The sequence below is a fragment of the Enoplosus armatus genome, chromosome 8, assembly GCF_043641665.1.
Source record: "Enoplosus armatus isolate fEnoArm2 chromosome 8, fEnoArm2.hap1, whole genome shotgun sequence".
In the NCBI taxonomy this organism is placed as follows: domain Eukaryota; kingdom Metazoa; phylum Chordata; class Actinopteri; order Centrarchiformes; family Enoplosidae; genus Enoplosus; species Enoplosus armatus.
The window spans coordinates 26,314,254-26,386,342 of NC_092187.1; the positions used below are offsets into that span (position 1 = coordinate 26,314,254).

Below are 72,089 nucleotides of genomic sequence, written 5' to 3' on the forward strand. Positions count from 1 at the left end.
ACAAGTAGTGTGTGTGTATCACAGCCTGATAGTTCTTCTTATTATTATTATTATTATTATTATTATTGTCACTGGGTGACATGTTCCTTCATCACCACGAACACACACACTGTAGTTTATCTTGACTCAATTCAATTCAATTCAATTTTATTTATATAGCGCCAAATCACAACAAAAGTCATCTCATGACACTTTACATATAGAGCAGGTCTAGACCGACTCTTTATAATGTTATTACAGAGACCAACAGGTCCCACCATGAGAAGCACTTTGGCGACAGTGGCAAGGAAAAACTTCCTTTTAAGAGGCAGAAACCTCGAGCAGAACCAGACTCTAGGTGGGCGAGAGAGAGAGAGAGAGAGAGAGAGAGAGAGACAGAGAGACATAGAGAGGGAGGGAGAAAGAGAGAGGGGGAGAGACAGATAGACAGACAGAAAGAGACAGAGAGAGAGAGATAGACGCAGAGACACAGACAGACAGACAGGCAGACAGGCAGAGAGGCAGAGATGTATGGCAGCACTAGCAGTAGCCATAGCAGCTGTAATTATAATAATAATGGAAATATGACTGATAATAGTAGTTACAGCTGTAATAATAGCTGAGATTGATAATAGCAATAACAGCTTTAATAGTAACAGAACTACAACTAAACATAATAACTGTAGTGATGAGAGTCAGGCAGGCCTATGGCAGCAGCAGCCAGGCGTACCAGGACCATGATCCACAGGAACCTGCGAGACGACAAAGCACAAAGAAACTCCGGGAAGATATAAAGTTAGTAACATGCATTGGAGGGACATGAATGTGTAAAGATGGAGAGGGAGAGGAGGAAAGCTCAGTGCATCATGGGAAGTCCCCCAGCAGTCTAGGCCTATAGCAGCATAACTAGGGGCTGGTCCAGGCAGACCTGAGCCAGCCCTAACTATAAGTGTTGTCAAAAAGCAAAGTTTTAAGCCTACTCTTAAAAGTAGAGAGTGTGTCTGCCTCCTGGACCCAAACTGGGAGCCGATTCCACAGGAGAGGAGCTTGATAGCTGAAGGCTCTTGCTCCTGTTCGGCTTTTGGAGAATCTAGGAACCACAAGCAACCCTGCATTCTGGGAGCGCAGTGCTCTAGTGGGGTAATAGGGTACTATGAGCTCTTTAAAATATGATGGTGCCTGACCAGTAAGAGCTTTGTAGGTCAGGAGAAGGATTTTAAACTCTATTCTAGATTTTACAGGGAGCCAGTGCAGCGAAGCTAATACAGGAGAAATATGATCTCTTTTCCTGGTTCCTGTCAGTACACGTGCCGCAGCATTCTGGATCAGCTGGAGAGTCCTCAGGGACTTATTGGGACAGCCTGATAATAAGGAATTGCAATAACCCAGCCTAGACGTACATCTGCATCTGTTTGAGACAGGATCTTCCTGATGTTTCAATGTTACAGAGGTGAAAGAAGGCAGTCCTTGAAGTTTGTTTTACGTGAGAGTTAAAGGACATGTCCTGATCAAAGACAACTCAGAGATTCCTCACGGTGGCGCTGGAGGCCAGGGCAGTGCCATCTAGAGTAACAATATCCTTAGATACTGTGTTTCTGAGGTGTTCAGGGCCAAGAACAATAACTTCTGTCTTGTCCGAGTTCAACATCAGATGATTGCAGGTCATCCAGGTCTTTATGTCCTTAAGGCACGCTTGGAGCTTAGCTAACTGGTGAGGTTCTTCTGGCTTGATCGATAGATATAACTGGGTATCATCCGCATAGCAATGAAAATGTATGGAGTGTTTTCTAACGATATCTCCTAAAGGAAGCACATATAAGGTGAATAGTATTGGTCCAAGCACAGAACCTTGTGGAACTCCATGACTGACTTTGGCGTACATGGAGGATTCACAACTGATGTATGTACAAACGATGATGTATGTGATGTAATGTACAAACTGAGATCGATCTGATGAATACGACTTAAACCAGCTTAGTGCGGTTCCTTTGATACCGATTAAATGTTCCAGTCTCTGTAATAGGATAGCAGGAGGAAATATCCCACACACACCGTCCTGCTGCCCCAAACACTCACTAGAGCACCACATGTGGATTCATCTGCCGCTGAAAATAGTCCCCAACAAATAGTTCCTCCTGTTAGTTTAATAAAAACTAGAGCAAGCAGCTGTTTGAGGAAATGACTGAACATGAAACTATATATTTGTGAGGTGTTTTTAAAGATTCACGTCTTCAGTAGGAACCAATGGGCTGAGAGCTGAGAGGCACAGACAGGAAGTCAGACAGGACTGAGAGACAGACTGACAAGTTGATTTAGTGCCAAAATATAGAAAAACACCAGAGTGATCCTTTAAATAGAGGATCTGAGCTGCACTACAGTGTGGCCGCCTGAACAATGAATGAGTCCTGAAGAGTCTGAACCCTGAAACATGTGTAAACATGTGGATGAGCTCTGACTCTGACCTCACATCATCAAGTGTGTTAAAGTGAATACAAAATCGATTAAAATCTAGTTGAAGTGTTTTGATTGATACATTAATCTGATTGGTACATTAATAATATTAATCTCCTAATCATTTCAGTTCCACTGCAGGCAGTGAAGGTGTAACAAGACTGATGTCACATCATATTCATCCCTGCTGTTACAGTGTTCCTGAATTCTGATTGGTCCTCACTCTGTCCTCATCTTCTTCTTCTTCTTCTGTTGTTCTCTTACCAGGTCAGAGGTTCTGAAAACTGTTTAACTTCCTCTGCAGGCCGGCCTGGGGACTGCAACTGCACTACAAGCTAACAGCTAACAGCTAACCAACCAAGTCAGCCAGCTGACCAGTGAAGCAGTCCTGTGGTGGTGTTCAGGCTGTTGGATGGCCACAGGAGTGAACTACTGGAGCTCTTATGAACCCAGTTCATTCAAGGCGAGATTGATTGATTGATTGATTGATTGATGACTGACTGAATGACTGACGGTCATTTGTGTACAAAAGACGAGAAAACACCATTACGGAGGAGAACTGTGATGGTTTTGGGTCGCCTGATAATCAGACTGAAGCTTTTTAATGTTCACTTGATTGTTCAAATATTGACAGACAAATCGTCATACAGGGTTATATTAATAACTGACAACAAGATATAATCAATATCTTCAATTTAATTTAATTTATATAGCACCAAATCACAACACAAGTCATCTCATAACATTACAAACAGAGCAGGTTTAGACCGACTCTTTGAGCAAGCACCCATCCATCCATCCCTCCATCCATCCCTCCATCTCTCCATCCATCCATCCCTCCATCCATCCCTCCATCTCTCCATCCATCCCTCCATCCCTCCATCCATCCCTCCATCTCTCCATCCATCCCTCCATCTCTCCCTCCATCCATTCCTCCATCCATCCCTCCATCTCTCCATCAATCCATCCCTCCATCCATCCCTCCATCTCTCCATCCATCCATCCATCCCTCCATCTCTCCATCCATCCCTCCATCTCTCCCTCCATCCATTCCTCCATCCATCCCTCCATCTCTCCATCAATCCATCCATCCATCCATCCCTCCATCTCTCCATCCATCCATCCATCCCTCCATCCATCCCTCCATCCCTCCCTCCATCAGAATCAGAAACTGTTTATTGCCAAGTAACGTACATTACAAGGAATTTGCAGTGGTCTGAAGGTGCAATGTAAGTTCGTCAGGTTGACTGCAGAGGGGAAGAAACAGTTTTTGTGGCGGGAGGTTTTGGTCCTGATGGACCGCAGCCTCCTGCCAGAGGGGAGGGGGTCGGCAGCGATCTTCCCTGCTCTCCTCAGGGTCCTGGAGGAGTACAGGTCCTGAAGAGATGGGAGGTTGCAGCCGATCACCCTCTCTGCAGAGCGGATGATACGCTGCAGTCTGCGTCTGTCCTTGGTGGAGGCAGCAGCGTACCAGACGGTGATGGAGGAGGTGAGGATGGACTCTATGATGGCAGTGTAGAAGTGAACCAGCATTGTTTGTGGCAGGTTAAACTTCCTCAGCTGCCTCAGGAAGTACATCCTCTGTTGGGCTTTCTTGATGAGGGAGCTGATGTTCAGCTCCCATCGGAGGTCCTGGCTGATGATGGAGCCCAGGAAACGGAAGCTGCGCTCTTCCTGAAGTCTACAACCATCTCCACTGTCTTTGAAGCGTTAAGCTCCAGGTTGTTGCTGTTGCACCAGGTCACCAGATGGTCAATCTCCCACCTGTAGGCAGACTCATCCTCACCAGAGATGAGTCAGATGAGGGTGGTGTCGTCCGCGAACTTCAGGAGCTTGACGGACTGGTGACTGGAGGTGCAGCTGTTGGTGTACAGGGAGAAGAGTGGAGGAGAAAGAACACAGCCTTGAGGGGAGCCGGTGCTGATCGTCCGCGAGTCTGAGACGTGTTTCCCCAGCTTCACGTGCTGCTTCCTGTCAGACAGGAAATCTGCGATCCACCTGCAGGTGGGGTCAGGCACGTTCAGCTGGGAGAGCTTGTCCTGAAGAAGAGCCGGGACGATCGTGTTGAAGGCAGAGCTGAAGTCCACAAACAGGATCCTGGAATAGGATCCTGCGGAGTCCAGGTGCTGGAGGATGAAGTGTAGAGCCAGGTTGACGGCGTCGTCTACAGACCTGTTGGCTCTGTAGGCGAACTGCAGGGGGTCCAGCAGAGAGTCTGTGATGGATTTGAGGTGGGACAGGACCAGGCGTTCAAATGATTTCATGACCACAGAGGTCAGGGCGACGGGTCTGTAGTCATTTAATCCTGTGGGCCCTGGTTTTTTGGGGACGGGGATGATGGTGGAGGCCTTGAAGCAGGCTGGCACGTGGCATGTCTCCAGTGAGGTGTTGAAGATGTCCGTGAACACCGGAGACAGCTGATCGGTGCAGCGCTTCAGGCAGGATGGGGAGATGGAGTCTGGTCCAGCAGCTTTTCGCGGGTTTTGTCTCTTGAAGGGCCTGTTCACATCTCTTTCAAGGACAGACAGAGGTGTCGATGCTGGAGGAGTGGGGGGCACTGTGGGGGGCAGCTGTGGTGGTAGGAGGTGTGAGAGTTCAGCCCCAGGTGTGATGAGGGGGTTGGGGCTGTTGGGCTGGAGCTGGTGGGTGATGGTGTGGGGGATGGTGTCAGGACTGTCCCATTGTCTTTCAAAGTGACAGTAGAAGTCGTTGAGGGAGTTGGCGAGGCGTCGGTCGTTAGCAGAGTTGGGGGCTCTTGGCTTGTAGTTGGTGATCTGCCTGAGCCCCCTCCACACAGAAGCAGAGTCATTGAGAACTGATCTTGTAGTCTCTCTGAGTACAGTCGTTTAGCTTCCCTCACCGCCTTGCTAAACTTGTACTTGGCTTCCTTAAACTCTGCTCTGTTGCCACTCTTAAACACCTCTTCCTTTTCCAACCTCAGCTGTCGCAGTCTTGCTGTGAACCAGGGTTTGTCGTTGTTATAACTCACCCTGGTCCGAGTTGGTACACAGCAGTCCTCACAGAAGCTGATATATGAAGTCACAGCCTCTGTGTACTCACCCAGACTGTTGGTAGCAGTCCTGAAAACATCCCAGTCAGTGCAGTCCAAACACGCCTTCAGGTCCTCTGCAGCTTCACTGGTCCACTTCTTCGAAGTTCTCACAACAGGCTTAGAAAGTTTTAATTTCTGCCTGTATGCAGGAATCAGGTGGACCATGTCGTGGTCAGAGTGTCCCAGTGCAGTGCGGGTGACGGCGTGAAAAGCGTTACTGACTGTGGTGTAACAGTGATCCAGAGTGTCACCGGCACGTTTCCCTCTACGTTGACGTAGAGCTGCAAAGGTGAGAGCACCTTTGACCAGAATGTCCCATAAAACAGTTCAAGGTGCAAGAAATTCGGGAAACAAATCCACTGGAGTTGTTCCCCTGATGTTCATGAGCTCTTCTCTGGTGAAAGGGTTAGGGTTAAAAAACACTGTTTACAAACAAAACAAGGCAAAACAATGCGCTCCAACAGACCGAGGCAGCCATCCGCGGCGCCATCTTGGATCTTCCATCCATCCCTCCATCCATCCCTCCATCTCTCCATCTCTCCATCAATTCATCCATCCCTCCATCTCTCCATCCATCCCTCCATCCATCCATCCCTCCATCCATTCCTCCATCCATCCCTCCATCTCTCCATCAATTCATCCATCCCTCCATCTCTCCATCCATCCCTCCATCCCTCCATCCATCATCCCTCCATCCATTCCTCCATCCATCCCTCCATCTCTCCATCAATCCATCCCTCCCTCCCTCATCCCTCCCTCATCCATCCCTCCCTCCATCCATCCCTCCATCCATCCATCCATCCCTCCATCTCTCCATCAATCCATCCCTCCATCCATCCCTCCATCTCTCCATCCATCCCTCCATCTCTCCATCCATCCATCCCTCCATCTCTCCATCCATCCCTCCGTCCCTCAATCCATCCCTCCATCTCTCCATCCATCCATCCCTCCACCCATCCCTCCATCTCTCCATCTCTCCATCCATCCATTCCTCCATCTCTCCATCCATCCATCCCTCCATCCCTCCATCCATCTCTCCATCCCTCCATTCATCCCTCCATCTCTCCATCCATCCATCTCTCCCTCCATCCATCCCTCATCCCTCCCTCCCTCCCTCCATCCCTCCCTCCGTCCATCCATCATCCCTCCCTCCGTCCGTCCCTCCATCCCTCCCTCCGTCCATCCCTCCCTCATCCATCCCTCCCTCCATCCATCCCTCATCCATCCCTCCATCCATCCATCCATCCATCCATCCATCCCTCCCTCCATCCCTCCCTCCGTCCATCCCTCCCTCCGTCCTTCCATCCTCCGGTGGAACATCTGCTCAACATCTGTGTTGTTGTTAACTTGACGTGTGTGTCTGTCTGCCATCTGGGGACAATAAAGGTTGAACTGAATGTGTCCTGCAGGTGAGTGAGTGTGTGTGGGGCGGCGAACAGGGGTCGAGCAGTGAGGAGGGAGGAGGCGGGGTCACATGGGAAACACAAGCCATGGAGGTCAAAGGTCAACTCATATCGGCACTTGGTGAGAACAAACCACAGCAATATAATGACATATATGTTAATGAGGACATGTCTTACAGTGTGTGTGTGTGTGTGTGTGTGTGTACAGACTCTCTCACCTGTCCGGACAGGAAACAGAGGGAGCGAATGGCAGAGCTGCAGGAGAGGAGGCGGGGTCTGCAGGTGCTGCTGAGCACACGATTGGCTGAGCTGAGACGCATCTGTCTGCAGGAGGCGGTGAGTGATGTCATAATTAGATCCCTCCCTCCAACAGGGATCATCCAATCATAGCTGTTCATTCTCCTGGACCTGTCTGGTCCTCGTAGTCCTGGACTGGGAGGGTCACAGTCTTGTTCCAGTTGAGTTGTTTTGAACAAAAGCGACTGCTGAATGAATTTAATGTGAAGTAATATAAGGTGGATTTTCCTGTTTTTTCATTGGTCAGGAGCTGACAGGTGCGGTGCCCAGTGACTTCCCCCTGGAGGCGGGAGAGAAACCCCCCTGTTTCCAACGGAGAGGCGGGACGTCTCGCCAAGGAAACAGGAAGTGTCGAGCAGAGGTGAGGAGAAGACATGACCTTCGACCTGAGTTTTGTCTGTCAGTGCTGATCTGTGATCATATATATATGTATGAATATGTATATGTATATATACGTATATATACAAATATATACGTATATATATGTATATATCCAGAAAGTGCTCATGGGAAACGTCCCTGAAAGCAGCTGACAGAGAAGAAGAACAAACAAACCAACACAAAGCGGCAGAACAAGAAATGAATACTCGAGGTTTTAAATCATCAGGTCACAACAGGTCGAGCCACAGAGAAGGTGAACACGTCATCAAGTCTGCATGCCCAGATCAAACCCTTTAAGAACCTGAATGCTGCTAAGACCCTGATCCAACCCGAGACCCAGCACTGTCTTTCTGCTTCCTTTCATCCGTTACTGAATTAGCTCGTCATGCTTATGCAGCACAATGACTCCACTCTGTTTCCACTGAGCGCCACGTGACACTCCATCACAGACGATTGGTTCAGTCAGAGCCGCTGAGCTCTGGTCACACACACGAGAAGATGATTCGAGTCAATAAAGTCAAAAATGTCAATTGTAATTAAAAATGTCAAATCAATTCAGCTGAAAGTTTAAAATTCACTTCCTGTCCACTGTTCCCCTGTGTTTGTGTGTGTGTGTGTGTGTTTTCAGGACGAAGACTCTCAGCGTTCGAAGCTGAAGAAAACTTTATTCAGTGGAGCTCTGAGGAAACACAGTGACTCTGAACACAACACACACTCACAGACACACACTCACCACGGCAAGAGGACTGTACACAGAGGCTGCCACACAGGTAACACACACACACAGCGTGTTTGTGTGTGTGGCTGTTAAAGCTGCTCGATCTTGATGTAATGTGTTCTTTGTTTCTGGTTCTGATTTTGTTTCTTCTGTTCTTGACTTCCTGGAAGTAAATATGGATCCTGATTAGGAAGTGAAGATAGGTAGTTTCAGGAGTTGGAGGCAGTGCCGACGATCCTGATTGGTTGAGCAGATGTGACGTAATCTTTGCCACAACTTTTAATGGGCATTTAAACATCGTGTAAAGAGGCAATGCGGCATTAATGAAGTGATGAAGTAGCATGAAGGTAGCGTAGCATCAGCTCAGATTTCCACTGAACACGACGTCACTGTGTTTCATTCTCTGCTGAAGAAATTACAGCTATTCAGCCTGCAGACTCTTCATCATCTTCATCACACACTTCAACTCATCCTGTCGTACTGATGTTTCATCACAACATCAGGTCCACTTCACTTTACTTCACTGTGATACATCCCAGTTTGTAAAACACGAGAAGAACCTCAAAGACTCACAAGATTCTGAGGAGAACCAGGTTACAGGTTGTTCCTGCGGTGGAACACAAGTTAAACACACCACTGGACTCATAAACTCTAATGATTAGTGTCTGAACCTTGAGCCTCTGAGTGGCTGATTCCCGTGACATCACTTGACTGACAGCTGAGAGCTGATGTTGCTAGGAGATGAGTTGTCAGCATCCATGGTTAATACAGACTTCAGATCTGTTTATCCGTCAAACACTGGTACAAGTATGCAGATTTATCTGACTTTGTGTGGACGTTTCTCAGAGTATGTGGGGCAGGACGGCCTGTCTTCCTGCTGAAAACTTTCCATTCATCAACATACACACACGTACGCGTATGCACACACCCTCTCAGCTGGCTGTAGATGCAAAGCCATTGTTTCCACAAGGAAACCTGCTTCAACCTGCTTCTTCCTGCTTTTATTCTGAATCTGATGGTGTGTGTGTGTGTGTGTGTGTGTGTGTGTGTGTGTGTGTTTCCAGATGACACTGTGAGGTCAGAGAGCAGCTCGACGTCAGACTCAACAGGACACGATAACGGTAATACACACACATGTAAAGGTGTTGCTGCTGCAGCTCCACCTGCTGGCTGAGACATTTCAAACTTTATTTCACACTATTTCAAAACTCTTATTTTGGTAGTTTTGTCCATCATTTCTATCATTCGTAAAACATTGTACTCACAAAGTTATTATCTGGGATCTGACAGGTCAGAAACACGATGACTCAACACTTTATCTGAAACTAAAAGTTTCGGTTCAGAGGTGAAATTGTTATTAGGTCCACATGGACCCACCTCGGCTCATCAGAGACCTGTTCCTTATATAACTCAGACTCCAGGCTCCATTGTGTAAATAAAGTGTTTCTGATTCAGATTCAGACTGAGCCACATATTCTATCATCGCATCATTAATAATAATAGAAATGTTCTTTTCAATGTTTGTTGATAACTTTCAACATTTTATGTTAAGTTGCATGTTGTAGTGTGTTGCACTGTAACTGCTCAGTGATTGGCTCAAACATGAAGTGCTTATTCTTTGAAAATATGTTTGCAGTTTTATTTCAGCATATTTTCATCAGAGCACAATAATCTGTCTCTCTGTCAGATGATGGCATGTCTCAGTTTCGCCCCCTGCTGGTCTCTGCTGGTTCTCCAGTAGAGGTTTTCTACCAGAACAAATCCAGGAGGAACTCGCTGCACAGGTACACACACCCTCCACTGGCTCTGATGACCTGCCTACAGTATGAGTAAGGTTAGCCTAGTTAGCCTAGCTACTGAAGGGTAGTGCATTGTCACATGACCCTCACTGTGCACGCTGTTGCTGTCTCCCTGGCTCAACCCATCATCATTCTGGAAAAAAACGCTCTGGCTTGTTTGTTTTTCTTTAAACCAATCACAATCATCTTGGGCGGCACTAAGCCCGGACGCAGCGACGGTAACACGCACACATCATTTTAAGGTATCCAGGTCCAGATCATGTTATACCAGGTGTAACTGTCAGAAAATGTCCTAACATAAACTGAAGTCATTCTGTCTTCTCACCTGTCCCTCTCCTCTTTCAGGACCAACCATCCAGAGACTCTTCAGGCCCACAAACCCCTACCCCTGCCTCCTTCCCAACCCCCCCCTCCTCCCCCTCGCTCTCAGGACTCCTCCTCCTCCTCTGGCCCCTCTGATCCAGGAGCAGCAGGGGAGTTTGGGGGCAGAGTTAACGCAACTCGTCACAGTAACAGCTCTGACGGCCTCCTGGACCACATCACCGCCCCAGAGGAGGGGGGGGGGCAGCAGCAGGGGGGATTGTGGGTAAACGGTCTCCCAGGGTCCAGAGGAACTAACACCGCCGGAGCGTTCAGGGGCTCCGACATGTTGACAGACAGACGGATGAGGACAAGGACAAATAATGGACTCACCGAGGGGGGAGGATTGGGGCGAGGAAGAGGAGGAGGGGGAGGAAGAGGAGGGGGGTACAGTGAGGTCCTGCTGGATTACGTGTGGGGGAAACAGCTACAGCGACAGCAGTCCCAGACCAACAACAGGCAGCCAATCACATCCCACCACCAGCTGCTCTACAATGGCTACTCCTCCCAGCAGCCCCTGGGATCCCCGCCCACCTATGGCGGTGTCCCGAGCGACCAGCGGCGAGTCAAAGTGACCCGCACCAAATCCTGCGGACCCTTCCTCCCAGTGCAGCAGAGCCAGACTGATACCCATAATCCTCTATCTGCCATCCAGCCAGACCCCCACCCCCACCTGCTGCCTCCCCGACCACCACAGTTGCCCCCCGCCCAGGACACACAGCTGGAGGAGGCCAACAGGAGCCTCCATAAGGCCCTGGCCCTGGAAGGTAACACTTCCTGTTACATCACAATGCTAGGGTCCACCATAAAAAACAGATTCCGCCCTTAACACTGAGTCTGACGTAAACACCACAGTCTGCTGTAAAACACCTGTGACTGATGTGTGCCTGCCGCGAAACATCGGTCACAGGTGTGTCATGAGTCATGAGTCCTCCACTCAACTAGATGAGTATTCAACCACTGAAACCACCAGTCAGGTCTGTAGGCAGCAGTCAGCTACTCGTGGATCAGTAGTTAATGAGATTATACAGACACTACTTTACTTTGAGAGTGAGTTGTTGGACTCACCTGTCTGTGCCTCATTCTGCACACTGCTAAGTCCAATCTGCTTCAGGTTCAACAATCGGACCAGCATCTGCGCCTCTGCAGTCCCAGCTGAGACAGTGTCATCAGAAACAGCACAAAGACCATCTCACTAAAAGTCACGCCTGGGTGATCCACATTTTATTCAGACCCATTTACACCTGATGGCCATGTAACATCGTGGTGTGTTTGATTTGGATCACAACCTTTTTTTAACCTATGTTGAAGCATAATAATGCTAACCTTTACCACAACCTATTACCATCCTTTACTAGTGGACAAGTACCCAGACCTGGGCCCCCTCAGGCCCCAGACCTGTGTGCAGCACCCCTCACCTCCCAGTGGATAGAATTAATCTTCAGTGCGTCTCTGCTTTGGTCTGGTGATGTTTTCAAATCTGAATCTGTGAAGATAAAACCTCATGAATCTTTAATGATGTGGAGATGAAACTGGGTCACTGCTGCAGAAACAGTCTTTCTGTCTGTATAGCTACAGACAGGAGGTGACGCCACCTGGTGGAGTCAAGCAGAATGACACATACCTGGATTACATGTAAAGTTTCTCAAAAACTAGTTAGTTTGTTTATACTGCACAGAAGTTTGGCTGGAACAACAGGACTCTGATTGTTTACATATTTTCTGTCCACAAGAAGCAGATAAAGAAGTAAACATGATGTCGTCTGTGTGACCACCGGCTGATTATATCTGTCACACAGTCCAGAAGCCAATCAGCAGGTAACTGCTGACCATCACAAACCATTCAGGGGTCTTGAGAGGGCTCCATTCAGTATTCCTAATTTTACATGAGGCAGAATTGACTTTGGATCTGACCTGATCAGAAACATGGTCACAGACCCTGGTGCATGTGGACAAACACTAGGGTCCACCATAAAACACCTGAGTCCACCGTAATCACCAGGGTCCACCGTAAAACACCCGAGTCCACCGTAAAACACCCGAGTCCACCGTAAAACACCCGAGTCCACCGTAATCACCAGGGTCCACCGTAAAACAACCGAGTCCACCGTAAAACACCAGGGTCCACCATAAAAGACCCGAGTCCATCGTGATCACCAGGGTCCACCATAAAACACCAGGGTCCACCATAAAACATCAGGTCTGCTGTAAAACACCCGAGTCCACCGTAAACACCAGGGCCCACCATAAACACCAGGGTCCCGATTGAAACCGTATCTTCTGCATAAAAATAGATTTTTGCCCAAAAGGACATATGAAACAGCCTGCGCCAGGTGAGGACAAATGATGGGGGACTAAGACAGAGTAGATGGAAACTGACACATAATTACAACTGATCCAAAATCTGCTGTAACATGCAATTTAATCTTTGATGTGTGTGTGATTGACAGGTCTGAGGGACTGGTACTTGAGGAACACAATGGGCTCCACCCACCAAAACCAAGCAAATGGAAAGGTCAACACAGGGGTCAACACTAAGGTGAACGGGGGGGTCAAAGGTCAGGCCGGAGGGGAAGGAGCTCTGCAAGGCAGAAGGAGGACTCACTGTGTCACCCAGCAATCGACTTATCAGACAGAGACGAGTCATCATCACGCTCCGCCGCATCACAAACAGACGCTGCCGCATTCAGCCACGTTCCATGGACACCCGCTGCACGGCAGGTAGGAGTCGGGTCACCTGTACAGGTACAGATCCACTGCTGTAAGAACACCTGAGCTCCTGTACCTGACCAGCTGACTCTCTCTCTCTCCCTCAGGTCTATGGATAGCTCTCTCTACCACGACTCCTTCCCTCCTCAGAAACAGGAAGTTCCTCTCAGAGATCAGACTCCGGACCAACCGTCTCCTGGAACTCTGGTCTGACTCACTGACCAACCAGAATGCTGATGGACGGATTCATAGACCAATCTCAGGCTGGCTTCCTGGGATCAACAACTCTCTGGACTTTGTGTTCTGCTGGTTCCTCAGGACAACCAGGAGAACCTCCTGTTGTTCATTAGGACCAGCAGCTCAAACGTTGGTCGTCTCTTCAGGTTACACCAGCAGCTCCTCAGAACCCACTTCTCTCCTCTTCACCTGAAACCCTGCCCACCATGATGTCACACAGAGGATGAGGTGAGGATGATGTCCCCGTCCCTTTGGAGGCTGCAGTCTGACCTCACAGTGGCGTCTCTGGATGAAATCAGATCTGTTTGTAAAGAATCAACTCTCCTCTGGACCAGCGTCAGACACTCAGATCAGCTTTGATGAGTTCAGTGTCAAACATTTAAAACTGCAGGATTTTCACTGTCTAAAAGTTTTCTACGCCTACGTCTTCGTCTTAAATCTGTCGTCAGACTCTGCTCAGACAATCAGGACTGAACCAGTTTTTATATGAACTTTTTATAAAAGTGATGATGATGAAACTGTTGCACCAGCTGACATCACCAGCTGACATCACCAGCTCAGTCCAACAGACCAGCAGTTTGTCTGAAAGATGAACTTTTGATAACATTTCTAACTGATCAGATCAGGTGACCTGTTTGATCCCTCAGGTGAGATTCTTCAGGTATTCTTACAGTTTGGACTCGACGTCTGAACGTTAAACAGCCGCTGCAGGTTGATAAATCCATAAAAAATATAAAGACATGAACATGACAACAGAGCGGTCGGTCACATCTATCTTTCCTCGTTATGTAAGATGCTTCCTCCTTCCTTTCACCCAGTGAAGAACCAGTAACACCAGTAACACCAGAAAGAAAGTTCCTGTCTGACTGTGAGCAGCATCAGAAGGCTCGCTTATAAAACTGTGTTGGATGAAAACTAAACGTTTCTGTTTGGCCTTGTTCTCTGTTATGTTTATTTATTTTTAAATTAAAAAGACATCCAGTAAATATATCATATATGAAGGCAGTGTTCCAATTACAGCGTGGCTTTCGGGGGAGGACGGGTACTGTAAAATGTACTATCAATACAGAATATTTAGCCTGGGACAACAGAAACATCATTCACCTTTGCAATGTTTTTTAATCGCTCTCTGCAGAGAAACTGTGAAACAGAAAATGGAAATCATTTTATAACCGTTCTAAAAGAGGATCCTGATGCTGCCGACATCAGCGGATAGAAAGTCAACAAGAGAATCGGAGAACAGCAGAGAGGAACTTCCTGCCATAGAAGGTCTGAGGACTTTGAGTCAGAATCCAGATCCAGATCCACTCTGGGAGCAATAAAAGGATGCAAATCATTGCACGACAATCAGACGAAGATGTCACAGGGTTGATTGGTCTATTGATGGACTGAACGCAGCCTGTTTTTGTACTGAGCTTCACACTTTTATAAAGATGTTGGTGAACTTTTTGACAACACGTGTTGTCACGTTCTTATTATTGTGTCAACACCCAGAGGCCTCTGAGGCCCTGTTCACACCTGACATCAACATGCGTCTCCAGTGACCTCTTGTGATCAGATCTCACTTCCCGCTCTATATGCAAATAAACACGTACATCATTTCTGTTTGCAAAGACCAAATACGTTGTTGTTGTTGTTGTTGTTGTTTTTAACCTCAATGTGTTTCTGGGGGCCGGGCCTGACTGATGATGGTACGAAAACACAACTTGATTCACTGATTCTGGTGAAACTGGATCATATTTTGTGGAGAAAATGTGTTCTGGTTTTCCCTCTGATGTCCTTCGGCTGCTCTGCCTCAACTCTCTGTGATTTACAGTGTCCGGATGGACAGCTTTACTTGTTGCTAAAGTAACTGCTAAGAGAAGAAACAGACAAAACAGATTCTAATGGATGAAGTACACAAAAAAAGTGTAGCTGCTGTTAGCTAGCCATGCTAGCTGACTGCCTGGACTGTGACCTCAGAGCACCGGGGGAGTGTTGGTGGCTAGCACAGGAGCTTCGGACCGCCGGGAGGATGAGGTTTAATAAAGCTTTATTTAAGCTTTACAACTAACACACACACCGCTAGCTGCACGACTAACTGAGCTAATTAGCTAACAGCAGCTACACTTTTTTTGTGTACTTCATCCATTAGAATCTGTTTTGTCTGTTTCTTCTTATATATTTGCGTACACACTGCTAATAGAATGTGGCCATATTCAGCCCAGACCACATTCGGAGGTGACCTGAGTGATCGGATCTCAATGTGTCCTCATTGTGTCTTGGGTGTGTTCACACCTGGTAATAGAGCTGTCCACTTGTGATCGGATCACCCAGGAGGGATGTTAATACCAGGTCTGAACAGGGCTTCTGTTGTTACATCTGATCTGAATTCACTTCTTCAGGTCATTCAGCTGACCTCCAGTCTGCTCCTACATGAAGCCGCGGTCACATAATGGCCACATGACCAGCTGGAGTCACTTCAAACACATGAAGTGCGTTGGAACCAGAGTTCCACTTTGAATAAAGTGTAAAAGATGGAAAGTCACCAATGAACCAGCACTTGTCTGTTTCCCCGTCTGTCTGCCTCCACCTGTCTGCCTTTCTCTCTGTCTGCCTCCACCTGTCTCTCTGTCTGTCTGTCTGCCTGTCTGTCTTTCTCTCTGTCTGCCTGTCTGCCTTTCTGCCTGTCTGTCTGTCTATCTACCTGTCTGCCTTTCTGTCTGTCTCTCTGTCCGTCTATCTGCCTGCCTTTCTGTCTGTCTTTCTGCCTGTCTGCATCTCTGCTAACCCCTAACCCTAACCTGTCTCTGTCTGTCTGTCTGTCTGTCTGTTTGCCTGTCTGCCTTTCTCTCTGTCTGCCTCCACCTGTCTGTCTGTCTGTCTGTCTGCCTGTCTGTCTGCCTTTCTGCCTGTCTGTCTGTCTATCTATCTACCTGTCTGCCTTTCTGTCTGTCTCTCTGTCTGTCTGTCTGCCTGCCTTTCTGTCTGTCTTTCTGCCTGTCTGCATCTCTGCTTACACCTGCTTGTTTGCCTCCACCTATCTGCCTGATAAGCCCCGCCCACCTCCAAAGATCAAACCACAGGATTTGACACTGCTGCTGTCACTCTCAGATTGATTGACAGATCAATACAGGGACTGTTATCATCTGTCTTCAAGTCTGACTGAATGATGTCATTTAACGTGAACATTCTGTGAGTTCTGATTGGCTGCACCAGCTGTCATGTGGCCGCAGCTTCAGAGAAGCAGAAAGAGTCCCAGCATGCACTTCTTTGAACTCTGGTCTCTCACCAAAGCAGAACAAAAAACTGGAAACATTCTGTAAATACATTCAGTGTTTAATGACTGTGTTCCACTGTCCAGTCTGAATACTGTAGTACCAGTATGCAATACTCTGCAGTAACACACTGTTATTTGAGTGCAGTACTGTGGACTACTGTGAGTATTCAGGGCTGGAGCCAAGATTATAGAAATACTCAGAGTCATAGGTCCAAATCCCTCCAGCAGAAGCCCACCAGCAACCAACCAAACTCTGTTCAAATTTCCGGGTAATTAAAAAAGTATATATATTCATGCAGCTGTTCTGGTAAGGAACATTAAATTCCTTTATTTAATAAAGTGTGTTAAATCACAGAATATAAACTGGTGGACACAACCACAGTACTAGCATAGTACTAGTACTGTGCAGTACCAGTATTCATTGTGTGTCCCCCTTCAGGTCCAGGACTAGCTGTTGTCCAGCTGTGTTTCTGTCAGAGTGACGTCACAGCTGTCTCTGCTGTGATGCGTCCAGGAGCACTCTGTACAGTTGGAGTTTCTTGTACAGTCTGAACTTTGTGTAAAAATGATTTTCTATCAGTTTGGACTCTTTTTTTCACTCTGAACTCTTTCTGCTGTTTGATGTTGGAATATGAAAAAGTTTAATGTAAATACAAATAAACTGCCACTGTAAACATGCTGTTTTTAAATTGATTTCTCTTCACCGGTTCCCATAAACCTGCCTGTAATTAAATCAATATTTACAGTATTATATTTGTGTTTATTACAGAGAGATGAGTTCGGGTTCGTCAGGTGTGTAAACTTTTATTCTTCTGTGCTGATTGACTGAACTAAGATACAATTACAAAGCCAAACACAGTATTATCAATTATAAACACTCCTAAAAACATTTGATTTATTCACTCACTTATAAGATACGATCAGACTTTATTGATTGCAGCTCCAACAGCCAGGATGTCAGAACTATATACAGTATGTAAGTATATACATAATAATATGATGCATATAATATATGTGCTGTATATGTTATATACACACTATACAGTAGTATTAAAATACTATAGTGTATATATAATAGAAATGGTTACTAACAGCTAAACATCTAACTATAAATTAGCCCCAGTTGGCTGCAGAAGAAAAGGTCTCTTTGTAGGACGGTAGTGTGTGTGGATAAAACCCACAGAAGAAGAAGTAGACGACGACGACGACGAGCAGCAGGAGGGAGGTAGGATGGTAGGATATGTGTGTGTGTGTGTGGGTAAGGAGGTAGGTAGGTAGGGAGGGAAGTGTTGTCAGTATTGGGATGCGGCCCGTCCTCTCAGGTAAACGGATGCCTAACTTTCTTCTGCCGTCCGGCGACTTTAAACATCATAAAACGGTCAAATAATGAAATAAAACGAATGTTTGTAGAGAGGAAATGTAAACAGTTATTATGTCTGTGTTGTGGTCTGATCTGGGATCAGATGAAGCAGATGAAAACTTTGAACTCTTTTCATGTTCAGATCAGAGACGCAACAAAGTTCCTGTTCCGTTAGCGGCTAGCTTTACTTAGCATCGCTCTGTTAGCTCCCGGGATTTGAAACCCGAGTTTAACTTCTACTTCGGTCTGGTGTCAGGCGACAGTTTGACTGTGGAACACCGTGAAAAACAGTAAGTTAGTTGTGTGCAGTTAGCCGGCGGCTACACTCAGGGTTTACGGTTAGAAGCTAACTAACCGGAGCTAACGGTAACCAGAGCTAACTAACCGGAGCTACTACACCGCTGCTGGTTTAACGCTAGTCAGTTTTACCGGATCGTGTCGGTGTGAACAAACTGACTGGATGTTAAACAGGTCACCGACAGTCCGCTTTTATTGAAGTGTTTTAGAGGTCGAAGAGGTCACATTCAGTTACTGTTTATTAGTCTAATGACACATCAGCCAAGCTCACTAACGCAAACGGTCACTACCTGACAATAACTGACATAAACTGGATGACACAAACATGAAACGTGTACTGAAGCAGAGTACATGAGTAAACGTGTACTGAAGCAGAGTAATATCTAACTGCTGTGTGTATCAACCTGCATGACAGACCAAAAACCTGGATCAGGTGTTGACCTGGTTTCTGTCCGGTCTCTGATGTTTTCATAACCAGGATCTTGTAAAAACTTGCATGTAAACACATTCGGTGACTGTTGTAGATAATATACAATAAGAGACAGATAAAGTAGAAGGTAATGAAGTAATATTATATGATATTAATAATATCTCCAAAGGGGTAGAACAGCAACTGAAGGTTGTTTTAATTGTCTTTTGATATGCTGATCGTTTTCTCTATTAATCGATTAAATAAAAAATGTCTGTCAGAGTTTCTTCTTCAAACGGCTCGTTTCCCCCCGAACCTGAAATTGTTCAGTTTATTATCAAATAAATTTAGCTGAATGACTAATTGATTAGTTGAATATTGGAACAGCTCCAATATTTCAAACTGGTCTGCTGTTAATTGCCTGTAATCACACCACAGTGTTTAAAGTAGTTTTCCTTGTGGTCCAGCAGAGGGCGCTCTGAACAGTCACTGTCGGCTTGACCTGTTGACTGATCAGTAAACTCAGCTAATCAATAAACACGGAGGACAGCTGATCAGATAATCAGAACACTGGAGTTTTAGTTGTACATGGCCAACAACATCTGATTCCAGATAAAATAACCATATATATAGATAGATATATATATATTCACATCAAAACGAATCAAGCTAAATCTAGAAGAACGAGAACCAAGATCTAGATTTCAAGATTTTTAGCTTGATTATAATTAAAGTAGATTATGATTGTCTGTCTTATTGATTACAGCAGTTAACATTTACTTGAGCAGGTGATCTTCCTCCGTCTCTACAGGTGGAAGATAAGACTGATGTAGCGCTGAGCGATTAATCCAATTTTATTTCCACTTACCACTTCCAACTATTATGAAAACAAGACAATCGAGATAAAACGATTGTTGGGCCGCATTCCATTTCTCCACGACGCTCTCTTTTGTCTTAATATAAAATATAAATCCAGCGCAGTCCTTACCTGTACAGTGGTGTGCCTCTGTCAGCAAGGCTGCGGATGTTTAGTTAGTTGTTTAATCATCAGTCACAAAGTGCTCTATGACCAAACAATAAAGGAACCAAACAGAGAAATTAAAGCCCCCTCGACTTTTCCCACCACAGCACTTGAAGTTAAAAAGATTTAAATTACTATTTAAAAGTTCAATAAAGTTTCCAAAGTCAGTGAGTGATTGTGTTAAATAATCGTGACAATTGGGGTTATGATTTTTGCAGCCCTGAGGTCAACATGTTGTTTCCGTGACATCGAGGCTGCAGTACACGGGTACACTTTGGACTCCCCCTGTGACGTGCTGCTGTGACCGTCCTCTGATTGGTCGCCTGTCACCTGCCTGTCAGCATGCAGCTGACCTATCAGAAGCTGCCAGCTCAGCTGAGTCAGAACTCCAGACTCAGGAAGCTGACGGCCGTGCTGCTCTCCGCCTATGCCGTCAGAAAACTGTCACTGTACGTCTGGAGGAGAATACAGGTGAGACACACACACACACCCACACACACACACACACACACACACTACAGGTAACTCTGGGTGTGTTTTGTTTTCAGAGGAGTGCAGCAGGTAAACAGCTGGGTGGAGCTAATCTACCTATGGGCATGGTCAGCACCTCCTCCTTCAGCTCTGAGGACAACAACAAAGGGAAGAAGAGAGACAGCAGGTGTGTGTGTGAAAACACAGTTCAGTGTTAACCCAGATTAACACCAGAAAAATACTAAACCAGGACTCACAAAGATCATCAGTGCTTTGTGAACCCATAAACCCGAGTTAAACCCAAACAGAGCTGGATTAACTGTTAACTCCTGGTCCTCCAGATCAGAATCAGAATCATTCTTTATTGATCCCCAGGGGGAAATTATAGTTACTGGTGCTCCCATTCAAGAGTAGAAAGTAGCATAAATTTAGAAATGAGAGTATGTACAAAAATAACATATAAAAAATAAGATATAAAAAATATACACATTTATAATATTTAAGGTTGAGCAGGTAGATGATGGCATCCTCAACTCCAAGTCGGGGCTGATAGGCGAACTGAAGGGGGTCCAGGTGTGGCTTGACCAAGGGCCGGAGCTGCTCCAGGACGAGTCTCTCCAGGGTCTTCATGATGTGGGAGGTCAGTGCCACAGGTCTGTAGTCCTTGGAGCCACTGGGACGCGGCGTCTTCGGCACAGGAACAAGGCAGGACGTCTTCCACAGGACGCGGACCCTCTAAAGACTCATGTTGAAGACATGGTGAAGTACTCACAGGCTTTAAGCACCCTGGGGCTGACGCCATCAGGGCCTGCAGCCTGCTTGAGTGGAGTCTCATCAGCTGTCTCCTAACATGGTCAGCAGTGAAGCACACTGTAGAGGTGACCAGTGGGGGAGGGGTGGTGTCATCAGGTTGAAGAGTGCCGTCAGCCTGGGGACTGGGGAACGAGGTGTGAGGAAAGCTCTCACAGCGGGGTGGGGGGCTGTGAGGAGCGGGGGGGGGGGGGGGGCTAGTGGAATAAGTAAAGGTTGGAGAGGTTGGGGGGGGTGTCATATCTGTTGAAAAACAGATTCAGTTCGTTGGCCCGGTCCCCACTACCTTCAACTCCTCTGTTGTTGGTCTGCCTGTAACCAATGATGGTCCTCATTCCACTCCAGACCTCTCTGATGTTGTTCTGCTGGAGTTTCCACTCCAGGTTCCTCCTGTACTTCTCCTTGGCCTCCATGATCTTCACCTTCAGTTCCCCCTGGATCGTTCCCACCTCCTCCCTGTTGCCAGCTCTGAAAGCCCTCTTCTTTGCATTCAGGATGGCCTTGATGTCCTTTTGTCACCCATGGCTTGTTGTTTGAATAACAATGGACAGTCCTTGCTGGGACAGTGGAGTCCACACAGAAGTTGATGTAGTCCATGATGCACTCTGTGAGCTCATCAATGTCCTCTCCATGCGGCTCACAGAGCGCCTGCCAGTCAGTCACCTCAAAGCATCCCTGAAGTGTCTCATAAGCCTCCTCTGACCATCTCCTCACTGTCCTTATGGTTGCAGGCTGGCTCTTGACCAGAGGCACAGGACAGGGGTTGAGGTGCACTAGGTTGTGGTCTGACCTACCCAGAGGGGGGAGGGGAGAGGAGCTGTATGCATCTTTCACGTTAGCATACAGCAAGTCCAGGGTCCTCTCCTCTCTAGTACGACAGCTCACATACTGAGTGAAGGTGGGAAGTGTCTTAGCCATGGTGACGTGGTGGAAGTCACTCGAAATAGCAATGAATGCATTCGCGTGTTGAGTCTGTAGACGGGCTATGGCGGATTGAATGACGTCACACGCTGACGTCAGAATGAAAGTAATTCCAGAGTGGACAAAAAGTACCAGAACTCTCTCTACCAGCATGTTTGGAGAGGGCGCAACTTCAGAAGTCAGTCGTTATGATAAAGGAATATGGAGAAAAGTAAGAAAAAATAAGAAAACAAACTTAAAGCGTCTTTTAACAGGCTGCATGCACGGTTGGTGCATGCGCACTACCGAATCCACTACGGAATGAACCCTGTCACAGTCATCTGGTTTCTCTGTGTCCTCAGGTTCCCATCAGTGAACAAGGACTTTGTCCGCAGACTGTCTCGTCTGTTGAAGCTCTTGTTTCCACGGTTACTGTGTCCAGAGATTGGCTTGCTGTCTCTGCACTCTCTCACTCTGATGTCCAGAACCTTCCTTTCCATCTACGTTGCTGCTCTGGACGGTCAGTCACTGTCTGTAAAACAGTAGACAAATGTCCTGTGTATTTGCGTGTTAGAGGTGTTACAGTGTGCAGAAGAACATTACTAATCAATAATATTGATCTTTCAGGTGTGATAGTGAAGTGTATCGTTCAGAAGGATCCTCAGGCCTTTGTGCTGCAGCTCAGTAAGTGGCTCCTTGTTGCAGTTCCTGCAACTTTCATCAACAGTGCCATCAGATTCCTGGAAGGTCAGCTGACCCTCAGGTTCAGGAGCCGATTGGTCGACCATGCCTACCAGCTGTACTTTACCAACCAGGTAACACACACATACTGATACACACAGGCACACATTTCAGTTCCCAAACGCCCCACACTCATTTTAGTTTCCAAACACCCTGTGCTCATTTTAGTTACCAAATGCTCCACGCTCATGTTAGTTCCCAAACGCCCCACATCCATTTTAGTTCCCACACGCCCCACATTCATTTTAGTTTCCAAACACCCTGTGCTCATGTTAGTTCCCAAACGCCCCACATCCATTTTAGTTCCCACACGCCCCACATCCATTTTAGTTCCCACACGCCCCACACTCATTTTAGTTTCCAAACACCCTGTGCTCATGTTAGTTCCCAAACGCCCCACATCCATTTTAGTTCCCACACGCCCCACATCCATTTTAGTTCCCACACGCCCCACATTCATTTTAGTTTCCAAACGCTCCATGCACATTTCAGTTCCCAAATGCCCTGTGTCATTTTAAGTTCCCAACACCCTGTGCTCATTTTAGTTCCCAAATGTCCCCCGTCTATTTTAGTTCCCAAATGACCCACATCCATTTTAATTATCGGACACCCCACGCTCATTTTAGTTCTCAAACGCTCCACATCCATTTTAGTTCCCCAGGGACTGTTGAGTTGGTCCATTGTCTGGCTGACATGTAGTTTGAATTCAGCTTAAAGCATGTTGTAACTTTTGTTCTGAAAAGTTTTGTATTAAAAAGTTTGCTTGCCTGAGTTACGTTCTCTCTGTTTCTGTAGACTTACTACCGTGTCAGTAACATGGATGGTCGTCTGTCCAATCCTGATCAGTCTCTCACTGAGGACATCGTCATGTTTTCTGCCTCCATTGCCCATCTATACTCCAACCTGACAAAACCCATCCTGGACGTGGTCGTCACCTGCTACACCCTGCTGCGCACCGCACAGTCCAAAGGTACATCTGCGTTACTGTGTCTACAGTTAACACCAGACATGCTGAAGGTCAGAGTGTGTCTGTGTTACTGTTTAAAGATTTAACACCAGACGTCCTGATGAAGACTGTGATCTCTTCCTCCTTGCAGGGGCGAACACCACGTGGCCATCCGTCATTGCTGGCCTGGTGGTGGTGCTCACTGCTAAAGTCCTGCGCTCCTGCTCGCCTCGATTTGGGAAGCTGGTGGCTGAGGAGGCGAGGAGGAAAGGAGACCTGAGATACATGCACTCTCGCATCATCGCCAACTCAGAGGAGATCGCTTTCTATGGAGGACACAAGGTAAACGCCCCCTAGTGGACAAGAAATTCAGAAAAGTAGCTTTGTAGCTGTCGCTGTGTTGTATAATAACATTGAGTTTGGGTGTGTTTGATAGGTGGAGATGGCTCAGCTGCAGAGGAGCTACACGTCTTTGTCCTCTCAGATCCATCAGATTCTGTTGAAGCGTCTCTGGTACATCATGCTGGAACAGTTCCTCATGAAGTACGTATGGAGCGCCTCCGGCCTCGTGATGGTTGCTGTGCCCATCATCACTGCCACAGGATACTCCAAATATGGTAAATGCCAACCAAGAATACATCATACACAGACTAGAGTATACCAAATATGAAAGCATGAGAACAGCAGAGTGATGTCAGCTGTGACCTTTGACCTGTGGTGTCTTCAGACTCTGAGGAGGCGAAGCAGGCGGCGATGGTGATGAAGGAGGAGGAGTTGGTGAGTGAGAGGACACAGGCCTTCACCACGGCCAGAAACCTCCTCAACGCTGCAGCCGACGCTGTGGAAAGGATCATGAGCTCATATAAGGAGGTACACATCCTCCTCCTCTGTACCTCCTTTAGCTCCTCCTTTCACTCCTCCTCTTCTCCTATGCTACGTCATGTCCTCCTCTCCCTGCTGTTTTCTACCTCTTTCCATCTCTAGCTCCTTTTCCTCCTCTTCCTTCACTTCCTCTGCTCTTGTTGTTACCATTTCACATTTATTTCTTCTCTAATATCTTTAGATCTTTATGTTCTGCCTCCTCCTTCTCCTTTACATCCACCACCTCCTGTGCACCTGTTTGTACAGCTTTATATTGAACACCTGGTCACAAGTCTCTCAGTTCTTGATCTCAGTTAAACTTTATTGTGTATCTGCAGGTGACAGAGTTGGCAGGTTACACAGCTCGAGTCTCTGAGATGTTGGATGTGTTTGAAGATGTGAATGAGGGAGTCTACCGTCGCTCTGCAGACAAAGAGGAAGAGTTAACAGGAGGAGGAAGAGGAGGAGGAGGAGCTGTGGTTCAGCATGGCCAGAGGGTCTGTGGTCGTCTGGAGATCAGAGGTAGGCAGGTAGAGGCAGAGTTAAGATTTATTAAGTTGTCACAGTTTCAGAAAAGATAATCAGTCTGAGACGTGTGTGTGTGTGTGTGTGTGTGCGTGCGCGCAGGTCATGTGATCAGTGTGGAGAAGGGGATTCGCTGTGAGAACCTGCCCATTATCACACCAACTGGAGACGTGGTGGTGTCCAGCCTCAACATCCAGGTAACACACACACACACACACACACACACACACACACACACACACACACACACACACAGAGCTGCTCAGTGATGCAGTGTGTGTTGGTGACCACATGGTGGCAGTGTTGTTCCTGGACTGTTCTTTGTTGATCATAGTTACAGTTGACTTCACACTGGATTAAAGTATAAGTTATATCATTATTAATATGATAATAATGATGTTGTTGCATTAATTATTATTATGCACTGAATTATTAAACATTCTGTAAAGTTTAAATGTCAATTTAATTTCACTTATTTATTTGTTTCAACAAAGTTTAAAAAAAAAGAGGAAGTTTTTTCTGATTGGTGGCGACGTGTTTTTTCTAATCACTTTTATTGAAAATAAAATCCTGTCTGCTCACATAGGATGGTGATGATGTCACTCTGCTACTGAGCACGCTCAGTGCGGTCACCCCCCCTCTGCACTCCTTATCTCTTTTTCCATCTCTCTTTAATCTCTTCCTCTTCTCTCATTCTTTTACCAGTTCTCCAGGTCAAAGGTCAGAGCAGAGCCTGCAGCTCATTAGCATTTACTGAAACACTGTGTGTGTGTGTGTTCGTACACAGACACACAATAGAGGGATTATAGAGAGACATTTTTGTGGTAGACTCAAAAAAAAAGAGGAAGAGAAGGAAGCATGACAAAAGAAGAACATTGATGGAAACAGAAACTCCTCTCTGTTATGTGATTTTCAACCTTTGACCTCTTTGAGAGAACGGACCAATCACAGAGCGTGTATCAGAGCAGAGTGTCGTTATGAGGAAGATGTCAGCTCTGCAGTCACAACTCTGAAGAAAGTTTCAGATCTGATATTAATCTGTCTCTCACACACACACATACACACACAGAAACACAAACCTTCACTGTGAGAGCTGCAGAGATGACAAACGAACAAACAAACACACACAAACATTCTCTGTGATATTAACTTCCGGCCTCGAAACACTGACGGCAAGTCAACAAAGTTAACAAAGTTGAAGGATTTTTAGCTACAGCTTCCTAAAGTTTTATTTAGAGATGCAGCAATCTGAGTATCTGCTGACACAGAGAACTGATCTGATATCAGTGCTCTCTTTTCCCCAAATGTAAAACCTGTGAACCTCACTGTGTGGAGCTGGCTGGGATTATGTTTATGTAAAATAACATGAGAAGATAAAAACTGAGTCAGCAGCTCGCTGTGACTGAATGATTGTAACTAAGAGCAAAAAAACTGGATTTAATGTGGATCTGTGACGTCATGGCTGATACCTGATTTGCTTCATAAAGTCTGTATTGGTGGCGGTACTGAACCAGTGGATCAGCTCAGCTTGTTTTATTGCGATTGTTTTGAAATAGAACTAAATCATCAGCATATAGTGAGCACTGGATTTCAGTACCACGCAGACATAGCATTGTAAAATACTTCCGTTTGTCAGTCAGTCCAGAGAAGAACTTCAGTGACACCTCCACTTCAAGTTTCTACATTTCACAGCAACAGCAATCTAGAGTCCAACATGGATGCTATTGTAGCTAATGAGCTGGGGTGGGGCTGTTTGAGTACATGAACTGGATCAGATTGAGTATTGTTCCCCTGTTCATTAATGAACAAGTTCTTTGTGTAAAAATCCACAAAACAAGCAGCAAGCAAGCATTTTGTTTTTAACTGGCTTTTTGTTTCTCTTTTCTGTGAATCTGTAAATTTAGGTTTAAAAATGAGCATCTTCTCTCTGTGTCTTTCAGGTGGATGACGGAATGAATGTGTTGATTACTGGTCCAAACGGCTGTGGGAAGAGTTCTCTGTTCAGAATCCTCAGTGGACTGTGGCCAGTTTATGGGGGAGTACTGTACCGCCCAGAACCACAGCACATGTTCTACATCCCTCAGAGGTAATACTGCTACCACTACTACACCGTCCAGTTGTTCTTTCACATCAGGACCATATCTGTCCTCAGTGAGGTCTCTGTGATGGTGTCATTATGGAACTTCAGCTGCCTCTCTAGGTTGACTTTCAGCTGCCAGTCCCGAGCGGTGGCACGAAGCCCACTCTTTTGTGCTACTGTGGCTTCTCCGTTTCCTTGACAAAGCCAGTTGCCTTCCTCGTTGGATGCAGTTTTTCTCTGCTGACAATCAGATGCGGATGGTGCTTGCCCTCAACACCTGGTCGTCATGCCAAGTGTGCCCGAGCCGAGTTCATTCTGACAGCAGAAGCAGCATGCTCCAGGGACCCACCTTTCTGGCTCATTAGATAGTCTGGGGACGGCAAAAACAGACTGGATCGGTAACTTGATTCAGAGTGGCTCAGTACAATTTCCCCCCGGGATCAATAAAGTATTTCTGATTCTGATTCTGATTCTCAGCCTTCCAAAGCTCTGAATGAGTCATCTTGCAGCCAATGTTTCGCTCCCATCTGGTCTGCTGCTAAAGGGTACTACAGCAAATGCCTGTGACCATAAATGAACTCTTCAGGGTAGAAAAGGAATGTGTTGTATTTTCCCACTACACCAACCAATTCAATTAAATTCAATTCAGTGTTATTTATATAGCGCCAAATCACAACAAAAGTCATCTCATGACACTTTTCATATAGAGCAGGTCCAGACCGACTCTTTGTAATATTATTACAGAGACCCAACAGTTCCCACCATGAGCAAGCAGACAGACAGAGAGAGGCAGTTTTTTTGATTTTTATTAACACGAATATCATAAATACATTAAACCAGTAAAAACATGAATAAATAACTTTCATTCTACGATAGTTCCTGTAAACACAGGACTGAAACATCATGTTTCATCCATCACTCAGCAGATTATATTATCATAACACCACGTTGTGGTGAAATCATTGAGACTTCATGGCCACATGAAACCTAAAACCCACCCCCGGCTTTCACTAACGCCACAAACAGAGGAACCAACTCAAGACAAGAAACATTCTCCATCTTGTTTTTCCTGCTCTTATAAAAAGACAACTTTGCTTCTCCTACCAAAAAATTAAGTAGTTGCCATTTCTTTGCATTGTTCTTGTTGTACCCAGCACCAAACATGAACGTGGTGATGGACCATTCACAGTCAAACCTCCTGAATAAACAAAGGTTCAAGCCTTTCACATTCTGAACAACAGTGAAAACCAGTTTCTGGACGATCACAGAAAGGACATGAACTGGAGACAGTTGGGTTGATCTTTGCTTCAAACACATTCACAGCTAAAGCCCCATGTAGAATCCTCCACTGAAGATCAGTGTCTCCACACTGTATCCTGTCTTCCATTCGGTTTAAGGCCTTTATACAGTATTTATATTTTGTTTTACCAGTTGACATGTATAAATCTGAACTCTGAGCATATTTAGATTTCAGTAATGGTCCCTTAAGTCCGTCTAAAGGTATGGCGAAGCCCAGCTGAGGAAAAGGGTCATCTTGATCCGGGATCTCTGTACCACCATTATACACTGCTCAAAAAAATTTCAGGAACACTTTGAAAACACATCAGATCTCAATGGGAAAAAAAGGATGCCACATCGTTTGATGGAAATGAAAATTATCAACCTACAGAGGGCTGAATTCAAAGACACCCCAAAAATCAAAGTGAAAAAATGATGCGGCAGGCTAGTCCATTTTGTCCATGTGCATTATTCCTTGATACCCCGTGTACTGGGTCGGACACAGCTGCCACACGGCGCTGTATGGCACACGGATGCGGGGGCCGGACCGGTCAGCTGCTGTTTCCTCTGCTCCGGGGCTCCGCCCGCTGCTCCCCAAGCCAGGCCAATCCGGATCACCGCGCCCCGGACAGGCTTTCACGGTGTGTCCCTCCTCACCGCAACCAAAGCACTTCATGGCCGATGAGGTTACAAATATCACATAGTCATAATCATCTACTTTGACGTGGAAGCGGAGGTTGAGCTCTTCGTCCCGGTTGTTCAATATCATATATATAACTGTCTCCGGGGAGACACTACATGCTTCAGTAACTGAGATCTGCACCCAGACAGGATCTTTTTAATCGGGGAAACCACTTTCCTGTGGCTGGAGAATTCTCTACTGAGAAACTCATTGGTAATGAAAGGAGGGACATTGGACAGGATAACTTTAGTTGGGAGCTGCGTCAGCGGCAGCACGGACACAAACATCCAGTTTACAGAAATACCTGTCTCAATGGCGCGGTTCACCTTGTCCACCTGGTCCAGGAAGATGACGACGGCACTGTTCATCCGCGCGGCCGATCTGACACTGCTGTGTCCAGCGATGTCCTCCACCGCCAGCCCGATGTCCTCCACGCTGCACGCATGACGCTGGTGAAGTCTCCATTTACCATGGCGTCTGAGACACCGGCAGGAGACAAGAGACCCCCCAACAAACCTCAAACTCCACCAAAGTGCACCAACTATCAACTAAAGCAAACCACCACCAAGAAACTATTTTAAATTAAACCACATTACTGAAAAAAGAACGGAAAAAAGTCAACCGCTCAGCGTCTCACTCACACACCACAATCTCCCAGCATGCACTCTGAGAGACAGAGAGAGAGACAGACAGAGAGACAGAGACACAGCTTCTGCGTGGGAAGTGGTGTATGCCTCTTTCAGGCTCTGTTCTTTGCGTACGCAACGGTTATAAATGAGACCCCTGGTGATCTACCTGTGGTACTGTAGTAGTACTGTAGTAGTGATGTAATACTGTTTACTGTACAGGCCCTACATGTCAGAGGGGACCCTCAGAGACCAGGTGATCTACCCTGACTCGGTGGAGGAGATGGTTCAGAGAGGAATCAGAGATTCAGATCTGGAGGAGATCCTTCGGACCGTCCACCTGCTCTACATCCTGGACAGAGAGGGAGGTCAGTGTGTGTGTGTTAAGGATTTATTAGTTAATCAGGACAAAGGTGTTTCAGCAGCTGATCTGCTGGTAAACCGTCTGATCCAATCAGAACGAGCTGTGCCACAACATGTCAACTAAGTCTTCTCATCATCATTTTAAGAACATCTGTAATAAATCATGTTTCATGTTAACTAGTCTTGTGTCAGAATACTGAGTTTACTGTAACTATGGTGAAACATGCTGATGATAACAACACTGCCTTTTCAACACAGAGCTCCTGTTGTTGGTACATAAGAAGACACAATGAGTCACTATTATGATACTACATGTTATAATGCCCTGTCTCTGTCTTTCAGGTTGGGAGTCGGTCAGTGACTGGAAAGACGTTCTGTCTGGAGGAGAGAAACAGAGGATAGGGATGGCTCGCATGTTCTACCATCGGTAAATATTTACTCAAGGCGAACGTGGTCCCTCAGGTTTCTTTAATACTTTGTGTGTAAAGTGTGTTTGCATTTGTTTGGGACTTGAATCAAACCAGTCAGCTTGCTTGAGAGGTGTGTATGTCCTCAGTGACCTCCAGTTAGCCATAATTCCCCTCACTGAGTAGATCCGGCAGGAGGCAGGAGACAGACAGGAGACAGCAAAGAGACAGACGGGACATACAGACAGGAGACCGACAGAGAGGAAACAGATCGGCAACAGACAGGCAACAGAGAGGCAACAGACAGGAAACAGAGAGGAAACAGAGAGGAAACAGGGAGGATACAGACAGGTGACAGAGAGGAAACAGACAGGAAACAGAGAGGCAACAGACAGGAAACAGAGAGGCAACAGACAGGAAACAGAGAGGCAACAGACAGGAAACAGAGAGGCAACAGACAGGAAACAGAGGCAACAGAGAGGATACAGACAGGAAACCGACAGGCGACAGAGAAGAAACAGAGAGGAAACAGACAGGAGACAGAGAGGAAACAGAGAGGTAACAGAGAGGAAACAGACAGGAGACAGAGAGGTAACAGAGAGGAAACAGAGAGGCAACAGACAGGAAACAGAGAGGAAACAGACAGGAGACAGAGGAAACAGACAGGAGACAGAGAGGTAACAGAGAGGAAACAGACAGGCGACAGAGAGGAAACAGAGAGGCAACAGACAGGAAACAGACAGGAAACAGAGGAAACAGACAGGAGACAGACAGGACACAGACAGGACACAGACAGGACACAGAGAGGCAACAGACAGGAAACAGAGAGGATACAGAGAGGAGACAGAGAGGAGACAGAGAGGAGACAGAGAGGAAACAGAGAGGAGACAGAGAGGAAACAGAGGAAACAGAGGAGACAGACAGGATACAGACAGGAAACAGACAGGAGACAGACAGGAGACAGACAGGAGACAGACAGGAGACAGAGAGGAGACAGAGAGGATACAGAGAGGATACAGAGAGGAGACAGAGATGAGACAGACAGGAGACAGACAGGAGACAGACAGGAGACAGACAGGACACAGAGAGGCAACAGACAGGAAACAGAGAGGATACAGAGAGGAGACAGAGAGGAGACAGAGAGGAGACAGAGAGGAGACAGAGGAAACAGAGGAGACAGACAGGATACAGACAGGAAACAGACAGGAAACAGACAGGAGACAGACAGGAGACAGACAGGATACAGAGAGGAGACAGAGAGGAGACAGAGAGGATACAGAGAGGAGACAGAGATGAGACAGAGAGGAAACAGAGAGGAGACAGACAGAAGACAGGCCCGGCTGCAGCGGTCTGTCATCTAGAGAATTGGCGTGTCACCTATTTTCTTTCGGTCCTCAGTAAAAATGATCTGTTGATAGTCACATTGACAAAGTGAGCACACGCCACTAAATACAAATGATATTTATATTGAAATGAAATTAAACATTCAATCTTGAGGTAAACTCAGTGTAGTAAGACAGGGCAGCAGCAGCTGTCTGTGTGGACATCACAAGTGTGGAGTTAAGCAGCAGTTAAGCGAGGTCGCCGTCATGCACAGGTAGAGGTAGACGGTGTGGCCCCCTGAGTCTGCTGACACCATGGCCTGGAGCTGGATCAGAGACTGATGATGAGTGTTTACTGACTGTTTAACCTCTGACTCTCTCTCTCTCTCTCTCTCTCTCTCTCTCTCTCTCTCTCTCTCTCTCTCTCTCTCTCTCTCTCTCTCTCTCGCTCTCTCTCTCTCTCTCTCTGTTGTGTGAATGTCTCTTGCCCAGCCCTCGCTACGCTCTGCTGGATGAGTGTACGAGCGCCGTCAGCATCGACGTGGAGGGAAACATCTTCCAGGCTGCAAAGGATGCTGGGATAGCCCTGCTGTCAATCACACACAGACCGTCTCTGTGGTCAGTACATACACACACACACAAAATTGTGTTTCCATCACTACAGAGGACCTTACATTGACTTACATTCATATCATAGAAAAAAAGTCTTCACCCTAAAATTTCATGATTGACTTGTGTTTTTGTCCCCAAAAGGAAAGCAAGTCCCTACAACGTGACTGTGTAAACAGATTAATGTCCCAACAGCATGAGTAATACATGTACACAAACACACAAACTTGTACTTCTATACTTGTGAGGACCTTCATTGACATAATGCATTCTCTAGCCCATTACCCTAACCCTAACCATCCCTAGCAACCTAACCCTAACCTAAACCTAAACCTAATTCTAACCTGAACCTTAAAACCAAGTCTGAAACTTCACACAGCCCTTTGAAGGAATGTCTGAAAGTGAGGACCGGCCAAAATGTCCTCACTTTCAGACAGAAATTCCAAAAAATGTGTACACACACACACACACACACACACACACACACACACACACACACACAAACTTCACGTCAAGTAGTCTCTGCACAGCTTTCCAGTATGCTTGGGGTCATTGTCTTCTTGGTATATGAACCCACGACCAATCAGATTCAATCCAGAAGGGATTCCATGATGCGCTAAGATGTTGTGATAGACCTTATTGTTCATGATACTGTCGGAATTTAACTAATTTGCCCATGCCGTGTCCACAAATGGAACCCCATACCATAATGGAATCTCCACCGTGTTTCACTGTGAGTGCAATGCATCTGGCATCAAAACGTTCTCCAGCTTTTCTGCGGGCATAAACACGACGATGCTGACCGAAGAGTTCAAACTTGGACTCGTCCGTCCAGAGTACCTTCTTCCAGTCATCTACAGTCCAGTGTTTGTGCTCCCTAGCAAATTTTAGGCGTTTTTGGATGTTTGCAGACCTCAATAATGGCTTCTTAGCAGCTATTCTTCCCTTTAAGCCTTGTTCCTTCAGTCGTCTGCTTATGGTCATTCTGGAGACTTTCTCAGATTCTGATCTACAAGCATTAATCTCTGCCTGAAGATCAGCAGTGGTCTTCCTTCTGTCTGTAGTACTTAAAATCTTGAGATGCCTGACATCTGCTTCAGTTAGCTTTCGTTTTCGGCCTCTTCCTTGAGTCCAAGGCATACTTGACCACACTGTGAGAACACTTTATGTCTTGCCCTATTTGTCTCGAAGACCATCCAGCATCATGAAGTGCTTTAATTTGGGCTTTTTCTTTCTCAGTGAGTTCCCTACGCTTCACCATTTTGAACAGGAGTAAGGAATTTCAAACTGAATTCACGTTTTTATACCCAAATTTGAGCCAGCACACTGGAATTCTCTGAGAAGTCAGAAATTAATCAAGAATAACATAAAACCACTAAAACACATTTTTCTGTTCAGGAATGCAAGTAAATAACTGTAATTTGGCATCTCAATCAAAAAATAACAATGTGCTTTACTATTTTTTTCTGCTTTTTTGTAAAACAGTAAATTTGAAAATTCATGGATAACAACAATAATTATATTTTAGCATTAAAGATATAAAGATATCATTTTGATTAAAGAGCTTGCACATACTGGTGGATTAACCATTACAGAAACATAAAAAAATATTTTGGTAATCAGCAATACTGTTAATTTAGGGCAGCGGTGGCAAACACCTTACACTGGGTGGTGGTCTAATAAATTTGTTAAGCACTGTATGTATATACTTCCTGAAGTACCACATTCATAAATAACATCTTGATGATGAGTTTTAGTTAACCATGACTGGCTGGAATTGCTGGTTAGAATACTGCATGTTGCTCAGGCTGAAGTTGAGGCCATCCATTAGGGACTTGTCGTTGAGGCTTCCGTAGGCCACAAACATGTCAAAGGCATTGTTATAGTATATATATCTATATATAGATACACTATATTGCCAAAAGTATTGGCTCACCTGCCTTGACTCGCATATGAATTTAAGTGACATCCCATTCTTAATCCATAGGGTTTAATATGACGTCGGCCCACCCTTTGCAGCTATAACAGCTTCAACTCTTCTGGGAAGGCTTTCCACAAGGTTTAGGAGTGTGTTTATGGGAATTTTTGACCATTCTTCCAGAAGCGCATTTGTGAGGTCACACACTGATGTTGGACGAGAAGGCCTGGCTCTCAGTCTCCGCTCTAATTCATCCCAAAGGTGTTCTATCGGGTTGAGGTCAGGACTCTGTGCAGGCCAGTCAAGTTCATCCACACCAAACTCTGTCATCCATGTCTTTATGGACCTTGCTTTGTGCACTGGTGCAGTCATGTTGGAACAGGAAGGGGCCATCCCCAAACTGTTCCCACAAAGTTGGGAGCATGGAAGTGTCCAAAATCTCTTGGTATGCTGAAGCATTCAGAGTTCCTTTCACTGGAACTAAGGGGCCAAGCCCAGCTCCTGAAAAACAACCCCACACCATAATCCCCCCTCCACCAAACTTAACACTTGGCACAATGCAGTCAGACAAGTACCGTTCTCCTGGCAACCGCCAAACCCAGACTCGTCCATCAGATTGCCAGATGGTGAAGCGCGATTCGTCACTCCAGAGAACGCGTCTCCACTGCTCTAGAGTCCAGTGGCGGCGTGCTTTACACCACTGCATCCGATGCTTTGCATTGCACTTGGTGATGTATGGCTTGGATGCAGCTGCTCGGCCATGGAAACCCATTCCATGAAGCTCTCTACGCACTGTTCTTGAGCTAATCTGAAGGCCACATGAAGTTTGGAGGTCTGTAGCGATTGACTCTGCAGAAAGTTGGCGACCTCTGCGCACTATGCGCCTCAGCATCCGCTGATCCTGCTCTGTCATTTTACGTGGCCTACCACTTCGTGGCTGAGTTGCTGTCGTTCCCAATCGCTTCCACTTTGTTATAATACCACTGACAGTTGACTGTGGAATATTTAGGAGCGAGGAAATTCCACGACTGGACTTGTTGCACAGGTGGCATCCTATCACAGTACCACGCTGGAATTCACTGAGCTCCTGAGAGCGACCCATTCTTTCACAAATGTTTGTAGAAACAGTCTGCATGCCTTGGTGCATGATTTTATACACCTGTGGCCATGGAAGTGATTGGAACACCTGATTTCAATTATTTGGATGGGTGAGTGAATACTTTTGGCAATATAGTGTATATATAGATATATATACTCAGCCTGCAGGGGGCAGCAGAGCTCTGAGCTGATCTCAGCTGCCACACCCTGATTCTTAAGTGACTGTCTTCTTCTTCTTCTTCTTCTTCTTCTTCTGTGTCCTCTAACAGGAAGTACCACTCTCACCTGCTTCAGTTTGATGGAGAAGGAGGATGGAGGTTTGAACCTCTGGATGCCACCACTCGTCTCTCTCTGCAGGTCTGTGTCTCTCCATCTGTTCTGGTGTTTAAATCAAACACACCAGCATCTCCTGTTTACATTTATATTAAAGTTAATGTTCCAAAAACCAAAAACATCCTAAAAAACAAAAACAGGATCAACTTCCTGGTCATCAGATTGTTTATTGAATCTGCATCTCAGAGTTATGACAGAATAATAATTGGAGCAGGAAAATAGTTTAAATATGTAATAAAGTAGATGACATTTGGTTTTGTTGGTTGCTGAGTCATTTGACCGCAGTGTCTCAATCACACTAATCAGCTGATTGATTATAATAATAATTACCTTTATTTACACAACATAAAGTTACAAAGTGCTTTACAGGTTGTTGGAATATAGTTTAACTGTATTCCAATCACAAACCCCCCAAACTATTTTAATTATTGTATTATTATTATTATTATTATTATTATTATTATTATATTTGATATAAAGTGCTCAACTCTAACCCTGCAGAACTCATCACTCTCAGCTCAGTGAAGATGTTAAAATAACTGTGAACCTCCTCAGCTGACCCCATAGCCCCTGCTGTGGTAACCATGGTAACCAGCAGCAGCACAACAACAGGCCTCCGGCACATGATGTGTGTGTGTGTGTGTGTGTGTGTGTGTGTGTGTGTGTGTGTGTATTAGAGCGTGTATTACTTGTTATGGGGACATACATCTGTTTACAGATCACATTGTGGGGACTCACCTTACTTTTGGGGACAAAGACTCAGTGGGAGACGGGTTCAAGTTCAAATCTGTGATGTTTGGGGTGCCTGGTGTAAATAATGGTGGTATTTTTGAAAGCAGAGCAGGAGCCCCAGACATCTAACCCTGTTGGTGGCCTGGTAGTTAGGCTGCATTCAGACCAAATCTAGCCGTTGCGGTGTTTAACACAACGTGTGACGTCATGTTGTGAACTTTAACCCCCAATCCACAAGGTGGCGGTAGTGCACTTGCACTCGGCCTCTCATGATCGTGAGGTTTAAACTGGTGTACAAGGCCAAAGAGCACACGTGAAACATCATTCACGTCATTCATGCTGCTAGTATGCCGGTAAAAGGTAAACAAGGTTCTTCTTCTTGTGGGCGTCTTCCGGTCTGATCAGCGGTCTATGTGATTGGCCACCGCAGCGTGACGTCGGATTGAATCCGTCTCAACTTTTCGCCACAAGCAGTGCTGCATTTTTTCTGGAACCCCCCGTGGTCACCACTGCTGCATGAGGACTGGCATTTTTGTGGCAATGCCAGATTTGGTCTGAATGCTGCCTTAGAGTTGTGCTCACCCAATAGGCCTGGGCAATTAATCCAATTTTATTTTCAGTTACCATTTTGACTTCCAACGATTATGAAAACAAGACAATCGAGATAAAACGATTGTTGGGCTGCATTCCATTTCTCCACTACGCTCTCTTTTGTCTTGATATAAAATATAAATCCAGCGCACTCCTCACCTATACAGTGGTGTGCCTCTGTCAGCCAGGCTGCGGATGTTTAGTTAGTGTTAAATAATTGTGATCTCGATATTGACCAAAACAATTGGGATTATGATTTTTGAGCAGGACTATCCCCAACCAGAGGATCAGGGTTCTATCCCCAAGCAAAAACCTCCAATCACATGGAGCAGGGAACCGAGGAGCGGGTGGCGGTTTAGAGGCAGACTTTTGGCTTCTATCCATCCAGGAAAGTTTTACAAATATAGAACCTTCGTGGATCCAACATTCATAACAGAAAGAGTCATATTGACTGTCAGCAGTTTTACAGATGTATCTTTTATAATGGAGGTCTATGGGAAGATGCTTCGCTGTAATACTGCGAGTGACCACTGGGCTGAAGTGGAAGCAAAGCTGAGCAGCCGCGCCATTTCCAGGTCTTTTTATACATCCATGGATATGACTGCCTGCAGGGCTGCAGTCCATCATCAGTTTAGTTCCTGTATTGATGATCAGTGTTACAGTGAAACTTTATTTAAATAGAACACATTGACACAGTCCAACTCCTTATCTGCTTCCTGTCTCGTCTCTCAGGAGGAGAAACACCGGCTGGAGAATCAGCTGTCGGGGATTCCCAAAATGCAACAGAGACTGGCAGAGCTGTGTGTCCTGTTGGGGGAGAGAGAGGGGGAAGAGGAGGAGGAGGAGGAGGAGAAAGGGATGAAGAGAGAGGAGAAGGAGTGAACCACAGACGAAGAAGAGTCTCTCTCTGAGTCTCTGATGGAAGAGATCTGCTGTTTTTACTGGTTACCATGGAGACACACACACACACACACACACACACAGGGAGCAGGTTGATCATGTGACTGAAAGTGATTTTAAACTGTGAAGATGTTTTTAGGTTTCTCAGACTGACCTGGAGCATTACAGAATATTAGTACATCCTGTGTGACTTAATCATCTCCTGTTTAACAGTTTGGATAATTTGTCTAATGAAAGACAACAGAGAGTTTGACTTCCGGGATTCAAACAAACTTTATTGAAAGACTTTTAATCGCCATCATGTATTTAGAGTCATAAACTTGTTCTAAAACCAGAGTCACACCTGAACGTCTGAACAGAAACTGACTCTACTGATCGATACAAATATTGATCTTTTGTGAATCCTGTAGAATGATGTTTCCAGTGATCTGATTGGTCAGTGTTCAGAAGTTAACCTGATCTGTTACGATCTACCACGGTTACCATGGTGATCTATGCCATTTAAAAGTGAAAAAGTGAACCAAGACCTCGAGTTAAACTGGATAACACACACTCTGCTGAATCAGCAGGTCTTTACAGTGATGTCAGCAGTGAGGACTGTTTATAACTTCCCCCACTTGTATGAATAATAATAAATAAATCATTTTATAAATATTAGAGCCATCAGGGCTGATAACTGATAATCTTAATTATTATTATAGTTAATAGTAATTAATAGTATTAATCTTACAAATGCAAAACCATGAAGATGAAAATATAATATAAATATCAATTTTTAGATCGAGATGTTTATTTTTCTGATAAAGAATCTATATGTAGTCTTCAGAGAATAAAATGTAAACAATCTTAGTTTCTAGTTTCAATGTGTTGAATAATTAATAGACTGATTCATGTTCACCTGTTCACCTCCTCGTCATCGGAAGTGATTATCAGCTGAAATTTGATTACTAACGACTATCATTTCATAATGATTAGATATTGTTCATCCCTATTAAATATATTTATAACACAGTTTTCATTCATGTATAATAAGCCGTCTAACTGAAGACCTGACACTCAGGTCTGTCTCTCACTGGTCTGTCTCACTGGTCTGTCTCAGTCGTCTGTCTCTCACTGGTCTGTCTCACTTGTCTGTCTCAGTCGTCTGTCTCTCGCTGTCTGTCTCAGTCGTCTGTCTCTCACTGGTCTGTCTCAGTCATCTGTCTCACTTGTCTGTCTCAGTTGTCTGTCTCTCACTGGTCTGTCTCAGTCGTCTCTCTCTCACTCGTCTGTCTGACTTGTCTGTCTCACTTGTCTGTCTCTCACTCGTCTGTCTGACTTGTCTGTCTCAGTCATCTGTCTCTCACTGGTCTGTCTCAGTCATCTGTCTCACTTGTCTGTCTCAGTTGTCTGTCTCTCACTGGTCTGTCTCAGTCGTCTCTCTCTCACTCGTCTGTCTGACTTGTCTGTCTCACTTGTCTGTCTCTCACTCGTCTGTCTGACTTGTCTGTCTCAGTCATCTGTCTCTCACTGGTCTGTCTCTCACTTGTCTGTCTCACTGGTCTGTCTCTCACTGGTCTGTCTCTCACTTATCTGTCTCTCACTTATCTGTCTCTCACTTATCTGTCTCAGTCGTCTGTCTCTCACTGGTCTGTCTCTCACTGGTCTGTCTCTCACTTATCTGTCTCTCGCTGGTCTGTCTCTCACTCGTCTGTCTCTCACTTGTCTGTCTCACTTGTCTGTCTCACTTGTCTCTCTCAGTCGTCTGTCTCAGTCGTCTGTCTCTCACTTGTCTGTCTCACTCGTCTGTCTCTCTCTCGTCTGTCTCGCACTCGTCTGTCTCACTTCTCTCACTTCTGTCTGTTTGAATTAGTGCAGCTTTCTGTGTCTCTTGTTTCACACCTACACCATCAAGAGCTGCTAAACCACAGATGACCTACACTCATTGTTGTCCCTGAACACATCCTGTGACTCATTAAGTTCCCTTGAAGATTAATAAGATTACATAAAAAAATAATATATACAGTGGGGTCCAAAAGTCTGAGACCACATTGAAAATCCCAAATATTTTCACATAAACCTGGAAATAATCACAAAGTTTGAGGAGTCCGAAACATTTCAAAACACAATAAGTTATGACATGTAAAATGAAGAAATATTTTGATTCTGCACTATTTTTAGGCAATCAAATTTAAGTAAATTTGTGGCATTGACCAACTGAACTCCTTCGTCCAAAAGGTCAGATGTCTTTGAGTTGTGTCCTTCCATCGAAGCATGTGTTCAGATGACATCGGAGGCTCGTTCAATGATCTTGCAGCCGGTGTTCACCTGTTCTAAATATGGCTGCGCCTCAAGTTTCCAGCAGGTCATTGCTCATTAAGCAGCATTGTGATTGTGGGAAACATGACATCAGAACTAAGTGAAAGTGTCAGAAGTCAAACTGCAAAGAGGGGCTTTCTCAGCGTCAAATCATGGCCAGACTAAAGGTTTCTAAGGGGGCAGTGCATGGAACTCTAAAACACTTTGCAGAAATGGGATCAGTTGTATCCAAAGCTCGATCAGGCAGACCAACAGATCAAGCTTAGTTCCCCAAGAGATAGAAAAGCACCTTCATCACAGATACACAATCTGTTAAATAAAGAACACCAGACTCCAATCAGCAAAAGTCCTGTCAAAAGAATGCTGTCTTGTAGTGGTCTCAGAGGACCAGTAGCAGTTTCTAAACCACTTCTCAGAAGGGGAAACAAGGCCAAACTCTTGGGGTGGGCTAAGCAGCATTTTACTGTGGATGAAGAAAAGTCCTATTTACTGATGAATCCAGGTTAGAGACTTCTGGCAGTAACAGAAGGGTGTATGTAAGGAGACGAGCAGGAGAGAGAATGATACCGCAGTGGATCAAACCAACAGGGAAACGTGGTGGTGGGAATATTCAAGTCTGGGGGGGTTTGCCTACTCTGGAGTTGGACCCCTGCAGTGAATCGACTACACCCTGACCAAGGAGAAGCACCACTCCATCCTTCAGAGACATGCTGTACCCTCTGGTCTGCATCTTTGTGGAGAGGGATTCATACTGCAGCAGGATAAGGACCCCAAACACACCTCAGAGCTTTGTAAGAACTACTTGAAGACCAAAGAAGACCAAGGAGTCCTGACTGTCATGGACTTTCCTCCACAGTCACCTGACCTCAACCCCATTGAACTATTTATGGGGGAAAGCCAAGCCTTCTGTGACATCACAAGAAGCCCTCTGGAACATTGTCAGGTCATGCTGGGATAACATGGGTCATCAGGTTTGGCACAAACCTGTGGAGTCCATGCCAGCTGGAATGCATGCTGTCATTAAAGCAAAAGGGGGACATACCAAAGACTAAGATTCTCTGAAATCCCTGAACATCTTTCAAAGATTCAACTTTTCTCTCAAGTTGTTAAGCTGATATTATCATTTGTAATGAAAACAATAGTATTACATTACAAATGCAAAATAGAAGGATCTTGACTGGTGGTCTCAGACCTTTGGACCTCACTGTATATATTTATATTTTTTCCTGTATTAGTAATGAGTAATAGGCTGTTCTGGCTTTACAGAGGGCCTTCCTATAAGTTCAAAGACTATATTGCCAAACCAAATGTGTTTCTTCCAGTTTGGTGGAGCGCCATTTCCTTTCAAGTTTCTGCGACGTTTGCTTTAATTTGTGGGTTTGGGGGTTATACCATGGAGCTGACTTTCTTTGTTTTATTATCTTCTTTTGTAGGGTCGAGTGTCAGTCGCATTGAGCCGGCAGCATCAACAAAATTATCAATTTGGGAGGGACTAAGGTTAGCATAGGAGTCCTCAGTTGAGACATGGCACTGAATTAAATGCCGATGGAATCACTTCCTTAAATTTAGCTACAGCACTATCAGATAGATATCTGGTGTAGGTCATGGTGACGTCATGTGACTGCTGCTGATTTTTTAAATTGTGCCAATTTGAATCTTGTATTGTTTGTATGATCTGATGTTTTTAATGTTTCATCTGATAGAAACAATATTGTATTATGTATAATTATTTGAATCAATCAGTTTGTATTCAGAAGCTCAGCTGATCAATAAATCATTGAATCTGCTGGAAGGTTTCAATAAAAAACTTCATTTTAGAGGAAACACTTTGATGTTTGATACATGAAGATGTTTCATGGTGATATTGTCTTTGTATGATGAAGATGATGCTGTGTGATGAGGAGGATGAAGATGATGATGCTGTGAGGTGAGAGGAGGATGAAGATGATGCTGTGAGATGAGGATGAAGGTGATGATGCAACATAACATCAACTACAATGTCACAACATGAACTACAACCTCACATGAACTACAACACCACAACATGAACTACGTCACAACATGAACTACAATGTCACAACATGCACTACAACATCACAACATGAACTCCTACATCACAATGTGAACTACAACAACACAACATGAATTACAACATCACAACATGAACTCCTACATCACAACGTGAACTACATCACAATGTGAACTACAACATCACAACATGAACCACATCACAACATGAACTACAACATGAACTACAACATCACAACATGAACTACGTCACAGCATGCACTACAACATCACGACATGAACTCCTACATCACAACGTGACCTACATCACAATGTGACCTACAACATGAACTACGTCACAATGTGAACTACAACATCACAACATGAATTACAACACATGAACTACAACATGAACTACATCACATGAACTACAACATGAACTACAACATCACAACATGAACTACAACATCACAACATGCCCTACAACATCTCGACATGAACTCCTACATCACAATGTGAACTACAACATGAACTACATCACAACATGAACTACATTAAAACATGAGCTACAACATGAACTACAACTTCACAATGTGAACTACAACATCACAACATGAACTACAACATGAACTACAACATCACAACATGAACTACAACATGAACAACCTCACAACATGAACAACCTCACAACATGAACTACAACATCACAACGTGAACTACAACATGAACAACCTCACAACATGAACTACAACATCACAACGTGAACTACAACATGAACTACAACATTACAACATGAACTACATCACAACATGAGCTACAACATGAACTACAACATGACATCATGAACTACAACATCACAACATGAACTACGACATGAACTACAACATCACCACATGAACTACAATATCACAACATGAACCTGTAGCAGGTTGTGGGCTCTGTTCCCTGCAGAGGAACCTGGCAGGACCACCACAGCTGAGGAGCGTCAGAAAAGCCTCCCGGCGCCTCGCGGAGGAGAGCGGGGCGGGTTCTCTGTCGGACCTGTTGTGCGGCTGTCGTTTGTGATCGTGCAGGTTTGTGTTTCTTCTGGAGTCACGGCGGGTTTCTGTTCTGGAAGTTTCACCGGGCCGGCTGGAACCGACGGACCGCAGAGCAGCCCCCCGAGCTTAGGTGAGTTTGACCCGGATCACACTCGCACTTTTTACGGCCCCAACTTGTCCCGAGCTGCAGCTGCTGCAGGAAGGAAGGAGCGTGTGTGAGAGTCAGGCGTGTCTGACAGCGACGCGCCAGACTCCGTTCAGAAATTTGACCGTCTTAAATTTTGTCGCTTGTCTTTCTTTAATTACTCCTGAAAGAAATGGTTGAGTATAATTGAACAATCGGGATGAGACCTTATTCAATTCGGCTACAATTGTTAAATTAAATGTCAGTTTTCTATGTCGGTTTTGCGGTTTTAATTCACACAGCCGTTATTTACACAGCGGCGCAGGCTGGAAATCAGCCAGTTTAAAAGTTGAGATTTCTGTAACGGTGTCTGGTTGGTGTATCGTGAGTGAGCTTAGCTTTAGCTGAACGTTTTGTGTCTGAGTCAAACACTGAAAGTGTTTTTATTACAATTTAGTCTCTCTCTCTCTCTCTCTCTCTCTCTCTCTCTCTCTCTCTCTCTCTCTCTGTGTGTGTGTGTGTGTGTGTGTGTGTGTGTGTGTGTGTGTGTCGGGTGTTCCCAGCCTGTCCTGGCACGGCACGGCTCAGCCCGCAGCCGCATACTGAATAGCTGACATTCCAAAACACACACACACACACACACACACACACACACACACACACACACTGCTGCTGTAGTGTGTTTTTTAAGGCAGAAGTGAATTTAGAAGTCACCTTTGCTGACGTTACACAGAGGAAGCCTACATCACGTGACCCTCTGAGAACACAATCAAAACGCAATAAAGACAATAACTGACCCCCCCCCCCCCCCACACCCAAGAAGTTGATCAACCTGCTTCTTCAGAGACACAAAATGATTTTCAGTATTGGAAAAAAGCAGCTGTTTCTGATTAACTCACGTAAACAGAAGTGTGCTTCATTGATCATTGATGATGATGATAATAGTGTGGGACAGGTGTGTATCCTGCTGAGTGTAATGGTTGTGTAGTGTAGTGGCTGTTTAAACAAGTGATTTTCTGGCTACAGTCAGTCTCCACTTCACTGAGACGTTCAAATTATACTCTAAATGTAATTATTATTATGGTACTTTTAGGACACACACATGTTAATCGTCAAAAGTAATTTTTCAGCTCATATAATTTAATTCATCTGAACTACTTAAGTCGTATTTTGACACAAAATTACAATAAAAGTGAAGGAAGTCTGGTATGAGACGAATACCGACTGAAATTAGATGACGCAACTGTGACTGAGGATGTTTAATGTCAGGCCTTCGATGGCATTTCTTCTTCATGTGTTTCTTTGTATAAGAGTTTTCTTTGTATAAGAGTTACATTCTGGTTCCTGCAGGCTCATTCCTCCTGACAGTCATGGTTCAGGGTCACAGTGATAAAAAATGTGTTGTTTTCTGAATGGGATCTGGTAAAAAGACAACAGTGTGTCAGTCTGAAGACGGGGGTCTCACCCACACACACACTCACACGTGACCAGTATGAAGCAGCATCAGTGACAACATCATCATCATCCGTGTGATGAAGATTATTTAACTGAAACGTCCATTTGACTAATCTGAAGGATTTAGTCTGAGTCCAGATTCAGATTCAGATTACTGTTTAATCACCTATAATCTACACACACACACACACACACACACACACACACACACACACACGTTGACTTAGAAAATAACTACTGCTTGCTAACCCTGACCCTAACTTTGACCACTGACCCAAAAATCATCTTTTTCCCCATTAGGGATACAGCTTTTGTCCACAGTTGGACAAGCTGTCCCCAATTAACTGCATACATTGGAAACACACACACACACACACACACACACACACACACACACACACACAGTGTTAATGTGCTGTAATCTGCAGGTTTAGCTCAACATTTTCAGACTGACCTGGACTCACACCAGTAACACCAGTAGAACCAGTAACACCACACTGTATTTATGACAGAGTTCTGTGCTTAAAGTGTTTTTATTTGTATTGAGTTGCTGTTTTTTTATGAGATTGTAAAATGTTGGATAGTTTTTCCTCTTTTGGCATCTTAAAATCATCAAATGTAACAACCTGAAAAAACAGATCAGAGATCAGTTTCAATTCAATTCAATTTTATTTCTATAGCGCCAAATCACAACAAAAGTCATCTCATGACACTTTACAAATAGAGCAGGTCTAGATCGACTCTTTATGATGTTATTACAGAGACCCAACAGTTCCCACCATGAGAAGCACTATGGAGACAGTGGCAAGAAAAAACTTCCTTTTAAGAGGCAGAAACCTCGAGCAGAGCCAGACTCTAGGTGGGCGGTCATCTGCTTTGACTGGTTGGGTTTGAGAGAGAGAGAGAGGGACATAGAGAGGGAGGGAGAAAGAGGGAGGGGGAGACACAGACAGACAGACAGACAAGCAGACAGGCAGAGATGTATGGCAGCCCTAGCAGTAGCCATAGCAGCTATAATTATAATAATAATGGAAATATGACTGATAATAGTAGTTACAGCTGTAATAATAGTTGAGTTTAATAATAGCTATAACAGCTTTAATCGTAACAGAACTATGACTTAACATAATAATTGTAGTGATGAGAGTCAGGCAGGCCCATGGCAGCAGCAGCCAGGTGTACCAGGACCACGATCCACAGGAACCTGCGAGATGACAAAGCACAAAGAAACTCCGGGAAGATATAAAGTTAGTAACATGCATTGGAGGGACATGAATGTGTAAAGATGGAGAGGGAGAGGAGGAAAGCTCAGTGCATCATGGGAAATCCCCCAGCAGTCTAGGCCTATAGCAGCATAACTAGGGGCTGGTCCAGGCAGGCCTGAGCCAGCCCTAACTATAAGCTTTATCAAAAAGCAAAATTTTTTAGCCTACTCTTAAAAGTAGAGAGTGTGTCTGCCTCCCGGACCCAAACTGGGAGCCGATTCCACAGGAGAGGAGCTTGATAGCTGAAGGCTCTGGCTCCTGTTCGGCTTTTGGACACTCTAGGAACCACAAGTAACCCTGCATTCTGGGAGCGCAGTGCTCTAGTGGGGTAATAGGGTACTATGAGCTCTTTAAGATATGATGGTGCCTGACCAGTAAGAGCTTTGTAGGTCAGGAGAAGGATTTTAAACTCTATTCTAGATTTTACAGGGAGCCAGTGCAGAGAAGCAGGTTGCAGGTCATCCAGGTCTTTATGTCCTTAAGGCATGCTTGGAGCTTAGCTAACTGGTGAGGTTCTTCTGGCTTGATCGATAGATATAACTGCGTATCATCCGCATAGCAATGAAAATGTATAGAGTGTTTTCTAATAATATCTCCTAAAGGAAACATGTATACGGTGAATAGTATTGGTCCAAGCACAGAACCTTGTGGAACTCCATGACTGACTTTGGCGTACATGGAGGATTCATCGTTAAAATGTACAAACTGAGATCGATCTGATGAATACGACTTAAACCAGCTTAGTGCGGTTCCTTTGATGCCAATTAAATGTTCCAGTCTCTGTAATAGGATATGATGGTCAATGGTGTCGAATGCAGCACTAAGATCTAACAAAACAAGTACAGAAACAAGTCCTTTGTCTGATGCAGTTAGAAGGTCATTTGTAACTTTCACCAGTGCTGTCTCTGTGCTATGATGAGCTCTGAAACCTGACTGAAAGTCCTCAAGCAACTTATTGTCATGTAGAAAATCACACAGCTGGTTGGCGACTGCTTTCTCAAGAATCTTGGACAGAAAGGGAAGGTTAGATTTAGGTCTATAGTTGGCTAAAACCTCTGGATCAAGAGTGGGCTTTTTAAGAAGAGGTTTAATTACAGCTACTTTAAAGGACTGTGGTACGTAGCCTGTTAATAAAGACAGACTGATCATGTCTAGTAAAGAATTGCTGACTAAAGGTAAAACCTCTTTAATTAGCCAAGTTTGGATGGGGTCGAAGAGACAAGTTGATGGCTTAGATGAAGAAATGGTTTTAGTAATTTGGTGAAGGTCAATGGGAGAAAAGCAATCTAAATATATATCAGGTTTTACAGCTGTTTCTGAGGTTCCTGTGTTTGAAGGTAAGATATCACCTGAAGACAGGAGGTGATCAATTTTGTCTCTAATAGTTAGAATTTTATTATTAAAGAAGCTCATGAAGTCATTACTGCTGAGGGCTATAGGAATACATGGCTCCATAGAGCTGTGACTCTCTGTCAGCCTGGCTACAGTGCTGAAGAGAAACCTGGGGTTGTTCTTGTTCTCTTCTATTAGTGATGAGTAATAGGCTGCTCTGGCTTTACAGAGGGCCTTCCTATAAGTTCTAAGACTATCTTGCCAAATTAGACGTGATTCCTCCAGTTTGGTGTAGCGCCAGGTCCTTTGAAGTTTCTGCACTGTTTGCTTTAATTTGCGGGTTTGGGTGTTATACCATGGAGCTGACTTTCTTTGTTTTATTATCTTCTTTATAAGACGGGCAATAGAGTCAAGTGTCAGTCACATTGAGCCTGCAGCACTGTCAACAAGACCGTCCATTTGGGAGGGACTAAGGTTAACATAGGAGTCCTCAGTTGTATTGAGACATGGCATTGAATTAAATGCCGATGGAATCACGTCCTTAAATTTAGCTACAGCACTATCAGATAGATATCTGGTGTAGGCTTTTTTGCCTAACAGCGTGTAGTCCAGTAATAGGAATTCAAAAGTTATTCAATAATGGTCCGATAACAAAGGATTCTGTGCAAAGACTTGTAGATGTTCAATTTCAAGTCCATATGTCAGAACCAGGTCAAGGGTGTGATTAAAACAGTGAGTGGGTTTCTGTACCCTCTGACAGAAGCCGATCGAATCCAATAATGAGATAAACGCAGTACCAAGGCTATCCTTATCAACGTCCACATGAATATTAAAATCACCTACGATAATGACTTTGTCTGTTTTAAGGACTAAACCTGATAAAAACTCTGAGAATTCAGATAAAAATTCAGAGTATGGCCTATTGCAGTGGTGATCTTAATTTTTATTAAGTTTTTATTAATGACTCCTCTCCTGTTTATTTTTGATTGAATTAATTTAAGTGGTCGGGGGGCAGACACAGTCATTATGGGGTTTTGGGTGGGTAACTGCTCTAATGGAAGTGCAGAGAAGCGTGTAGGACTGCGACTCTGCCTCCTGGTCTGGACTCTGGGTTGTCACGGTTTTGGTTCACTAATAAATTCGGTCAGATTTCTAATTATGAGAGCCGCTCCATCCAAAGTGGGATGAATGCCGTCTCTCCTCATCAGACCAGGTCTCCTCCAGAAAGTCTGCCAATTATCTACGAAGCCCACATGTATTGCTGGACACCACCTCGACAGCCAGCAGTTGAATGATGACATGCGGCTAAACATATCACTGGTCAGATTGGGTAGGGGCCCAGAGAAAACTACGGAGTCCGACATAGTTTTTGCAAACATACACGACTCTTCTAATTTTAGTGATCTCCGATTGGCGTAATCAGGAGTCATTACCACCGACGTGAACAACAATCTTACTGTATTTAGGCTTATCCTTAGCCAGCAGTTTTAAATTTGATTCAATGTCGCCCGCTCTGGCCCCAGGAATGCATTTCACTATGGTTGCTGGTGTCGCTAACTTCACGTTTCTGACAATGGAGCTGCCAATTACCAGAATCTGCTTCTCAGCGGGTGTGTTGCTGAGCGGGGAGAACCTGTTGGTGTGGTGAACCGTGGGCTTCTGCTGAGGGCTATGCTTCCTTCGGACAGTCACCCAGCCTCCCTTGCTTCCTGGCTGCCCGGGAACTGCCGGGGGACGGCTAGCGGGGGCTACACTGGGTCTGTCTGCACCGGCTACTGGGGACTGGTTGACTACAGCTGTCTCCATGGTGCCTCCAACTCGCGGAGCCTCGCCTCCAGCACGCTAAATAAACTACATTTATTACATTTACCACTATCGCTAAACGAGGCGGAGGAATAACTAAACATCTGACACACCGAGCAGGACAGAGCAGGAGAGCAAGAAGGAGAGAGAGAAGCCATCGCTAGCTGCTAAGCTAATGTAACAGGCAGAATAGTGTGTAAACAATTGTGAGATTAGCAAAAAAGTCGCTAAAAGAAGGAGAGAACTATCAGTGTTAAGCAGAACTAGTGTACGTTCAAGTGGTTAGTGGCTGACTAGAAATAGAAATATATAACAAACAAATATAACTTGTTTGAGCTTAGAACAGCCAAACACACACGCTACCAGTGACACAGAAACTAGAAGTGAAACAATATGCTTACCGCAGTATGACAGTACGTCAGTACATCAAACACCGTGGATCCTGGTGAGTATTTCTAAAGGGTTGATGTTTTATTTTTAAGTGTGGGAGTCATTAATGTAGAAATTAAATGTACAAAATATAATGAAATGATATCTGGACATTTCACAGACTTGGTCCTCTTCCTCCTGATGAAGACCAGAGTTCTGGGTCTGGACTGTTTGCCAGACTGATACTGGGAACAGGTGTGACAGGTCTGCTGGTTTGTGTTGTTGTTAGTGAACTTGTTTGTCTGTTGGTTCTAAAGCAGAAACAGCTGTGGGTCTCAGAACCAGTCAGGTTTTAAAGACACAGGTGCTGGTCAGGTTTGGGTCTCGGTTTTAGGCCCCTGCAGAACTGACACAAGATCAGCTACGTGGCAACACCCTAATAACCACCCAATGTCAACAACAACCAGATTCTGTTCATAAGTCTGAAAAAGCAGAAGTACTGACATGTTACTGTATGAAAGGTTCACAGATGAAGCCGGGCTCAGAATGCTGAATCACCCCTCCAGACAGTTGGAGGAGAAACCTGGTCTGGACCTTGGCTGGTACCGATGTTCGGCCCACATTATCTGGTAATGTGAGGGGTTTACAGGTCCAGTCTTAAACCTCCCGACCTGGTCGCAACTCGCCGGGCCGCCCCCATCATTTCAAACATGTTTGATATTTAGGAGTTAAAATGTGGATCATTGTGTCAGTACTGTCCAAGCGGGACCACAAAAGCCAATGACAGAGACTGGTCTGGACAAGTCCCGGAGCAGCTGGTGGTGTCGCCAAGCAATGGGAAATATTTTAGCCCTTTAGGTTAATGTTAGCTAGCATACTACTGTTGACACATATTAAAACTAAAATCTCACCTCCAGTTCTGGCTGAAGAGGGTTAGACATGAGATCACGTGAGGTGGTGCATTGCTCCCTCTGGCACGATAATCTTAATAATGTATAATATGTAATATATAATATCATAAATAGTTTGTGATGCAACCTTATTTTCAGATCTTGCAGTGTGTTCATGTTTGAGATCATCTGTGAGGATTCTCTTTATGTGTGTGAGGCAGTCCGATTCTAAAACTCTTCATCAGTGCAGATCCTGAATCAGCTGTTTGGTACGCAGAGATTCTCACATATCATCAGTTTCTATCAGAGAAACATCAAACTGACCTGTGATCAGTTTCAGCAGCAGAGAAACATCAGATGTTTGTTTGTTGTCAGTTTTTGTTTTTGGCTTTAAGACGAACAGATGGAGACTTTGTTTGAGTGGAAGTTTCCTTTAACCCCGAACAAGAGAAGTGTGTGTGTGTGCGTGTCTGATTAGCAGTCAATTTCTTATACAATCTGCTCGACCATCTGTTTAACTCAACTTTACACAGTGTGTGTGTGTGTGTGTGTGTGTGTGTGTGTGCGCTGAGTATGACGTCACATGTATTATGTATGTTCACATACCAGCACAGGAGCTGCTGTTTGTGTGTATCTGTGTTGTTGTTGGTTCATTTAGTTTTTTTTAGCTCAAAGACAAAAATGGATCCATTCTTGTCTTTTAGTTCTGGTCAGTTCTTCGCATTCACACTTTTTGAACCAGGAGGATTTAACTCATCGGGACCAGAAACTTCCTGTAGTCCTGACCAGGAAGTAGTCACTTCCTTACAGTAGACACCCAGTAGTTTTTGATTAAACAAAGGAAATAAAACATGTTAACCAGTGAGCTTGGTTACCTTGATGGTTACCTTTTGGACAAGGCCAGGCTAGCTGTTTCCAGTCTTTATGCTAAGCTAACCCGCAGCTGGCTGTAGCTTCATATTTAGTGTACAGACATGAGAGTGGTAACAATCAGAACATCTGACTCTCGAACGGCCAACCCACTCTAATATTTAATTTATTTCTTTACTGCTGACATCTGTTTGTTTTTCATATTCTCTTTAATAGTTTTCAGATTTGAATGTTCCTTAATCCAATCCTCTCTAAACATGGTAAATGATCTCACTCATATATCGCTTTTCAACATTCAACCTTCAACCTTCATGCTTCACCCATTCACACACCGAGCTGCCATGCAAGGTGCTCGAGCCCCCAATCCGCTGTACCCTGCTCTACCTCCTGTGGGACAGTGCTAACCACTGCGCCACCGTGCCACCCACATACTTGTTCCTCTCTAAACGTTCCTCTATATTTGTTCCTCTATACGTGTTCCTCTCTAAATGTTCCTCTATATTTGTTCCTCTATACGTGTTCCTCTCTAAACGTTCCTCTATAAACGTTCCTCTAAATGTGTTCCTCTATGCATGTTCCTCTCTAAATGTTCCTCTATACATGTTCCCCTCTAAATGTTCCTCTATATGTGTTCCTCTATATGTGTTCCTCTCTAAACTTTCCTCTATATGTGTTCCTCTATACATGTTCCTCTCTAAACGTTCCTCTATACATGTTCCTCTCTAAATGTTCCTCTATATGTGTCCCTCTATACATGTTCCTCTCTAAATGTTCCTCTATACATGCTCCTCTCTAAATGTTCCTCTATATGTGTTCCTCTCTAAACGTTCCTCTAAATGTGTTCCTCTATGCATGTTCCTCTCTAAATGTTCCTCTATACATGTTCCCCTCTAAATGTTCCTCTATATGTGTTCCTCTATACATGTTCCTCTCTAAATGTTCCTCTCTAAATGTTCCTCTATATGTGTTCCTCTCTAAACTTTCCTCTATATGTGTTCCTTCATACATGTTCCTCTCTAAACGTTCCTCTATATGTGTTCCTCTCTAAATGTTCCTCTATATGTGTCCCTCTATACATGTTCCTCTCTAAACGTCCCTCTATACATGCTCCTCTCTAAATGTTCCTCTATGTGTTCCTCTATACATGTTCCTCTCTAAATGTTCCTCTATACGTGTTCCTCTCTAAACGTTCCTCTATATGTGTTCCTCTATACATGTTCCTCTCTAAATGTTCCTCTATACGTGTTCCTCTCTAAACGTTCCTCTATATGTGTTCCTCTATACATGTTCCTCTCTAAACGTTCCTCTATACATGTTCCTCTCTAAACGTTCCTCTGTACGTGTTCCTCTCTAAATGATCCTCTATACGTGTTCCTCTCTAAACGTTCCTTTATGTGTTCCTCTATAGATGTTCCTCTATACATGTTCCTCTCTAAACGTTCCTCTATACATTTTCCACTCTAAACGTTCCTCTATGTGTTCCTCTATACGTGTTCCTCTATACGTGTTCCTCTATACATGTTCCTCTCTAAATGTTCCTCTATACGTGTTCCTCTCTAAACGTTCCTCTATATGTGTTCCTCTATACATGTTCCTCTCTAAACGTTCCTCTATACATGTTCCTCTCTAAACGTTCCTCTGTACGTGTTCCTCTCTAAATGTTCCTCTATACGTGTTCCTCTCTAAACGTTCCTTTATGTGTTCCTCTATAGATGTTCCTCTATACATGTTCCTCTCTAAACGTTCCTCTATACATTTTCCACTCTAAACGTTCCTCTATGTGTTCCTCTCTAAATGTTCCTCTCTAAATGTTCCTCTGTACATGTTCCTCTCTAAATGTTCCTCTATGTGTCCCTCTATACATGTTCTTCTCTAAACGTTCCTCTATACGTGTTCCTCAATACATGTTCCTCTCTAAATGTTCCTCTCTAAATGTTCCTCTCTAAATGTTCCTCTCTAAGTGTTCCTCTATATGTGTTCCTCTCTAAATGTTCCTCTATATTTGTTCCTCTCTAAACGTTCCTCTATAAACGTTCCTCTAAATGTGTTCCTCTATGCATGTTCCTCTCTAAATGTTCCTATATACATGTTCCCCTCTAAATGTTCCTCTATACGTGTTCCTCTCTAAACGTTCCTCTATGTGTTCCTCTATACATGTTCCTCTCTAAATGTTCCTCTATACATGTTCCTTTCTAAACGTTCCTCTATACGTGTTCCTCTATACATGTTCCTCTCTAAATGTTCCTCTATACGTGTTCCTCTCTAAACGTTCCTCTATGTGTTCCTCTATACATGTTCCTCTCTAAATGTTCCTCTATACATGTTCTTCTCTAAACGTTCCTCTATACATTTTCCACTCTAAACGTTCCTCTATATGTGTTCCTCTCTAAATGTTGCTCTATACATGTTCCTCTCTAAATGTTCCTCTATATGTGTTCCTCTCTAAACGTTCCTCTGTAATGTGTCACGTGTGAGTTTTGTATTTTCTTGAGCAGGAAATGTTGCACAGGTAGACAGGAACAAACGGATGGATAAGAACTGTTTCTGTCCGTGTGTTAGATCAATCTAATCAATAGTGTTTAAAATGTAAATAAACAGTTTTAATGAATCATCAGTAGACGAGTAACGTCTTTAAGCAGGAAGTCGATTAGTCAGTCACTTGTGTGTTACAGTCTGATATGTGTTACACTGTGTGTGTGTGTGTGTGTGTGTGTGTGTGTGTGTGTGTGTGTGTGTGTGTGATTCATCTGTTCCTGCAGATGAAAGAGCTGGTTTGATTCTTCTGGGACTCTCAGCCAGCGGCCGCCTGCTGCTGTACTGAACCAGGACACACACACAACACACGAAGAAACACACACTCTCCTTGAGGATCGGTGTGTGTGTGTGTGTGTGTGTGTGTGTGTGTGTGTGTGTGTGTGTGTGTGTGTGTGTGTGGTTTATGTTGACTCCATCTCCACCTGAATCAGATTTATATTGAATTTATAAACAGTTTCATGTTGATTAAATGTGTTAACATGAACACTGTGAGTCTGGGTAGTACGTAGAAATTTAGAATGTAGAGTGTAGACGTGAAGTGTAGACGTGAAGTGTAGACTTGAAGTGTAGAGTGTAGACGTGAAATGTAGACATATGAAGTGTAGAGTGTAGACATGTGAAGTGTAGAGATGTGAAGTGTAGAGTGTAGACATGTGAAATGTAGACATGTGAAGTGTAGAGTGTAGACGTGAAGTGTAGAGATGTGAAGTGTAGAGTGTAGACATGTGAAATGTAGACATGTGAAGTGTAGAGTGTAGACGTGAAGTGTAGAGTGTAGACATGCAAAGTGTAGACATGTGAAATGTAGAGTGTAGACGTGAAGTGTAGAAGTAAAACAAAGGTTTTTTATCTACAAAAGGGGGGCCCTGCAGACGAAGTTTAGGATTCACCGATCTGGTCTTTGGAGTACCCTGGTTATGATCTGGTCTTTGGAATACCCCGGTTATGATCTGGTCTTTGGTGTACCCTAGTTATGATCTGGTCTTTGGAGTACGCCGGTTATGATCTGGTCTTTGGTGTACCCTAGTTATGATCTGGTCTTTGGAGTACCCTGGTTATGATCTGATCTGGCACTGGAAGTAGGGGGTAGGAAGTAGGGAAGGGGTCATTGCACTTTACGCCCCTGGCCCACATTTGTTTTAAGTTGCAGATCACTGTTTGTTAGTATGTTAGTATATGAGTGTCGTCCGACCTCATGAATAGTCATTACTACATGAGTACTTAGTAGTAGTGACTACATAATTACATTATTACATATATAATGACTACTGAGTACTCGTGGGTCAGAACGTGTGGACAGGTGTCGCAGCCGCTGTCGCAGGATGGTCTTTGGTATATTATGAAAATAGTCCATGAAGTTCCTGTTGATTGACTAATGGAGTCACTGACTCATCATCTCAGCAACATAAACCTGGTTCAGTGATAAGGAGACACTTCAGGAACCAGAGCCCACTTTAATTCTGTATCGTTTTAACACACACACACACACTCCCTGTCTTCTGTATCAGGGTGTGTTTGATGTTTGTTGATGTCTCTGTGACGTCCTGAATCTGAACTGGCAGGACCAAGAGGAGGCGGGGGATGGGGGTTGGAGGGCGACCGGAGGACGAGTTGAAACAAACAAGAAACTCACAAAGACGAGTGGCGGGGGGGCTGGGTGGTTGGGGGTCTATTGTTGATCCCAGATTAGGGTGTGGCCTCCGAACAGATTATACTAACACACACACACACACACACACACACACACACTGTCGAGTGTGATTGAAGCGTCTTGATCACACCAAGTGCTGAGACCCTCCCCAACACATTACCCCTCCCCACACACATACCTCCCCGTGTGTGTGTCAGATCACATATACAATGACTGTGTTTGTAGCTGGAGGTGATATTAATAATCCATAAAGAAGCTGGTTTCTCTCGATCGCTCCCTGTGGAGTCCACATACACACACACACACACACACACATACACTGCTAACCAGCTGTCGTACTGCCTGACAGACAGGACGATGGAGTCGTCACTTTCTGTGTTGTTGTAGTTTACAGCTGTGGGAAGTATCTAATTATCGAATATAAGATACAAAATATTTGAGGACAATTAAATGTCAACCCAAACTTCTTCAACATCAGATAATGCACTGTATATATTATACACATTATATATAAGATATTATATATATTATACACATAAGACACATTAATATTATACACTATATATATATAAACACATTATACAGCATATCACTGACAGGAGCCATTCTGTTCATAATGAGTATTTTTACTTTAGATAAGTACATTTTGTTGATAATACTTCTGTACTTTTTAATGCAAGACTTTTATTTGCAACAGAGTATTTTTACATTGTAGTATTGCTACTGCTACTGAAGTACAGGATCTGAATACTTGGTCCAGTACAGCCCAGGAACCTCACTGCATGTCCACCGGAAGAGTCCCCTCTGTTCTGTGGGTTGGACTGTCTGGACATCCAGGACCTATCAGGGTGGAGTATCCAGGACTGAACGTCACTGATTGGTTAAACACAAAACTTGATTGAGATAAAAATATAGAATTAAAAATTCATTTTCTGATAATAGGAATTTTAGGTAGGTATTATGATAGCTTTAGTTTTAGGACTTGGTTTAGTTCAAGGATCGATTTAGTTTCAGGACCGGGTTTAGTTTCAGGACGGGTTTAGTGTCAGGATTAGGTTTAGTTTCAGGACCAGGTTTCATTTCAAGATCCCCTTACCCCTAACCCTTAGGACTTGGTTTAGATTAACGACTGCGTTTAGTTTAGGAGATTAGGTTTAGTTTTAGGGCTTGGTTTAGTTTTAGGACTTGGTTTAATTTCATGACCAGGTTTAGTTCAAGGACCGATTTAGTTTCAGGACCGAGTTTAGTTTCAGGACCGGGTTTAGTTTCAGGATTAGCAGGGTTAACTGTGAGTCTAGTCAGCAGTACAACAGGAAAACCTGGACAGAGAGGAATAAAACTATCTTCATGGTTTAAAGTCAGGCGTGTCCCTCTGGTGGTTGAGGTTTCCATGGAGACCATTGAGGCAACTGTGATGATAAGGAGTGTAGCTGACGGCAAGTAGAGAGGGACCTCAGAATGATAGTAATACGAACGTGTGTGTGTGTGTGTTTATAATTGGCTGTGATGAAAAATTCTCTTTGATGTTGAATTGAAGTCAGAAGTGAACCAGTCAGCCAGAAACCAGTCCGCACAGCTGCTAGTGAACCAGTCAGCCAGAAACCAGTCAGCACAGTTGCAAGTGAACCAGTCAGCCAGAAACCAGTCCGCACAGCTGCTAGTGAACCAGTCAACCAGAAACCAGTCAGCCAGAAACCAGTCAGCCAGAAACCATTCAACCAGAAACCAGTCTGCACATCTGCTAGTGAACCAGTCAGCCAGAAATCAGTCAGCCAGAAACATATATAACATTTTTTAATATTATATATTAATTAATGATTAAGGAACCATTGAACTAACTGTGCTTTACTGTCATATTTTTTGACTGATTCTAACATTTTTATTAATATTAACTGTATTATTGTGGGAACTGTTGGGTCTCTGTAATAACATTATAAAGAGTCGGTCTAGACCTGCTCTATTTGTAAAGTGTCATGAGATGACTTTTGTTGTGATTTGGCGCTATATAAATAAAATTGAAAATTGAATTGAATTATATAAAGTAGAAATACAGATTCAATCATATTTATTTTTACCTGAAAAACATGAAATGGTAGAAATATATTCTTACGCCCTGAGTCATGTCTGCAGGCTGCAGCCCCAACCTCCAGCTGTGTCTATTTTCTCCATGTTATTGAATGTGTGTGTTACTGTGTGTGTGTGTGTGTGTGTGTGTTTCCCGTCCAAGCTTCAGACAGAAACACACTTCCTGTGACAAACAGCTGACTTCCTGTCTTTCTTTACTTTCTTTCTGTCCTCTTCACTGTAAAAACCGTCTTGGGAGTAAGACACAGCAGCAGTATTCTGGGTAATGTAGTTAGGATGTGACTTGTGTGACTGCAGGTTGGTGTATGTTGGTTCTTGTGTCATCGCTCTCACACCTGCATCACTTAATTATTAAATAAAATTACATTAGATTGAAAATCCTGTCAGAAGCTGCTGCTAATCAGCCTGACCCAGGACTTCATTTGTACCAGATTCCAGATACCAGAACAGGATTCGGGGCCTCACCAGCTTGGTACTGCTTTTGCTTTTCGTGGTTGTTAACAAAACTTTCGTCCCAGAGAGAGAGACAGAGACAGAGAGGGACAGAGAGAGAGACACAGAGACAGAGAGAGATTTTTGATTTTTACAAAAACACTTTATTGACATACTTCACATATTTACAGACAATTCAGTAAAGTGCTAATTTGTGCAGATCTCTTTGTTTTGTATTTAGAAATAAGTTATCCAGTAAAAATGTGCAAAATGCAATTCGTCATTAGTGATGGAACAGACTTTCAATTCAATTCAATTCAATTCAGTTTTATTTATATAGCGCCAAATCACAACACAGTCATCTCATGACACTTTACAAAATAGAGCAGGTCTAGACCGACTCTTTATAATGTTATTACAGAGACCAAACAGTTCCCACCATGAGCAAGCACTTTGGCGACAGTGGCAAGAAAAAACTTCCTTTTAAGAGGCAGAAACCTCGAGCAGAACCAGACTCTAGGTGGGCGGTCATCTGCTTTGACCGGTTGGGTTTGAGAGAGAGACAGAGAGAGAGGGAGAGAGGGAGGGGGGGGGGGTAAGACAGACAGACAGAAAGAGACAGAGAGAGAGAGATAGACGTAAGCAGTGGTCAGCAGTGAAGAGAGATAGACGTAAGAGATAGACGTACGCAGTGGTCAGCAGTGAGACGATGTCTCCATAGCACCAGCACTGTCTAAAAGTGTCCATGTCACCAGTGTGTTTAAAACACCTGTATTCGAGCCACAGTCTGGCCCTGATGTTACAGAGCCAGACTGACCTGGCCTCCTGTCCCTCATGGTCCTCCTCCCGGTTCTTCCTGCTCACATATATGGCCATCTTTGCTTCTCCTGAGAGGAAGTTTAGGAGCTGCCACTTCTCTCTGTTTGTCTTTCTTTAGCCAGCTCCTATGACAAAAACACTGTCACACCAAAGAGACTAAAAACCAACGTTAAAAGAGTGAAGAACTCTGTGAGTCTCTGACACTCAGTAAAAACATGGAAAACAGTCTTGAGAGAGCCCAGGGCCACAACATCACTTAGCGCCGGCCCTGCCGCATCCACCAGCTGCTGTAGACGCAGGGTCCTGGACCTGCACAGCACCACCATCAGGCCGGGTGTGACGCTGCTGCTGATGTCCAGCCTGGCCCCGTGTATCAGTGGCTCTTTCAACAACCAGTGCAGAGAGTCAGACTTTTGGCACCTTTTTTAATTTAAAAGGGCCCAGGACGTAAAAACACCCTAATAAAACGGAGGTAGCCCACTTAACTTTAACAGTTTTAAATCAGTTAAGAACAGAACAGTGTCCAGCCCCAGGTTGTTAGCACGTCTGAGAATGCAGCTGGCCACGTCTCTCCAGACTAAATCTGCTGGACCTGTTAGATATTTCTGAAAAAACTGGAGCCGAAAGGTAGCTGTTCGGCTGGCCAGGTGGACGAGGCCCTGTCCCCCCTCCTCTCTGGCTAAAAACAGCACAATTTGTGGCACCCAATGCAGACAGTCCCAAAAAAATCTGTATTTGGGCTAGTAGGTCTGAGGTGGGATCTATACATGTCAGACAGTGCCAGAGTTGGGATGCCACAAGGTTGTTTAAAACCAGAACCCTACCGTTAAAAGACATTTGAGGGAGCAGCCATTTCCATTTGTAAAGTTTTCCATCAATCTTTTCTGTGACGTTCTCCCATTTCTTCTGGGCCATGTTTTCTTTCCCCAGAAACACTCCCTGGTACTTTAGGCCGTCTTTTCTCCAGGCCAGGCTCTGGGGAAGAACTGGGAGACGTCACACCATTTACCGACAGTGAGGGCTTCACTTTTCTTCCAATTCACCCTTGCTGCCGATGTAATAGTAAACTTCTCCACAATAGTGGCTACAAGGTCTGCATCCCACTGGCTTCCAATAAAAACAACGACGTCATCGGCGTATGCTGATAAAACAATGTTTCCACTAAAACCAGGCAAAATCAGTCCTTGGATGCTGGAGCATATCCTGCTCAGTAGGGGTTCTAGGGAGCTTTCCTCACACCTCATTCCCCAGTCCCCAGGCTGACAGCACTCTTCAACCTGACGACTCCACCCCTTTCCCATGGTCACCTCTACAGTGTGCTTCACTGCTGACCATGTTAGAAGACAGCTGATGAGACTCCACTCAAGCAAGACTCCAGGCCCTGATGGCGTCAGCCCCAGGGTGCTTAAAGCCTGTGCCCCCCAGCTATGTGGAGTACTTCACCATGTCTTCAACATGAGTCTTCAGAGGGTCCCCGTGCTGTGGAAGATGTCCTGCCTCGTTCCTGTGCCGAAGATGCCGCGTCCCAGTGGCTCCAAGGACTACAGAGCCGTGGCACTGACCTCCCACATCATGAAGACCCTGGAGAGACTCGTCCTGGAGCAGCTCTGGCCCTTGGTCAAGCCACACTTGGACCCCCTTCAGTTCACCTATCAGCCCCGACTTGGAGTGGAGGATGCCATCATCTACCTGCTCAACCGCGTCTACGCCCACCTGGATAAGCCGGCGAGCACTGTGAGAGTCATGTTTTTTGACTTCTCCAGTGCGTTCAACACCATCCGTCCGGCTCTACTGGGTGAGAAGCTGACGGAGGTGCAGGTGAATGCCCCCCTCGTGTCCTGGATTGTCAACTACCTGACTGGCAGACCACAGTATGTGCGCTCACAACACTGTGTGTCAGACAGAGTGGTCAGCAACACCGGGGCCCCGCAGGGGACTGTCCTCTCTCCCTTCCTCTTCACCGTCTACACCACGGACTTCAGCTACTGCACAGAGACCTGCCATCTTTAAGTTTTCTGATGACTCAGCAGTAGTTGGATGTATCAGTAAGGGTGATGAAGAGGAGTACAGGGCTGCTGTGGACAACTTTGTCACATGGTGCGAGCAGAACCATCTGCAGCTCAACGTGACAAAGACAAAGGAACTGACTGTTGATCTGAGGATGACCAAGGCGCCGATGACCCCTGTTTCCATCTAGATCAGTGTGGACATTGTAGAGGATTACAAGTACCTGGGAGTTCACACTGACAATAAACTGGACTGGGTAAAGAACACTAATGCCCTCTACAGGAAGGGCCAGAGCCGTCTCTATTTTCTGAGGCGGCTGAGGTCCTTCAAAACCTGCCGGACTATGCTGAGGATGTTCTATGAGTCTGTGGTGGCCAGTGCTATCCTCTATGCTGTTGCATGCTGGGGCAGCAGGCTGAGGGTGGCGGACTCCAACAGACTCAATAAACTAATCCACAAGGCCAGTGACATTGTGGGGGTGGAGCTGGACTCTCTGACAGGGGTGTCATAGAGGAGGATGCTGTCCAAGCTGCGGGTCATCTTGGACAATGTCTCACATCCTCTCCATGACGTACTGGTCGGACACAGGTTTCTGAGAGTGCATAGAGCATCCCCGACAGAGCACAGCCCTGCCGGACCCCTCGACACACTCTAAAAGGACCCAAACGTCTCCATGACCTTCCAGAGGACGTTGTGCTCAACGCGGTCAAAAGCCTTTTCCTGGTCTAGAGAAATCAGACCAGTGTTTATACCCAATGAGCTAGAGACCTCCAAAACATCCCTAATTAGGTAGGCATTGTTTACCATGGACGAGCCGGGCACACAGTAGGTCTGGTCCCGATAGATGACCCGCTCCATAGCTCCCCTCAGCCTGTTGGCCAAGGCCTTGGACAGAAGCTTGTAATCCACACACAGCAAAGACACGGGGCACCAGCTTTTGATGTCCTGCATGTTTCCTTTCTTTGGTAGGAGCGTGAGAACAGCTCTGCGGCAGGACATCGGCATGGAACCAGAAGCCAGACTTTCATTAAAAACTAAGATGTCCCAGAAAACTCCACCGTTAAGCCGTCAATGCCGGGAGCCCTCCGGCCCTGCATGCTTTGCAGGGTGGCCTGAAGCTCCCGCATCTGCAGCGGCTCCTCGAGCTGGGAGTTAGTGTCCCCAGAGACCTGAGGTAGTTCACCGCAGAACTCCCCCAGCAGTGTGTCCTCCCCCTCGTACTCAATGGAGTGGAGAGAGGAGTAAAACTCCACCGCCCGCCTTCTTATCTGGCCTGGTTCCATGAGCTCCTGCCCCGTGTCTGACAGCAAGGAGTGGATTACCTTCCTCTGTCCGTTCTTCTTCTCCAAGCCGAAGAAGAAGCTAGAGGGAGCATCCATCTCAGTGATGTTCTGAAATCGGGACCTGACCAGTGTACCCTGTACTTTACTGTCTAGCAGGTTGGCTAAAGCCAGTTTTTTTTACTTTGAGGACTTCAATATATCCTCGATCTCCTGTGGACTCACTCATTTTCTCTAGTTCCACTATATCACTCTCCAGGTCCTTCATAGATCTGGTGATGTCTTGTGTTACATTGAGGGTCTAAAAACACCCCAGAAATACACAAGAACCTCCCTGAACTTTTTGTCAAATGTTAAAACTGAATTAATATGCCAATACGCACTTTTTGGCAAAATATTTCGAATAAAAACACGGCATAAAAGCAGGGAATGATCCGTAAAACCACCAGGTATAATTCTGCACATTCTAAGTATATTAAAATGATGCTTAAAACAATAAATACGGTCAAGTCTGGCTGAGGAGATCCTACTCTCTCTGAGGTGGGACCATGTGTACTGTCTGCTGTCTGCATGCATCCTCCACACGTCCACCAGGCCATGAGAGTGGACCAGCTCAGAGCATGCTGGGATGCTGGATGAGGCTCTGCATGGTTGCGATCTAAAGATGCATTTTCAGTACAATTTAAAATCCCCACCCAAGAATAAAAAATTCTACGAGGCACAGCTAGTTAAGACATCGTTGACTTTTTGTAAAAAACAGCTTCCTCTCTGCACCGTTTGTTGGAGCGTACACGTTGATAAAAACAGCAGTGAAATGTTCAAACCGAGCTTTAGTTAAAAGTAACCTCCCCTCAATAAAATGCTCGACCTCCAGCGAGACTGGAGAGAAGTTCCTGGAGAAGAGGAAGCCCACTCCTCCACTTTAAAATGGCTTCCCCTTCCCACTCTCTCCTCCAGTCTGCCTCATTTCCAGTGTCACTGTGTGTTTCTTGTAAGAACATGACATCAATGTGTTTCATTCTGGTAGTTTCATAAATAAGTGCTCTTTTTCCTGCTTCTCTGTCACATTGGCATTTAAACTCCCCACTCTAAAAACGTCCATGTTAAGTGAGATGTTAAAAACAACATTTAAAACCAATAAGTTCATTAAAACACATATTGGAGTTTTTGGCATCATCACTGTTTTTTCAACCTAAAACTCTCGATGAGGACAGACTCTTCTCTTTGGCTCATATGGAGTCTGGCTGATGTATAAAACATTAATAAATCAGGGAAATGGTCTTCTCCTTCTCCTTCTCCTTCTCCCCACACCGTGTTGATTCTTTGTCTGTTGGAGAAACGACCTGATCTTTTCTGCAGTGTACAGCTTTCTCTGCTGGCTGCTGTCTGACCCCCCCGCCTCACTTTCTCCTACCTCACCTACACCCTCATCACCTTTCTGTGTATCACACCCACTTCCACCATGTACATTACATTATGTACACAGGTTGTTGTTAGTGACAGCATCCAACAAAAACTGCCCACGTTTAACTTTGTCGCAGCAGAATGATTGAATGTCTGTTTGCTGTCGGGGGCTCAGGTTGGACCCTGCAGTTCACGTCCTCTGTGTTTTTGGGATACCATTTTTGTTGTTGGAGACGTTCACAAGCAAAGAGGACACGTGTTTTAGTGCCCCCCCCCCATGGCTCATATAAGACGTGTGATTCCAACAGTCCACTATTCAACTCATATCCTTCTGTGGTTGTTCTAGTTGATTTTGGAGTGTGAGGAGCCTCCCCCCCCTCGGCCTAACTGTCCATGGAGGGACAGAGGGGGGGCATAGGAACAATGTAGAAGTACAATCTGTAGTTCAACAACAACTAATATGAAACGGGACTCTTATGGTTTCTTCAGAGTGTCATCAGGCCACTGTGTGACATCAGCTGATGTGGTGTGTTCAAGGGCTGCTGGGTATTTAAATTTGAGCAGGACATGAACTTTATTGAAAACGGGTTCTTTACAGCAGCAGTTTTTATTGAAAGCCCCGGCTCTGACACAGTGTCTTTATTGAAATGAGCTCCACTAACAAAGACTGGCTAAACAAAACGAGTGAATTTAAATGAACTTTATTGAAAGGCTTGGGGTGAACAGTGTTAATGAACAGTCTGGCTTCAACAGAGAGGCTTTATTTAAACACCGTCTGTGAACAAAGAGCAACAAAATGACAGGATGAAGTTTAATGAAAAGACAGAGTTCATTCAACGGATTCAAAAAGCTTTATTGACAGCACAGAGTGTTTACAGTCCGTCTGGTCTCTCCGCCATGTTACAGCAGTCAGGATGTATTGATCTGTAGATGTATTGATCTGTAGATGTATTGATATGTAGATGTATTGATCTGAAGAGATGTATCGATCTGTAGATGTACCGATATGTAAATGTATTGATCTGTAGAGACATATCGATCTGTTGATGTATTGATCTGTAGAGATGTATCAATCTGTAGATGTAATGATATGTAGGTGTATTGATCCGTAGAGACGTATCGATCTGTAGATGTATTGATCTGTAAAGATGTATCGATCTGTAGATGCAATTATATGTAGAGATGTATCGATCTGTAGATGTATTGATCTGTAGAGACGTATCGATCTGCAGATGTATTGATCTGTAGAGATGTATCGATCAGTAGATGTAATGATATGTAGGTGTATTGATCTGCAGAGATGTATCGATCTGTAGATGTATTGATTTGTTGATGTATCGATCTGTAGAGATGTATTGATCTGTAGATGTATTGATTTGTCGATGTATCGCTCTGTAGAGATGTATTGACCTGTAGAGGAACTGTTTCCAGGTGTACAATAATTATCTATCTATAATTAAAGACTGTATGCAACACATGCCAATAATGTATTACAGAAAACTGACCTTGGATCTGTCATTAATGATCCAATCACAGTGAGTCCTGTGGTCTGAATGATAAATACTGGCCTGCAGTTGGAGTCCAGTCCACTTGTTTCCCTTCTATTATCATTATTATTACTATTGTTATTACTATTATTATTACTATTATTGTTATTATTGTTATTGTTGTTATAATTATTATTATTTATGTGGTTTGTTAAGTGAGTTGAGGCTGTCAAACAGGGAGTGGAGAATCTTGATTACACGCTACTGGTGTGTGTGTTAGTATTGACAGGCAGTTATTATGTTTGCATTGTGTGTAACACTGTGTGTGCGTGTCCTGCTGTTTGTATATAAGGAGGAAGTTCCTCCTGTGAGGTAGAATGAGGTGTTATTTACTCCCTGTCTCCATTTCCTGTACTGCCTCTTCCTTCTTCTCTGCCTGTCTGTCTGTCTGTCTGTCTGCCCACTGACATGCAATTAGAGACAGAAGTGGTGTTGATGAAAGTCTGACTGAACAAATGATATATATATATATATATATATATATATATGTATACAAAAACAGGATTCATCTGAGTGACTGTTCCTTTAAGCCCCCCCCCAGTGTGAATGTTCAGATTACTGACTGTTGAATAATGTGGTGTCACTGCCATCACACTGAAGATTATAGTCTCTGAGAAGGAGTGTGTGTTACTGCATGTGTTACTGTGTGTGTATAATTGGTATCTTGGAGTGCAGCTGTCTTCAGCTGGCATCAGTTACACCCCCAACTTAGAAACACACTCACACACTCTCTCTCTCTCACACACACTCACACACACACACACACACACACACACATGCACACACACTCACACACACACACGCACACACACACACACACACACATGCACACACACTCACACACACACACACACACACACACACACAGTAACATCACATCTATGAAATAAAAAACAAATGTCCATGATGAAGTTTTTCCTGAAACCTAAAGATTCAAAGACTGTGTGTGTTACTGTGTTACTGTGCGTGTTACTGTGTGTATTACTGTGTGTGTTTCTGTGTTACTGTGTGTGTTACTGTGTTACTGTGCGTGTTACTGTGTTACTGTGTTACTGTGCGTGTTACTGTGTGTGTTACTGTGTGTATTACTGTGTGTGTTACTGTGTTACTGTGTGTATTACTGTGTGTGTTACTGTGTGTTACTGTGTGTACTACTGTGTTACTGTATGTGTTACTGTGTGTGTTACTGTGTTACTGTGTATATTACTGTGTGTGTTACTGTGTGTACTACTGTGTTACTGTGTGTGTTACTGTGTTACTGTGTGTGTGTGTTCCACATATGCAGATTACGGCTCTATAATGTCTCAGTTTGCAGAGTTACAACCATCGGATTAACTCCACAGATTAGTGAATGAAGGCAGGCAGCCTAATCTACTGACTGTGTGTGTGTTTCAGGGTCAGGTTTAATGGGGATTAAATTGACTGGTGGCCTATTTGGAGGCTTCAGTTTTATTTTTTTGCATAGAAAATAAAAATAGGAGTTTTGTTTAAAGAGTTCAGATACAAGAGCAACAGTAAAACAGTGGAAACAATAAAAACTTACTGTTTTAAACAACAATGCCTGAGTAGGTTCAAGATGCTTACACTGTGTCATCCGGGACTCAAACCATGGCAATGGCAATTTTATTTATATAGCACATTTCATTACAAGTAAACTCAATGTTTCTGGACAAAATATGAAAATACAGGCATAAACATGAGAACATAGGTCACATCAATACAAGGTCTACGGATGCTAATTTAGACTGACCCGGTAGCCGACCCTTGTGAACTGAACATTAACGACAATATTAAAATGTACTATTTAGAATGGACGAATGTCTGTGACCCATTAAAAAATTACCAATAGGCCTATTACAATTTTTTTTATTTGAAGAAAGAGTTTATTTTACATGTGCAATAGCACCACAAACAACAACAGAACATGAGGATTAACACACATTGAATCCTCCAGCGCTGAGACCGATATGGTGATATGTGGACAGCAAGTAGACCTCTGAGATGGACTTTTGGTCTATTAGTAATTACTTTAACAGGAGATGTGAGTGTGGGATAAGTTACTGTAACTGGAATATTGGCAGTACCTGATTTTGAGGCGAAGTGGCAAAAGGCGGGACCTTCAGGGCGTCGAACTGTAAAGGCCTTGCAGGAATGCAGGGCCAGTTCAATGGTCTGTGGATCTGTGGAGACCCTGGAGCTGCTGCTAGAGAACGTCTCCTAACTTTATTGTTAGTCTGAGGATGTTTAGTGAACACCACTCCAGGTGATGTTGGATAAAATCATACGATCCACGATGTCACCTCTGACAGCAGGTCACAGCCAACTGCTGACTTCCTGCTACTGAGTTCACTGACAGTCTGTGATTCTGGTGTTTAACACAGAGCTGAATGTTCAGAGTGACGGCAGAACTGATATTTACACTGATGTGTGTGTGTGTGTTTGTGTGAATTGAGTCTCTGTGTGTGCCGGAGACCTCCTGACCTCACTGTGGGACCACTTCCTCTGACACACAATGTCAGATATTACTGTCAATGTGAGGACCCTGATTAATGTATTGAATTCTTCTACTTTTTATTTCTAAACTCCATTAATCAGTTTTAACAGAAGCTTTTTAGACTCTTTTAGCTTTCCTGTCTGGTTCAGTCTCAGTGTTTTCATTAAATAAGCTGTAAGAAGTCACTGTACACAGAGTGGAGCATTTAGCAGCTAAAGAGACAGAGAGAGAATACTGGACTTCATTCATCAGGTGACACAAACACATGATGGATCATGTTGATCTGTAGCTGCTGGATCACATGGCCTGGTCCTCACAAAGATACAAGTATAACAACAAACACACAGACGGATAGAGAAAAAAAAAGTTAATGTGGCAGCGACTGGGAAAAATCAACCATCTCATGTGAGATTGAATTGAATTGAACAGAGGTGGGTTGTTGAGTCCTGTTTTTTCTTCAAGGACGACTCATGCCTCAGAAGCAGTCTGTGTATCTGTGTGTGTGTGTGTGTGTGTGTGTGTGTGTGTGTCAGTCCTGTGATTGACTGTAGACCTGTTCTAGGGTGGACCCCAACTCTCGCCCAATGTCAGCTGGGATCGACTCCAGCCCCCCGAGACCCTGTAAAGGATAAGCAGTTATAGTTGATATGATGGATGGATGGGTGATGGATGGATGATGGATGGATGATGATGGATGGATGATGAATGATGGATGGACAATGGATGGGTGATGGATGGATGGTGGAGGATGGATGGATGATGATGGATAATAGATGGATGCTGGATGGATGGATGATGGATAGATGGATGGATGGATTGATGGATGTATGATGGATGGATGGGTGACGAATGGATGGATTGATGGATGGATGGACAATGGATGGGTGATGGATGGATGGTGGAGGATGGATGGATGATGGATGGATAATAGATGGATGCTGGATGGATGGATGATGATGGATGGATGATGGATGTATGATGGATGGATGGATGGATGGATGGAGGATGGATGATGAATGATGGATGGATGATGGATGGATGGATGGATGATTATGGATGGATGGATGTATGATGGACGGATGATGAATGGATGGATGATGGATGGATGATGGATGGATGATGGATGGATGGATTTTTGTACATACTATATATATTTATTCATTTGGACGCAGCCTGGCAGGTGTTAAGGTAATAAACCTAATTTGTGTGCATGAATGAACAGAATATAACATTAAAACATTTATTTCAGAATCAGAATCAGAATCAGGAATACTTTATCGATCCCCGGGGGGAAATTGTCCTGTACCGGTGCTCCCATTCAGGGCCGGCTCTGGTCATAGGCGAACTAGGCGGTCGCCTAGGGTGCCACCTGCCAGAGGGGGCGCCGCTCGGCTGTTGTTATTAATGTTATAATGTTTGCCGTGTATGCGCGCGCGGGGGGGGGGGGGGGGGGGCAAAATCATAATCTCGCCTAGGGCACCAAAATGGCTAGGGCCAGCACTGCTCCCATTCAAGAGTAAAGTAGCATAATTTAGAACTAAAAGTATGTACAAAATATAAAAATAAGAAATAGAAAATAAAAAATATACACATTTACAGTATTTAAGTGAACAATGAGGTAAAAAATATATATACAATAACAATGTATATGTATGTATGTGTTGCACTGAAGTGTATTACTATATATTTATTGCACTTAGACATTTAAGAATAAATAGTGAGGTAGTGTATGAACAGGTGAAGTAGATACAGATTTCCAGTCTCTTCCTGAGTGTCTGACACTGAGAGGGAGGAGTTAAACAGTCTGATGGCCACAGGCAGGAATGATTTCCTGTGGCGCTCCGTTGTACATTTGGGAGGAATGAGTCTCCCACTGAAGGTGCTCTTTTGTCCGACCAGTACGTCATGGAGAGGATGTGAAACATTGTCCAAGATGCCCTGCAGCTTAGACAGCATCCTCCTCTATGACACCACTGTCAGAGAGTCCAGCTCCACCCCCACAACGTCACTGGCCTTGCGGATCAGTTTGTTTAGTCTGTTGGAGTCCGCCACCCTCAGCCTGCTGCCCCAGCATGCAACAGCATAGAGGATAGCACTGGCCACCACAGACTCATAAAACATCCTCAGCATAGTCTGGCAGATGTTGAAGGACCTCAGCCGCCTCAGAAAATAGAGACGGCTCTGGCCCTTCTTGTAGAGAGCATTAGTGTTCTTTACCCAGTCCAGTTTATTGTCTATGTGAACTCCCAGGTACTTGTAATCCTCTACAATGTCCACACTGACCCCCTGGATGAAAACAGGGGTCATCGGCGCCTTGGTCCTCCTCAGATCCACAGTCAGTTCCTTTGTCTTTGTCACGTTGAGCTGCAGGTGGTTCTGCTCGCACCATGCGACAAAGTTGTCCACAGCAGCTCTGTACTCCTCCTCATCACCTTTGCTGATACATCCAACTATTGCTGAGTCATCAGAAACCTTCTGAAGATGGCAGGTCTCAGTGCAGTAGCTGAAGTCCGTGGTGTAGACGGTGAAGAGGAAGGGAGAGAGGACAGTCCCCTGCGGGGCCCCGGTGTTGCTAACCACTCTGTCTGACACACAGTGTTGTAAGCGCACATACTGTGGTCTGCCAGTCAGGTAGTTGACAATCCAGGACACGAGGGGGGCATCCACCTGCATCTCCGTCAGCTTCTCACCCAGTAGAGCCGGACAGATGGTGTTGAACGCACTGGAGAAGTCAAAAAACATGCCTCTCACAGTGCTCGCCGGCTTATCCAGGTGGGCGTAGACGCGGTTGAGCAGGTAGATGATGGCATCCTCCACTCCAAGTCGGGGCTGGTAGGCGAACTGAAGGGGGTCCAAGTGTGGCTTGACCAAGGGCTGGAGCTGCTCCAGGACGAGTCTCTCCAGGGTCTTCATGATGTGGGAGGTCAGTGCCACGGGTCTGTAGTCCTTGGAGCCACTGGGTCGCGGCGTCTTTGGCACAGGAACGAGGCAGGATGTCTTCCACAGCACGGGGACCCTCTGAAGACTCAGGCTCATGTTGAAGACGTGGTGAAGTACTCCACATAGCTGGGGGGCACAGGCTTTAAGCACCCTGGGGCTGACACCATCAGGGCCTGCAGCCTTGCTGGAGTGGAGTCTCATTAGCTGTCTTCTAACATGGTCAGCAACGAAGCACACTGTAGAGATGACCGGTGGGGGAGGGGTGGTGTCGTCAGGTTGAAGAGTGCCGTCAGCCTGGGGACTGGGGAACGAGGTGTGAGGAAAGCTCTCACAGGGGGGTGGGAGGAGTGGAATAGGTGAAGGTTGGAGGCAGACAGCAGAAGAGTCATGGGGGGTTTGAGCAGGGCCCACAGACTCAAATCTGTTGAAAAACAGATTCAGTTCGTTGGCCCGGTCCACACTGCCTTCAGCTCCTCTGTTGTTGATCCTATGCCAGGATCCTGTTTGTGGACTTCAGCTCTGCCTTCAAAACGATCGTCCCGGCTCTTCTTCAGGACAAGCTCTCCCAGCTGAACGTGCCTGACCCCACCTGCAGGTGGATCGCAGATTTCCTGTCTGACAGGAAGCAGCACGTGAAGCTGGGGAAACACGTCTCAGACTCGCGGACGATCAGCACCGGCTCCCCTCAAGGCTGCGTTCTTTCTCCACTACTCTTCTCCCTGTACACCAACAGCTGCACCTCCAGTCACCAGTCCGTCAAGCTCCTGAAGTTCGCGGACGACACCACCCTCATCGGACTCATCTCTGGAGAGGATGAGTCTGCCTACAGGTGGGAGATTGACCACCTGGTGACCTGGTGCAACAGCAACGACCTGGAGCTTAACGCTTCAAAGACAGTGGAGATGGTTGTTGACTTTAGGAAGAGCGCAGCCCCACCCGCCCCCATCACCCTGTGTGACTCTCCAGTGGACACTGTGGAGTCCTTCCGTTTCCTGGGCTCCATCATCAGCCAGGACCTCCGGTGGGAGCTGAACATCAGCTCCCTCATCAAGAAAGCCCAACAGAGGATGTACTTCCTGAGGCAGCTGAGGAAGTTTAACCTGCCACAAAAAATGCTGGTTCACTTCTACACTGCCATCATAGAGTCCATCCTCACCTCCTCCATCACCGTCTGGTACGCTGCTGCCTCCACCAAGGACAGACGCAGACTGCAGCGTATCATCCGCTCTGCAGAGAGGGTGATCGGCTGCAACCTCCCATCTCTTCAGGACCTGTACTCCTCCAGGACCGTGAGGAGAGCAGGGAAGATCGCTGCCGACCCCTCCCACCCCGGACACCATCTGTTCGACCCCCTCCCCTCTGGCAGGAGGCTGCGGTCCATCAGGACCAAAACCTCCCGCCACAAAAACAGTTTCTTCCCCTCTGCAGTCAACCTGACAAACTCTCACTGACCCCCCCCCCCCCCCCCCCCCCCCCCCCCCCCCCCCCCCCCCAGAACACAAACACAAGCTATACGTT

General features: G+C 45.0%; 2 protein-coding genes and 1 pseudogene across 2 annotated transcripts; 2 read left to right on the forward strand and 1 right to left on the reverse strand.

The window, feature by feature from the left end:
• The first annotated feature begins 6,931 nt into the window (after positions 1–6,931).
• Positions 6,932–13,361, forward strand: ccdc120a (coiled-coil domain containing 120a). The gene is made up of 9 exons (XM_070909919.1): positions 6,932–7,006; positions 7,094–7,221; positions 7,430–7,543; positions 8,192–8,333; positions 9,346–9,402; positions 9,969–10,065; positions 10,426–11,207; positions 12,890–13,160; positions 13,256–13,361. Exons 1-9 carry the CDS (start codon positions 6,973–6,975, stop codon positions 13,359–13,361), a joined length of 1,731 nt encoding a protein of 576 aa, XP_070766020.1. The 5' UTR covers positions 6,932–6,972.
• Positions 13,362–20,073: 6,712 nt separating this feature from the next.
• On the forward strand, positions 20,074–38,725 carry abcd1 (ATP-binding cassette, sub-family D (ALD), member 1). The gene is made up of 16 exons (XM_070910067.1): positions 20,074–20,202; positions 20,280–20,389; positions 22,275–22,432; positions 22,540–22,727; positions 23,449–23,623; positions 23,751–23,941; positions 24,036–24,216; positions 24,327–24,469; positions 24,799–24,982; positions 25,088–25,182; positions 26,926–27,071; positions 29,874–30,019; positions 30,357–30,441; positions 32,236–32,361; positions 35,638–35,725; positions 37,757–38,725. Exons 1-16 carry the CDS (start codon positions 20,074–20,076, stop codon positions 37,904–37,906), a joined length of 2,295 nt encoding a protein of 764 aa, XP_070766168.1. The 3' UTR covers positions 37,907–38,725.
• Positions 38,726–48,560: 9,835 nt separating this feature from the next.
• On the reverse strand, positions 48,561–49,406 carry LOC139288599 (uncharacterized; annotated as a pseudogene).
• Positions 49,407–72,089: the final 22,683 nt, after the last annotated feature.

Bases quoted from the DNA above. Each gene is read 5' to 3' on its own strand.
- ccdc120a (XM_070909919.1), top strand. From the start codon at position 6,973: ATGGAGGTCAAAGGTCAACTCATATCGGCACTTG. The intron at 8,334-9,345 runs GTAACACACACA...GTGTGTTTCCAG, and splicing joins ACACAGAGGCTGCCACACAG to ATGACACTGTGAGGTCAGAG. The intron at 11,208-12,889 runs GTAACACTTCCT...TGTGATTGACAG, and splicing joins TAAGGCCCTGGCCCTGGAAG to GTCTGAGGGACTGGTACTTG.
- abcd1 (XM_070910067.1), top strand. From the start codon at position 20,074: ATGCAGCTGACCTATCAGAAGCTGCCAGCTCAGCTGAGTCAGAACTCC. The intron at 20,390-22,274 runs GTGTGTGTGTGA...CTGTGTCCTCAG, and splicing joins GGGAAGAAGAGAGACAGCAG to GTTCCCATCAGTGAACAAGG. The intron at 22,728-23,448 runs GTAACACACACA...CTGTTTCTGTAG, and splicing joins AGCTGTACTTTACCAACCAG to ACTTACTACCGTGTCAGTAA.